Raw genomic sequence first — 72,089 nt, forward strand, 5'->3', positions numbered from 1 at the left:
GGCTACAAGGTTTACCGTTTGGGCGGCAGCTTGGCCTCCCGAGGGGCCACGGGGATTTCCATTTACGTTTCCAGAGTGTGGCCCAGGCTTGCCTGGGCGGTCATTCCCGCTATCGGATGACTTCATAGACACCATTTCCTCGGCCGCTTCCCGGCCAATAGGAATGGCATCCCAGTCCACTGAGAAGTCTCGAGACTTGGCGTGGTTGGCCCTGGCCCTGGCCAAGGCCTTGCGGTACAAAGTTGGGTGATACAGGAAGACTTGTGACATCGCATTCAGGGCGGCACGTACACCTCCTTGTGCTGCCGCCAGGGAGATAATGGTTAAGTCCCCCAGTAGCTTGAGAATCAACAGCAACAAACACAGTATGGCTGCGCCATCTCCCCACTCGTGGATGGCCTGTCTAAATCCAGCCCAGACATCCAGGGTTTCCTCCCCTTCCTCCGCCAGCCTGTCGATATTATAGGACACTATGCCATGGTCTCCTGTGGCTGAACAGCTTCCCTGCTGGACGCAGGAGCCGTACGACAGGCCGGTCAGCATGGTGGCCTTATATGCCAGAAACGACAGTAGCTGCTGCCAATCATTCAGCTCGGCCTGGGAATACAACCCTCCCGAGCTAAAGTCGTCCAGGGGCTCGGTCAGCAGTTGTTTGGGTGTCTCCAGCGGGGGCGGCCTCTTCTTAGGGGCTGGAGTTAGCTCTATCCACCCCTCCTCGGCGTGCACTGTTAGGGGGTAGGTGGAGGAGCAGGGAATCTTGGTGGCGTGACTGCTGTACACCTTTGTCACGGCATCTACAAATCCGGTGGGCTCCACCGGCACCTTGTCCCAGCATTCGTTGCTCTCCCTTACCACGTACTTATTACGCTGGCAGGTAAGCTGGAGCAATACATCTCCCCTCAAGATGGAGAACGTGCTCCCCTGGACGCGCACCGGATGCGCCGGGTCTAACTGCTGGAGCTTCCAACAATTGGCCGCCACCTCTTCTGCTGCTGCGCTTCGCATCCGAGTCTCCAGGGTGAATCCGATGTAGGCCGCGTTTATCTGGGCCTGGAGGGGGACATCCACGTCCCTGGCCGATACTCTGGGCAACGCTGCCGCGGCCGGGTCGGCTGCCACAAACAATGCTGGGTGGTTGGTGGCATGGGCTTCGAAGTCGCAGTTCACTATAGAGGTGGGGGTAGTCATGTTAATGAAGAATTGTGCCTGATGGTCCACTAAGAATGCATCCATCACCAGGCTGGGCTGGAGGCTGCGGATCAGCCTCAAGGGGCAATCTCTTCCCAGGTGGTCCCACACGTACGTGGCCTCTCCGGTGATGCAGGACAGCTCTGACTGGGGACACGCCAAGGTCAGGTGGTCGGACTGGGACTCCACCCGTCCGTTCTCGACTACGTAGGTCTCCTCCTTGACTAGCAGCCTTCGCTCCTGGAGCACCAGCTCATTGCGGTACAGCTGGCCTTCAAAGTGGACGTCCTCTCCTTCACAACCCACCCCTCGGGGCTGTTTACCAGCGCCCCCACCATATCAAGGGTGAAGAACAGGGGGTGGTTCAGCTGGAACGTCAATGGCTTGGTCTTGCCTGGCAGGGTGTAGACTCGGTTCCGGGCCAGGTCCCGGCAAGTCTCTGGGTCAATCTTGGTTGGCCGCATGAGGGTGGGGACCGTCTTCTGCCGGCTGGATACTATTACTCAGGCAGGTTACTAAGGTTCTCACTTCCACAACTGCCGGATACAGAGTTAGACCTTGCTATCCAGGGTGGGTAATTCAGGTTGCTTGTGTCAGTTTTGCCAGTTTCACTGCTGGGAGTACCTTAGTCTCAGCTGCGTGTCTGCTCTACACTTGTGTTTGCCGTAATCTCACACTGCTGTCACCAAGTTGTGGTAACGGCCTCGGTTGAATGGCCGTTACCCAAGTTCAAATGACTACGGCAGTGCGAACAGACGTGGACACATATAATTATAGAGAAGCTGGGCTTCTCTAGCTATCACCAAATAACAAACAGAATCTATTCAGATGTTACTTTATTCAGAGTCTAAAGGTTACTGCTTTATAATACAACAAATAATAAATACACAGATTGGAATAATCAATACTAAATCAAAATCAATATAACTATACATACATTAATCAAAATAGACAACAATTATCCCCCATCCCTGGAAAGGGGTGGGGGAACCAAACAATGCAGATTAGCCATAATGCGGCTGTCAAATCTATAATTAGTTTTAAAGCATGGGGAGGGGTCAGGTGGACCCCTTCCCCCGGTACTCGGTGGAGGGCCCTCGGCCCTCCTCCGAACCGAGGTCAGGGTTCCCATATAACATGGCTCAGGGTCGCCAAATACCACACACTACACCCACATTTAACAAATTTAGATCTTTTAAAATCTTTGGTTATTTAATTAAAGTAAAAATATACCACCCCACCTTAAATTTTAGTTGGGGGGTTGATATTTTTACCTAACCCCAATTGATGTTTTAGAGAGGTGTAGTGACGTAGTCCCTTGTTTAGGGGGGTAAAAGGGGTATATCCAGCCTACTCCCCCGTCCCCCATCTCCTGCACGCCCCTGTATCGCATAGTTTCTTTTCAACCTTATTGTAGTAGTATTCTATTCATGATTTAAAAAATTAATAAAATATCAAATTTTACATTAAAAGCACTGACATCATATATAAATTATTGTCAAAAAATAAAAAAAAATAAATTCTAAATGGATCTTTTGGCATTTTGATTGTAACTGATTCGCTTTCTGAATTGTACCTAACTATTGCAGGAATCACGTTGCCAAAATTTGAAATAGATAGTAAAAATATAACATGATGAAAAGACCAAAATCTAACATGATGAAAAGAGCACATCGTTACGTACGGATGCATTAACAGACCATAATTATAGAAAAGCATTGCTACCTACCTTGGTGATTCGACAGAAAAGGAGAGAAAAGTCTACCCTTAGCTATTTTGGGTTATTGGAACTGACGTATAGAGTGTCATGGACATAAGCCTTGCCAGTATGAGGCAATGGAAGATGTTTTATTTGTTGAAATTAACATTTTTCCTCCAGCATTTTTTACCATAACAAGGATGACTGTATTCGTAAAAGAGAAGCTTAACATTCATAGAATTAGACAATCAAATATTAGAAAATGCTGAGTAACAACGCAATTATTATTGCAGGGAAATAAACAGAATAAAAAGGGGCAGTCATATTCTTGCTAGCAGCTGGCCGGGTCCAATAATCTTTTAATATAAAAATCACACCAAAAAACCTCAATATATTTCATCAAAAACAAGTTGTGATTTCACTTTACATGACGCTATGGAAATCTATTATTCAATTAACAATCCCTTTATAATTTCCTACAAATCTATTGGATTAAACTGGATTTTTTGCCATTTCTTTGATAACTCTTATATTGAATTAATTGCCCATTGTCCCCTCCCTTACTCCCTGAGAAAAGTGAACCAAATTTATCACTAAATTACATAACTATCTTTATATAAAACAGAATGACTACTTGTCTGTCTGTAGGATTTCTCCATCCGCTGGACAGATATGGTTTTCCATTACGGTAGATCTTCGTACAGATCCAGGAAAGGTTTACAAATATTTTGGGGGAGGTTACCAAGTCCCCCCTCAAAGCGAAATTGCCTTTAGAAAAAAATAAAAACATTTTCAAGTGCTGCGTTCGAAGGTGCTTTGACTTTTGTGTCAGAACCTAAATTCATTACCCTAGGTTAGGTAACTTCATTTCACTTTTCAATAAAATCTAAAATGCAGCCGTTTTTGAGAAAATTATTTTTGAATTTTTAGTTCAATTTTCATCCGCTAGGAGTTACAGCAGAATCATGACAAGAATAGCAATTATTTTTTTTATTTAAAATTTTGAACAAGTTTGCTTATTCGAAGTCTTTCATAAAACCTCTCTATATATGATTTATTTAAGACTGAATTTCCGTGACCTTAGCAAAGCAACTGATAAAAATGTCCATGAATCAACTCACTTCAGGAGTGGTTTTATGAAGAACTTTATAAAAGCAAACTTGTTCAAAATTCTAAATAAATAATATTTGCTTGATGTTACCTAACCTAGATCAATGAAATGCACTATGTCCCAATTTAGGTTCCGACACAAAAGTCAAAGCACCTTCATACGCATTGTGGGCTCTAAATCTCAATATGAAACGATTTACAAAAAGTGTCATTTGCTACTTTTCATAGGCCAAGACCATTCCTATACAATATTTGTATTTATAATAGTTAGTAGAAATGATTTTATTGAGAAGCTTTACAAAGTTTACAATCAGCCATGTGGCGTTATAAAAATGAGGAATGAGAGGAGAGGTGGGAAAGAAAACCCTAAAATTACCTCATTTTATCATGACGTCACATGGCTGATTTTTTCAGACACTTTGTAAATCTTCTCAATATAGTCATTTTTACTAACAGTTCTAAATACAAATATTGTATTGGAATGGTCTTGGCCTATGAACAGTCACAAATGATTGTCTTGCCCGGTTAAAACTAATATATAAAGGATGTGCAATCAAAACGTTCGTTGTTTGCAGAACTTGAATACATGCTATGTATTTTCACAAAAATTTTAATTCAATAGATGTAAATATTTTTCATTTGATTTCAGTCAGAACGAGAAAATATTAAAATTTTACAGAAATTTTATATTAAAATTTTGCAGTATGTGAAAAAAATTCATTCACAAGCGAAACTAGTCAATAAGCTATAGGTTATTTATGTACGAAAATTAAGGGAGGGAAAATCATCAATTTATCGTTCTTTGTCCTATCCCTTAAAACTGGTATTAATCTTATATGATTTTTTTTATTATTCGAGGAAAATTGTTTGCAATACATGGTTTTTGATTTTTAAAATTAAAATTGCGCGGCTTGTATTAATGGTAATAAAGTTATGCATACGGATAACACCGCTATGAAGTCTAGTTGTAGGAAATATGAAAACGATTTCTGTGCTACACATAGTCTTGCAGCTACGTGTTAAAATGTCCCAACTAACTTAAAACTTGACTTAGGAGTAAATCATTAAAGGTTAAGGAAAGGGTTTGCGAAAATGTTTACATTGTTACTCCTAAGTCAAGTTTTAAGTCAGTTGGGACACTTTAACACGTAGGTCCAAAACTGTAGCACAGGAATCGTTTTTATATTTCCAATAACTAGAGTTCATAGCGGTTCTAGCGGTATGCATACCTTTTTTTTACCATTAACACAGGCCTCACAATTTTACTTTTTAAAATCTACGCATTTTTTGGCTCTTCCTTTATTTTAATAACGAAATAAAAGCCAAACACTTAAAACGTGAAGAATAACTTCGCTACTTAAAAAAATATATAAACAGGCTTATTATTCAATTTATTATAATATAAACATTTCAGATAGTAACAATATATATAAGTCATTAACTATATTTTTATTTCAATTAGATAAATATTTACATTTTACAAAATTTATGATTAAAAGACTTTTTTTCCTCAACAAACAATTGTTTAAAAGAATATGATTTGAATTTTTTTTAAAATTAATTTTATTAAAATTAAAGATTGATTAGTTGTCATATACTTGTCATATCTAAATCTACTAGCGGCTACGCGCTTAGAGGCTGCTAGGGTTTTTCAGTGTTTTGTATTTTCTAATCTAGAAGTAACAGGATGTCTGTCTCAATAACCGCTGAACCGATACGGTTCCTCTCTACTGTTAAGCTTTTTTTATAGCCCCAGTGATGGTTTTTGACTATTTTTGAGAAAAATACCCCCACTAGTCTAAAAGAAATCGCCCTAGAAAAAAACTAACCGTAAAATTTAATGTAATGGGTCGACTTTTCCTCCTCCCCCCTTTTTTCTGAGGTGCCTCTAGGGGCGTAGCCGCCAATAAAAGCACAGTTTCAAAAAAGTTTTTAAATTTGTGAAACTAAATCTACACTTTTTATCTATTAGGAATAGATTATATAATAAACATTCAACATAATATTGAGCTTTTTTGTATATATTAACAAAAATATTTTTTAAAAGCGAAGCTTTTCTATAATTAGGGTCGGTCCGTACGTCCGTCCGAGATAGATAGCTTTTATTCGTTAATTTAGGCATGTTAGAATTGTCCTATCGATTTCAAACTTTGCATGATGATTCCTGTAGTAGTTAGGTACGATTTATAAAGCGTAGCAACTCTATAATCATTACCAGAATGTCCGTACGTCCATTTTAGACATGTTGATTTTTCTACTTTTTTAACAACAAATTTTTATGTGATCTAATTATCCGTTTGATCTGATTTTTGGTCTATTAATTCCTGGGACAACAAAGAACAATAGTATAAGCGAAGCAACTCTATAATCAAGTCCGAAAAATGTAAGTATGTCCATAAACATTATCCTGTATCAAGCAGTTTTTCAACAAATTTACTTACAATTTTGCTTCGACTCTTTCGATACTTTTATATTCTGATTATTCAGTTCTGACACTATACAAGTGTCAATGTCCGTTTGCTCTACCGTTTCAGTACTTCGCTCTTATGGATGTTGTCATCCTTGTTTATTTGATATTATCACTTTAAATCTTTAGTTTTTAAAATTAATTTGTTTGTTAGATTGATTTAGTCTGAATTAATATTTATTTAATTTCATATCATTACCTTTCCTATAATTTTGTTCTTTAAGCCTAGTCCTTGCGGGAGCCATAGACCTTTGGGGCTATATTTGATAACTATAACCTAACCTATCCTATATTGTAGGGGAAAATTCTAGTTACTAGGTTTTGTGATTATTTTTTTATATTTGTTTTTTTTTGTCGAAAAAATAAAACTATAATATTCTCCTTAGTATAAAAATTTGAGTATTTTGTTATTTGGAAATAAATTTTACTAGCGAATACGCCCCTAGTGGCCTCAAGGTGCACTTGAGGTAGGGTTTGGGGAGGAGGGGGGGTTCATTTTTTCTATGGGCAATTCCTCTTCCAAAATAGTTATAGATATCTAAATATAATCTATAAGAAGCTACATTGTAAAGAAGAACCATATCGGCTCGACACAGAGAGACACACAGGCAAACATACATCCTGTTACTTTATGAAATGTTACAATAATTACAGTATTACAATAATGGACAAAGGTTTTTTTTTCTAAGTTATTGGTTAGATAGGATTCACGTTTATCTTCTTTATTTCAGTATCAAGTATGTGAAGTAGAAGCGTTTTCTTCGCGTTTCTTACTTACAATCTGAAATAGTTACAATAGTTATAAATTTCAACTTTCTGTAGACAGGTTTCAGTGGAAATTAAAAAAGAAAAATTTTAAGATTAAAACCAGTTTTGAAAGTTTTGTAAGCCCCGAAAAGTCGAGGCCGTGGATTTTCATAGTTTTTAACTTTTTATTTTAATATTTGTTTGTACAGACAGATAAACAGAAAGACAGACACTCATGCAAAAAAAAAACAATGATGACAACATCCATAAGTAGAGAATTACAAAAAAAACCATGGATGGGAATACGTTTATTGCATGCAAGGAGATTTAAAGAGCATTTGATGATTTGTTAAAATCAAGAATATAAACATATTGGAGAACCTAATTGCGAAACCTTTCTCAAGTATTTTTGTGGCATTATTGACAGACAGACGGACAAAGTCAATTACACACTGGATGCTCATAGGTATTAAGAGATATAAGTTTTCCGGAATTTTAATGTAGGGAGTAGATTTGAAATCTGCATCAAATTTTAAGGATTTTTTATAAAATTAATTTTTTGTATTATTCTTTATCTAAAAGCGAAAATACAAATTAAGTTAATTAATTTTGGCCTCCGTGATTGGTGGATTTTAAAAATCTGCGCTCTGATTGGATGTCGTACATCATTCAACCAATTAGAGCGCAGGTAGTTTAAAATCCACCTATCCTATTGGTCAAAATTAATTAACTTACAACGTATTTCCGCTTTTAGATAAAGAATTATACAAAAAACGAATTTTATAAAAAATCCTTAAAATTTAATGCAGATTTCAAATCTACTCCCTAAATTAAAATTCCGGAAAACTTATATCTCTTAATAGGTATAACGAATCAGCCGTCTATCTTGAATAGTTGCGTTATGGACAATCCGACGGATGGACAGACAAAGTGAATTATTGAGTAGCTTTGCTACCAAAAAAAAAACAATTATTACCTAAGTTTGAGCTGATGGTTTCACATGTATATAAACAAGGATGACTCAATTAGAGGCAGCGTATCTTATTGTGTCAGTTTGATGTATTCTAAAAGAGATAAACGAATTGTTTAATTGTCAAAAAGCACAGTAGATATTTAGAATATAATCGGCAGTTTTCCTCAAAATATCCAATCAACCCCGCCACTTATTTTGAAACAAATAAAAAATAATTGGGACTGGTTGATTGTTTTTTTTTTAACTCTAAGCCTCCATAAGGTTAGGAATATTAGGTACAGGGTTAGGACATCGCAGGTATAGGCCATGAGTTGGGGCTCCTTCAACTATTTCCCTCCCCCCCCCCCCTTAAAAAAAAGCAAGCGTAAGAGTGTCTTTGTGATCGATAGGCAGGGGGGGGGGGAGGTGAAAGTGTAGGAAATGTCAATTCACCCATCTCATAAATCCTATTGCATGAAAATTCATTAGGTTGAGTGTTCAAACGTTTCAAAACCTAATCGTAATCTAAAGAAGAGATAATTCTGTGTAATATCATTGGGGATATTCATCAATTTACCGACAATTGTCTCACCCCTTTTCTTTCTTTTTATATACATAAAATTGCTTATATAATTATCCTGTAAGAAATATACTACTTTTTTTAATTTGTTCCTAAGAAATATATTTTCTTTTTTTTATCAAATTGTAGATTGAAAATTCCCCTTTGATCTTATGAATGTAGATATGTAGATAGATAAATAGACAGAAAAATATGTAGATAGTAGATGTATTATTATTTGGATGTTACACCAGATTTTCTGCCTCTCTAATAATTATGTAGAGCACATCTTAGGTTTCTTGATAATAGTTTAACAACTTAAAGTATAGATACTTTTGGTTAGGTGAAATATTATCTGAAGGAGGGGTAAGGCTAGTAAAATATATATGTGTGTACATATAAGGTTTCGTGATAATAGTTTAATATATTGCAGCTTAAAATACCTTAGGTTAGGTGAATTAGTAGCTTAATGAGGGATATGGCTAGTAATATGAATATATTAGCACATATAAGGTTGCGTGATATTAGTTTAACATATTGCAACTTAAAGTAATACCTTAGGTTAAATGATTATAAGATGAAGGAGGGATAAGGCTAGTAAAATAAATATAGTAGCAAATATGAGGTTGCGTGATAATAGTTTAACATATTGCAACTTAAAGTATACATACCTTTGATTAGGTGAATTATTAGCTGAAGAAGGGGTAGGGCTAGTAGAATAGAAATAGGAGCACATATAAGGTTTCGTGATAATAGTTTAATATATTGCAGCTTAAAATACCTTAGGTTAGGTGAATTAGTAGCAGAAGGAGGGATAAGGCTGGTAGTAGAAATTTTGTGAGTCACGGTCAGTTGACAACTTCGTCTTGTTGTACCTAGAAAAAGAAAAAAAAATAGGAATTCCTTTTCTAATATTCGAAAAAACTATGTCTAGCCTCGTGTTATATTAAGTTGTCTACGAATATAAAAATTTACAATCATAAATTGAAAACCATTTTTTTAGCCCCAAGATGCATTTTATATCCGCGGAAAGCTGATAATAATACGATGCGAGAAATAAATATTAAGGTTCTGATTTGTTACTGAATTTAGGTGACGTAGGTCCTACCCAAGCCCTGGTTTTCAAATTTTTTTGCTTTCAAATAATCAAAATTTATCATAAATTAAAAAAGGGAATTCACTATGCCTAACCCCATCGGGGCCTATACCTGATGTTACCTTACCTTGCGGGGCTACCCAATATCTAACCTAACTTTCCCCTTGTAAGCGGGTAAAAAAAGGCGGTCTCAATGTGAGGTGGATAATTTAATATATTCAAAAAAAATTGGGGAGGGGGGGAGTTAAAAGAGTTAACCCCACCATGTGGACGTCCATGCTACTTACCGTTGGATGAAAGAGCCATTGTGTGGGATAACATTTTCATCTCCATTTGATCTGGATGATCTGGGGACCTACTACAATCAAACATTGCATTAACCTTATATAAAAGTAACAAGATGTGTGTGTATGTGTTTGTATCGAAGGATCTTGCTAATTGCTAAACTGATATGGTTTTCCTTTACAATACTTCTTATAGGTCCTTTTTTTCTTTTTAACCCCCCCTAATTATCTCAGTTCCTATTAGAGCTAGAGGGCTAAATTTCTTTGTTCAAGTCTTCTGTTTGATAATGAATTTCCGACCTTAAGTGAGTCAAAGTAAATTTTCCTTCACCCTTTTATTTAACAACCTTGTTTTTAGGTCCTTTTTTACTTAAAAATTTCAAACGGCTGTAATTTTCTTATTTTTTCTTTTTGTCATACCCATATATACTATAAAAGTCACGCAGTTTGGGCTCTTTATCTTTCACACACAGAAAATAAGAAGGAAAAAACCGACCCCCTCCCCCCCACACCGACCGTTAAGGGTAAAAGCTAAATTTGAACAAGGAGGGGTGGGTGACTTTGTATTAAATTTGTATGAAATAATCAGCCTATTCATTCGATGTTTTGTTTTTTAACAGAGTCCTGTATTTAAGCAATTTGGAAAACTCAACATATACAATTATAAAATAAGTTCTGACAAATATTAATGTCGTTTGTCCAACCATCTTATGTTAGAGCTTCAATATTATAGATATTTTGACATCCATTTTTTCGCAAATTTTTCGACATAATTTTGATTTGCATAAAGAGCTACCCGTGACGGAATGGTGTAACGACCCTAATTATAGAAAAGCTTCGCTTTTAGCAACTCACCTCGAAAAAAAGCGCTTTGAAGTTATCAGTCTTTTCAACGCGTTCCTGAAAATTAAAATTTTTTTAGTTATTTTAAGAAAAGGTCCATTATTTCTGGCAATGTACTTAGACATTATTCTTTTTCATTGATAGTTCTTTAGAATAGGATAACTTTCTCGACTGCAAAGTTTTTTTTATTTCTATGGGTGTAAGGTGCTGATACCCTGCTCCAAAATAGTTACAAATCTTCAAAGGACCAATGAGAATTATATCGGTTCATAGGTACATTCAGACAGACAAACATCCTGTTACTTTTCTGTCGTGTTTTGTGATAAAAATAAAAAAAAACATGATGCAATTAAAACATTTTTAACATATTATTGTTGAAAATACAATAATATATAAGTTTAATAGCAGCTACATTTTTTTAAGACATACTTTCTAAGTTCAATAGTGGATGCGGTGTAATAAGTTGATGAATTAATATAATTGTATCATAAAAATATTCTTATTAAGTTATAAATACTGTACAAGAAGTATAAATGGATATTAAATATACATGGATATTATGACCGGGAAAAACTGTCATAATTTAGCTTGCTAACATGGAGCTCGATTATTGGTCAGTTTTTTCATAAGAAGGGAGGTAATAGGGTAAAAGAAGTGATTTGGGAATTATTATTTTAGCCAGCAACAAGTTTCGCCTTAACAGAGTACATGATAATCTGGTGTAAGATCCATATAATATTAAATCCATGTGTATTAATGTGGTAGTATCATGACATTATTCTTATTAATACTGTATTACGATGCAAGGATACGACAACTGAATAATATGATTATTCTTCTTCCAACTACCCATGGGAAGAATTTTTTTAATTGTACCTTAATAAAGACTGCACCCATTTGAGACTTTGTGTTCGAACTGTTAGGGGATTGCGAATAATTAGCCTAAAACCATCTCAAGACTTAAATTTAATTAGTTATTGAAATCTGTACTACTTTATATTTAACAAATGCACGGATTCTTTTACACAAATGATGATTTAGGAAAATATTTGGTGGCAAAATAGTTTGCTTTGGAGGCCATATCTGCGAGACCAGACTAATTCATCATAATTATCATGTTCTTTTTATAATCTCCTATTCTCATTTATGACATCTCTGTCAAAATTGTTTATTATATCAACATAAGCATCAGATAGGGAGGAGGGGACATTTGGCTGTTTTTATTATACTAGCGGCTACGCCCCCCCCCCCTTGAAGCCTCTAGGGGCACTTAAGGTAGGAGGGGGAAAAGTCTACCTCGTCCCATTTTAAATTTGAGTTTCAAAAGAGTAGAAAAATATTTGTTTTTTTTTTGGGGGGGGGGGGTGAAGACACTCTACCTAAAACCTTCCCAGGACCTATAAGAAGCTTTACTGTAAAGGAGAACAATATCGGTTTGGCGGTTAGCGAGCTCCTTCGGGACAGACAAAAAACGCTTACTAATTCATATTATAGGATAGTTTTTTTATTAGTTGGTTTATTAACTTTGGGGACTTTTATTGAATTTTAATTGATTAATATGAGTGTCCAAGCATTTCAACCACAAATTGTATTCTACACAAGGTTTAATTCTGTCTATTATCATGATGAATGTACATCGATTTATCAGCCTATGTCTAAACCCTCTAGATCCCTACCTTAGATTAAGTTTATTGTCTATTTTTCTTGAGGTGTGTGTTAATATGTATAATGTATGAGGCGTAAACTATTACAACAAGGGATATAAAAAGAAAGTCTTTATTATTACAGGAGAAAAATTATCATCTATTTAGGTTGTGGTAGTGAGCCTCATTTAATGATCAGTTTGTTCATCCAGTAGAAGAGAAGAGGATGAAGTAAAGGGGATGAGAAGGATCGTTATTTTAGCCAACTGCGAACAATAATTTTTAGAGTAGATTATAATCTGGTGCAACATCCAAGTACTAATATATATGGATTACTAGCGGCTACGCCCCCTAGAGGCCTCTAGGAGCACTTGAGAAAGGGGGAGTTAAAGGGCGAATATAGGTTGAATATGACATGGGCTCAAAAAAACCGTGCCATTCCATAGATTATAAATAACTTAAAGATATTGACATATCCAATTGTATTAAGTCTGTTCATAGCTTAAAACCTGTCTATCTCGAAGATAATATTATGTAATTAGTGTGGTTCCCTAAGAACTCAAACACCCTAGCATCACACAAGGCTTTGTAGCAAGGTTGAATTAAAAAGCTTTTGTTAAATGATAGTCTCAATAACGTGGAAACCAACTAATCAGGGGTAAATATACCTTACTTCTACCTTCATACAAAATATATAAAGTAAAATATTTAAAAGTTAAAAAAAAACGGCAAGTTCCCAGTTGAGGAGTGAGATTCTACCCCATCTGAAAAAATAAACCCCCCCCCCCGCCATCTATAAAATTAAACCCCCCCCCCCCGGCATCATGAAATTTTTACCCCATCTTATGATTTTGTCCCCATCATGTTAATTTATCCCCATCTTCATATTTTGTACCTCTCCAAGAGAAACAAAATAATGTCAGAGAAGGGATAAATTATTGAACAGAGGACAAAAATGAAGGATGGGGTCTAAATAGGAACATGGGGCCAGGATTGGAAGGTGGGATCTGATTTGACAGATGGGGGAATGATTGGCAGAAGGGGAAATAAAATCTGGGTAGGGAGGGGAGAGTCTGGAGGGGTTTGCGAGGTGAGCCTCGCGCGAAAGAATTTATATTAGGGTAGCATAAGCTACCATACTCCACTGTAGTGAAGCTATGCCTTTCACTCTTCTATATTTTCCTATATTTTGAATAAAATTTGAAAATGCCTCTATTTATTTTTTTTATTTCTCTTTTAAGACTTTTTTTATACTAAATCACCAACATATTCTAATACTTTACTTTACCTAATATTTTAAGATAAAAATTTGGCTCCATTGAAGAAAAAAAACAATAGTTTGTTTGAAATAGGAACATCTAGTGGCAGATTATTGAACTACATAATATACATTTTTCTGGATGTCAACAAACATGATGATTGGTTGAAAAACACAGATGGGGTAGCAACCAATGCTATGATATTAAAATTGAAGCAAGGGGTTAAAACTCACACATGGTGGTCAAAAAATTAATATGGGGTCATTTTTTCATGATGGGGGTAGTTTCAAGTGCTTATATCTGGAGAACCGTAAGAGATAGAGGCCTAGTTGCTTGACTGTGGTAACTCAGATTTACATAAGGAAGCCATTTATGCACATGGGGGACCAAAACATGATATGGGGTATTTTTTTCATGATGGGGGTAGTTTCAAGTGCTTATATCTGGAGAACCGTAAGAGATAGAGGCCTAGTTGCTTGACTGTGGTAACTCAGATTTAAATAAGGAAGCCATTTATGCACATGGGGGACCAAAATATGATATGGGGTATTTTTTTCACGATGGGTGTAGTTTCAAGTGCTTATATCTGGAGAACCGTAAGAGATAGAGGCCTAGTTGCTTGACTGTGGTAACTCAGATTTACATAAGGAAGCCATTTATGCACATTGGGGACCAAAATATGATATGGGGTATTTTTTTCATGATGGGGGTAGTTTCAAGTGCTTATATCTTGAGAACCGTAAGAGATAGAGGCCTAGTTGCTTGACTGTGGTAACTCAGATTTACATAAGGAAGCCATTTATGAACATGGGGGACCAAAATATGATATGGGGTATTTTTTTCATGATGGGGGTAATTTCAAGTGCTTATATCTGGAGAACCGTAAGAGATAGAGTCCTAGTTGCTTGACTGTGGTAACTCAGATTTACCTAAGGAAGCCATTTATGTACATGGGGGACCAAAATTTGATATGGGGTATTTTTTCATGATAGGTGTAGTTTCAAGTGCTTATATCTGGAGAACGGTAAGAGATAGAGGCCTAGTTGCTTGACTGTGGTAACTCAGATTTACATAAGGAAGCCATTAATGAACATAGGGTACTAAAATTTGTTGGGGGTTTCTTTTTTCATGATGGTTGGTAAAAATTGAAAATAGGGGCCATTTGTTATGGTGGAGAGGGAATTAGGTTAAGTTAGGTTAGGTAATATTGAGGAGCCCTGCAAGGTTAGGGCCCCCCGGGGGCCCTAACCTTGCAGGGCTCCTCAATATTACCTAACCTGTGCAGGAGACCCTAACTCTGCAGGGCTACTCAATCTTAAACTAACCTAACTTAACCTAACCTAACCTAACCAATTTTAAACTAACATGAACCAACTAAACCTAATCTAACCCATTTTAATCTAACCTAACCCATCTTAACCTAACCTAACAAACTTAACCTAACCTAACCCATTTTAACCTAACCTAACCCATCTTAACCTAACCTAACCCATATTAACCTAACCTAACCCATTTTAACCTAACCTAACCTAACTTCACCTAACCTAACCTAATTTCAACCCCAAACCCCATCATAAAAAATTGGCCCCTATATTCAATTTTTACCCACCATCATAGAAAAATGACCCCCATATTAATTTATGTACCCCCATGTGCATAAATGGCTTCCTTACTTTAATCTGAGTTACCACAGTCAAGCAACTAGGCCTCTATCTCTTACGGTTCTCCAGATATAAGCACTTGTAAGTACCCCCATCATGAAAAAAATACCCCATATCAAATTTTGGTCACCCATGTGCATAAATGGCTTCCTTATGTAAATCTGAGTTACCACAGTCAAGCAACTAGGCCTCTATCTCTTACGGTTCTCCAGATATAAGCACTTGAAACTACCCCCATCATGAAAAAATGACCCCATATTAATTTTTGGACCTCCATGTGTGATTTTTGTCCCCCATATTTTATATACTTACCCCATATGTAATATTTTACCCCTTTAACTCATAGTTTATTACCACCAAGCTTTGTTTTAAACATTGAAAATTACAGGGACCAAAATTTAAGATGGGGTACAAAATCAAATGATGCCGGGGGGGGGGGGGGTTTATTTTGACAGATGGCGGGGGGGGGGGGGTTATTTTTTCGTATGGGGTAGAATCTCACTCCTCAACTGGGATGGTGCCAAAAAAAACATTAAATAATGTAAAAAGTAAAAATAAATAATTGATAAAATTTTTCTTGGAGGAAGAATGATTTCAAATCCCTGTTTTTTGTGGCCGTGTAAGGTTCGTGTGTGTGTGTTGAAAAATGCGTACTTAGGGTATTTATATCATCCAGAATTAATCAATGATCTTTGTACAGAAAATAAACTTTAAGATGTATTATTTACCCTAGTCAATACTATTGACGCACTTTTATGCAAATTATTTTTATGCTTTTTAAAAATTTAATAAAATAGTATATAATCTAAAATAATAAACATTTAAATTATCATTTAAGATGCATGCCAATGTAATAGCCAATCAAACTTAAGCAAAATAGTCAAATAAAGTCTTTTAAAGGATAAAAATGCTGATTTTGTTGGTTATCTGATTTTTTATAAATTGAAGTGAACACGAAAATTGCAATATTTACTTAAGGTATTTTTTTATTTTAAAAATTTGGCATAGATATTCTAAAAGTATAGAATTGCACCTAAATTTTAAGCCAACATCATATTCAACCTATATTCGCCCTTTAAATCCCAAAACCCCCCATTTTTATTTTAGCTTAAAAAATAGTAATTTTTTCTAGGGGCGATTTCTCTTGGAAGAGTGGTGTGGTGGTAACACCCTCCCCCCCAAAAAATAGTTATAAACCTTCCGGAGACCTATGAGAAGGTACCCTGTTGGGAGAATCCGATCGGTTCAGCGGTTACAAATAGACAAACAAACATCCTTTTACTTTATTATAAGGATAATACAATACCTGAATTTGGATCCCCAAGCAACATAGACAAAGAAATTAGCCGAGGAGTTAATGGAGAGAGCCAGATGGGACAGCATAGATAAAATATACACCGCCTGCAATAGATCGGATATTAGTTATTTATCGCATCATATTACAGAAAGTTTTCCACGGATATTAAAATTAGTAATTATTAGTTCCAGCCTTTGGATACTCGTGGCTAATAAAACTGTTTTTTGTTTCATTATTCTTATTTTATTATTTGTGAAAAATTGTCTGTAATACGATGCTATAGTTTTTCAGTATGGATACGAACCAGCTCTAGGTCAGGTTAGGTTATATAGGGTACTTGGTAGCTCCGCAGGGTTAGAACAATACAAGTATAGGATCTGCAGGATTAGTGTTAGGCAAATTAACCCTCCTCCCCCCCCCCCCAAATTATTTTCAATTTATTTTAAAGAGAGGAAAAGGGGGAGGGGTACTTTAGTTTTTGAAAGCACCAAAATAATTGTTTTGAATAGATAGATGGATATAACGATACCGAAAATAGTCTAAAACCTAGAGACTACTACTTTTTACAATAAAAAAAAAGAATATATTTTTACTAACATAGGTCTCTTTTTGTAATGCAGTAAAAATATTATTTGATATTCTACAAATGTCTCATTATAGATCTGAATTATATTAATAATTAAGCTGTAAGCTTCTCTATAAAACACTATGTCCGTCCATCCTCAGTACGTCCGTGATGAAAATATGATTTTCTCGGCTGCTATTTAATATAGACACTTGAACTTTTTTGTAAAGTTTATCTGTACCAATGAGCATCCCGTATATAATTTACTTGGTCTGTCAGTCTGTCGGTCAGACTTCAAAACACAAAAATACTGTTATTCTCTAAAGTTTCGTGACTTTATTTCTTTTTTTTTATGAAAACTTAACATCTGATATTCAATTCACTTTGCATGTATGTCCGCCATTCATGATTTATTGTGCTTCGCTACTTAAGAATGTTATCATCCTTGTATTCTTATAGCGCATATAGTTTACATTTATAAATAGCAAATGTACAAATGAAACGTTGATCAATTAAGGGAGGGGACATTGAGCTGTTTATTATAAAGTCCCCAAAGCTTTATAGTAACATTTTCTTATTCGTTGGCTTAACAATTTTGGGAACTTGAGGTGTTTTTTTGTTGTCTATTTTCTTCCCTTCCCAGGCATGCCCTAGAAACTGCCGGCGCGTAACAGCATAATCATATATTATTTAACTATATAGGTTATACAACATAAGGCATTATTAATTCACTATTATCTATTAATCTTTGCTTAATTAATAGGCTTTTTTCATTCATAGTTAGGCAAGAATCAGGACAAGAGGGATATTGAACTTAAAATTATTCTGATACCAAATGTTTTTTAACACTTTTGCTTAAAGGTTGGCTTTAAAACATTTAATTCTTTTTTCGAATTATATTGGTTGGTTTATTAAGTTAAGTGTCAAAACGTTATAAACCCTAATTATAATCTATATACTGGAGGGGTATTTTTGTATATAGTACTAAGGATGTACAGCAATTCATCTGCCATTGTCTTATCCCTTTAGATCCCTTTTGATATGTAGACAGATAATTGATACATACATTGATAATATATCTCATGTTGATAATTAATAATTAATTAATAAAGAATAGTTTTATATAAATGATTAACATAATAGTTTTCTTATATTTTTCCCTACAACAAAAAGTAAATAAGGTATGAAAAAACAGACATACGTCCAATTACACCAAATAAAATGCTTTTAGATATAAAAAATATATAAGCAGGCACTTATATAAAAATAAAGGCTTAAAGTCGGCTGCCGAATCCAGAGATGGTTTTTTGAATCAAGAATGCCGCGTTTTTGCGACATTTTTTTGACCTATCGTCGTCGTTCAATCAATCATTATTTTGAAAAGCCCTGAAGAATTTAGATAGAGTATACAACTATTTATTTAATTTTTTCGCTTTTGTTGGTACGGCTTTTATAGAAGAAAAATAAATAATCTTAAATACATTTTTGCTGTATATTAATTAATGCAGCTTTTTAGAGCTGTATTAGACATTATACAAATTGCTGAAAAAAAAATTTTAAAATTTTGAATTCCTAAGTTGTATACTCTGTTTAAACCCTACGAGACAATTTCATAATAATGATTAATTGAACGAAGACGACCGGTCTAAAAATTGTCGAAAAAACGCGGCATTCTTGATTAAAAAACCCATCTCTGGAAAAATAATTTTTACCTTTGGAGGATTCTCCCAGCAATGTGGAATTCTCAGATCACCTAAAAATAAAAAAATTGTTGGGGTTTCTTTCAAAATGTAGGTTTTCACAGGGAGGAAGGGGACTTTGGGCAGTTTATTTAACTGGTGTCCAAATTTTTATAGTACATCTTTCTTAATTATAAGCCTAACAACTTTTGAAACTTTTATTAAATTTTGATTGGTTGATTCATATAGTGAGCCCCCCCCCCCCTCTAGTTTTTTCAATCTCATTTTTTTGTAGGTAAGATGGAGAGCTGTAACTTCATGACTTTTTAAGTTTAGTAATTATACGTCGGCAAGAGTTGATTTTATTAGGATATCTGGTCTGTGTCGGTCGTGGTGTCCGGTTAAAGTCGGTTGGGTAGCAAAAAAAATTAGCAAAAATTCTAAATAAATCTTAATTTCTACATTATGACTTTTGTGTATAAGGTAGAAACCTAAAATTTTGTTGGTGAATACTTAGATATCAATGACCTTCTGAGACAAGTGGTGTTATGACCGTTTGACCGCTCCCTGACCGACTTTATGACCGATTTTTGTCCGGCTTTTACTACAGACATATATCATGAATATCGTGGCTTCTATTACAGCTAGAGACCTATAATTTTTTTGGTAAATCCTTGAGCAATAATAAACAGATAAAATATTAATTTGCGCCGCCAACCGCCGTTTTACCGCCGTAACCACCGAAAATGGCGGTTTCCGTTATTTGCCGTTTTTCGGCGATGATCAGAAAAAAATAATATTTTTGTTATGAAAAATAAAAGTTCGTCCTAAAATTTAGTCATCCTAGCTGCAAAATTGGCGGCTCTACAGATGTTTTAAAATTTAGCGGCTGGCCGTTAAAAAGCGGCTAAGGAGCGGTCTGGCCGCTATGACTAGAAAAAGTAATTTTCTTTAAAAATACACATGAACCACCAGAAAATTTTTTACGTCTTTATCTGCACCAGGTGTCGAGTTAGAGCCCCCCCCCCCCCCCCCCCGATCTATTAAACACCAAAAAATCAAGATTCCGACAGATAGACGGACTTACGGACGAATATTTTGAATTATGGAGTAGCTTTGCTAAACACTTACCAAGAGAGCATTGAACAACTTCATACAGATCTGGGATAATCTTTATGCTCTGACAGATTATGAACATGATCACAATCAACAACAGTATGTGCATCATTTGCATCTCCTAAATCAAACAAGAACTCTTTATTATCCTTACACTTAAGTAACAGGATGTTTGTGTGTCTGTACCGAAGGATCTCGCTAACCGCTAAACCGATCGGGTTCTCCTGAAAAGGGTAGATTCTCATGGGTCCCAGGAAGGTTTATAACTATTTTGGGGGAGGGTACCACCACCCTCCCAAGAGAAATGACAAAAAAATTGAATTTTTTTTTAATATTTGGGAGTATTCAAAGTAACATAAAGAGATATCGTAATATAAAGAATTATCGTATAGACTTTAACAAACAAAAATATTTAAAGTGCCACTAGAGGCCTCTATGGGCGTAGCCGCTAGTCACTATAATAAAGTAACAGGATCTGTGTATGTCTGTCGGTGTATTTACCAGCGAGGTAGGGATGTTATTGCACTAGTCCTCAAAGTTTTATGATCATGTTCTCTTGTTGGTTGGGTTAACAACTATGGAGACGTTTTGATCGGACTATCTGTGTGACTACTGTAGGATCTCTAAACCGATACCGTTCTCCTTCAGAATTTAGCTTCCCATATGGCATTAAAGGTTTACAGCTATTTTGGTGGAGGTTACTACCATCCTCCCAAGAGAAATCGCCCCTGGAAAAAATTACCTCCCAAACTTTTTTCTTTTTCTTCTTAAAACTAATACAAAAAAAGGGGGGGTGATGTCTGGTTGTGTGTCTGTACCAAACGATCTCGTTAACTGTTGAACCAATATTTTTTTCCTTTGCAATGTAGCTACCCCTAGGTCCTTGGAAAGTTTATAACTGTTTGTTAGAGGGTACAACCACCCTTCGAAGAGAAATCGCCCATAGAAAAAATGAACCCCCTCCCTCCCCCCCCCCCTTGAAAAAAATATAAAGTGCCCTAATAGGCCTCAAGCAGCTATTTTCACATTTCATGTTTATGTAAACTTTAAATGATAAATTTTAAGATTAAATTGATAATTGAAATTCTTGTTAACCCATTAGTGACGAACCGGCTTTTAACGCCCGGTTCCAGAAAATGCCGAAAAAACCGGTTCTCAGTTTTAGGATTGCATCATTCTCAGTATGAATCCCCCCTCTACTACCCTGGTTTTCATTTCCCCCTGGAGCAGGCAGATTTGCTTACTTCCGTTTGCCGGTATAGCTCAACAAAATTTGAAAACCAAGAAAAACAAGGTGATTTTAAAATACCCCTCCTAACTTTTTTGTTTATGAAGTAAAGTTAGTGATTTTTTTCGTGAAATTTAAAGTTTATTGGCATTTACATTCATTTGTGAATTCGTTTTATTCAAATTATTATTTTTTATATGATTTTTTTATCGTTTTTTTACGTTCTATATAGACCCGGCTCGGCATATGGGGGGAAAGTCTGAAATTTTCATTACCCGGTTTTACTAATAGATCTTTTTTACAACAACAACAAAAACCGGGTTTATTAACCAAAAAGGGGTGGTACCTATAGCCAAAATCTTAAATGTGATATAAATTGTTTTGTATGTTAGTTGTAGCTCTATCAATTACATGAGGTTATGTAGTTTTCAATTACGGATCGTATCGTAGTTTTAAAAAGTGTTCATCTCACTTTGGGCGTTCAAAAATTACATTTTTAATTTTTTGGGCCAAATAACCGGGTATTTAGGTCGCAAACGGGCTTTAATGCCGGGGGAAAGCACCAAAAAACGCCAAAAACGGTTATTAATGCCGCAAGGTTTTTTTACTCGCGCCGAACCGGGTTTTATTGCAACTTTCCTGTGCACGCCACTAGAGCAAAACAAAAAAATTGGAATTCCGTTTTTACCATTATAAAGCTTCCCTGAGATTTTCAGCTCGATCGGTCCATAAAAGTGGCGCTCGGCACTAATGGGTTAAATCTTCTAATATTTGATGCATATTAGCTGAAAATGAATCCGGACTAGAATATATTGATTGGATCAGATGCAATTTACGGTAAAAGGCTGCTAACGGCCAAAAGGAAGAACATATACTCGCACAAAAATAATCTGCAATAGTCAATGCTAATTGGGAGAAAAATAATTATTTAAGCGTTTTTTTCAGTTACTATGCTTAACTTAGCTGTGCATTTGCATTGTATCTTGGCTGTTCCAGATTTTTGTAATTTCAAATGCAGCTAAACACGGTGTGCGGGCATGACATGTACATCAGCCGTTTGGCAGCTAGCAGACTTAGAAATTCATAGATTTTTGGAGATACCAGAAACATTTTACCCAGGGTTCGGAAGCCGCGCCTCAGCCGCGCATAAGCCTCAGTTTTAAACCTGCTTGTGAGCAGAAAAATAAATTTCAATAATAAGGATTGTCTGCCAAAGATCAGTTTTATACACCCAGCTAAATTTCATAGTGATAAAATGACGATTTCAGTGAGGCTTACACGCGGCTTACGCGCGGCTTCCGATCCCTGATTTTACCGTAAATTAGGAACATTTACCGTAAACTGCACTAGATCCTATTGATTCGAAATTGTATAACGGAAATTAAACAATATGTTCAATCTTATAACTAAAATCAGGCAAATTTAAGATTAAATTTAAATTTGTAATTCTTTTAAATCTTCTAATATTTGATGCTTAAATTCAAAATTTAACTGGTCGAAAAGAATATTTAATTTTAATTTATTGAATTATACCATAAAATCTTTTTGGAATACTGTTACTGCAAGCTGAAAAATTGTAAAGCGAAATTTAGGGTATATACGCCCATAAGTCCATTTATCCGTATTGAGGCATGTTAGTCCTATCGATTTTAAACTTTTGATTATGATTCCTGTAACAATTAGGAGCGACTAAGAAAGCGTAGCAACTCTACATTCGTTTTCAGAAAATCTGTACGTACATTTTTAAAACTTTTTTTAATTAAATTTTATATTTATTAAAGTATATTATTATCTAATTCATTTGATTTAGGGAACAATTATTCGGCACCACGGGGCTAAAAAAACTAGTTTTAATCTTATAATTGTACATTCTATATCCGCGGAAATCCGTTTATAATACGATACGAGAAATAAATATTACCAAATCAAGTTTTCCTCTAGGTTTACAGTAAATTATAAAAATGTAAATATTGGACTACAAGAAAAAGTTAAAAGCATAAACTTTTTAAAAATTGTTATTGCCCTGCTAAGTCAACCTCGTTTTATTGTGTGCTCGTTTCGATCAATTCAGAGCAAAAGATTTTTTGCTTTATTGAATTTTGATTATTTCTATTGATACTAATTGATTTCTATGTTTGTATACTTTCTTCTTTATATAAAACTACCGGTTATGCAACTAGAGGCCTTAAGGGGCATTTGAGGAAAAGCGTGGATTCGACCCTTAATTTTTAATAGTAGATTTAAGAATAAAAAATGAAAATAAATCTTATGATCTAGGAGAATGGCGGCACCTTCCTCCAACTTAAGTATAAACCTTCCCAGGCCCTGTAAGAAGCTACATTGTAAATGAGAATGTTAACGGTTTGGCGACTAGCGAGATCCATCGGTACAAAGAGACATCCTGTTAGTCTTGGTTTTTTATTGACGTAATTTTTTTGTATTCTAAAACCTTAAAACTAAAAGTGCTTTATTTGATCATTAAAAAAGGATTTATTTTTAAGTAAACCTTTTAACCTTAATTTAATCTTATTAAAAAAATAACATTTAAATAAAAGTTGAGATAATCCATATAATAAAGTCGGTCTGTCTGTTTGTCTGTGTGATTGCACCGATGATTCTCCTTTACAGGGTAGCTTCTCATAGGTCCCGGGAAGGTTTATAACTATTTTTGGGGAGGGTATCACCACCCTCCCAAGAGACGAGACTTGAACGCAACATTGCAAGGTATCGTAGAGACTTGAAAGCAACATTGCAAGGTATCGTAGAGTTTAAAAAAAAAACATTTAAATGCCACTAGAGGCCTCTAGTAATGAATATAATAAAATGTCTTTTAAAAAATAATTACAAGCGTTATGAGGAGGGGTACTTTTAAACTATTGTTTAGGACACTAAACGAGTATAAGACAGGAAGGGAAGGTGGGGTGAGGAATTAGAACTAACGAAAACTTCCCTAAAAATTTAATGGATCTAGAAATTTGTAAAATCTTAAGCTGACATAGAGACTAATAAACAAACAATTTAATTGAAACTGAGAGTAAATATGATTTATTATCCATTTACTAATCTTAGGATCTCTGCATAAAATCTAATTTTAAAGTTAATCTCCTGTAAAAACTGTTTATTTTCAGATGGTTTTAAAAACAAAGTGTAAGAATATTTTCAAATTTTCTAAAAAAAATTTTATCTAATGTTTATTTTTGTAGATTTAGACATTGACATTTCAAAAGACGCAAATTTTTACCAAGTAAGAACATTCAGACAAAGGACATAAAATTAAAGGGTCTATTGTCTGTACTATGTGTCCAATTAACCATACACTTAATTGGGTAGGATATTTTAAGGTACAATTAAGTAAACACTTTGATTGCATGACCTTTCTGTCTGGAAGTCATAACTGTGTTGCACCTGCTTTGGGCATTACCCCAAATCTAACTATTTATGTGGAGCACCTGACATAGCAGCAGTAGGAACCACATCTAACGAGCAGATGCCTCTGTTGTTGGCTTAAAGAAACTCTGGATCTACTGCAGTTCACGGTATAATATTGCTTGTAAGCAATATTTCCAAAAATCTATGAATTTTAAAGGCGGCTAGCTGCCAAACGGCTGAACATACAAATCATGCCCGCACAACGTTCTAAGCGGCATAAGAAGGCCTACAAATAATCTCTAATAGTCATAAATCAATAATGCATAATTATCTCACAGTGCAGTGCAGAGAAATGCGCGAAAAAGACCTAATTTACACGTTTTTTCTTCAGAGAAGCTTTTCCTGTGCATAATTGGATCTTGGCTATTTGTAGGCCTTCTTATGCCGCTTAAAGTGGTGTGTGGGTATGATCTGTACGTTCAGTCGTTTGGCAGCTAGCAGCCTTTAAAATTCATAGATTTTTGGAAATATTGCTTACCAGCAATATTTTACCTTGAACTGCAGTAGATCCGAAACTCTTTGACAGTTAAAATTAATTTGTTGAATTCGCGCATTTTAGACTTAACTAAAGTGTTTGATTGTATTACCTTCATAGAAGCTTGCGTTGATCTTGGCTGATGCTTTGCCGACTGTCGTAATCTAAAAACAAATTGTTCTATTGATTTAAAACATGAAATAATAATTGAAATGTATAAGAAGTTTGGCAAAATTGTTCGTCGGTTTTTTTTTTGTCGGCTATTTTTTACTGCTATATTTAAAAACCTTCTTTTAAATAATTTATTTTGCTATTCTTATTTTGCCTATTTTTTTCAAAGTTGTAGAGAAAAGTGTTTTTTACTCCTTATTTTTAAAATAAGTGGACATTAAAATTTTATTATTTTCATCACGTCATGTTCTTGATATTTACAATATAATTTTTTAAAATATTGAATGTATTATTGTTGGTATTATAAAATTGCAAATTTACTCAACAAAGTTGAATGTCTTATTGTCTACTAGCGGCTACGCCCCTAGAGGCCTCTAGTGGCATTTAAATGTTTTTTCTTATTTTAAATTTTTTAATTTGAGAAATAATTTGTCTATGTTATCAGCTGTTAAATTCCTGCTTCTACGCAGCACTACTACACTAGCGACACTATGCGGCGGAAAATTTTTTTTTTCGATTTTATTGTGATTTCTCTTGGGAGGGTGGTGGTACCCTACCCCAAAGTAGTTAAGGAAACCTTCCCGGGACATATGAGAATCTACCCTGTTAAGGAGAACTTCTAAGACTGTAAATATTACTGGTCTGCAAAATTTTACAAGCAGGTTTTCTCATTTGTTGACGTGAAAACCGTATAGAGACTTTAATTGAATCTTAATTGGGTTGTACTTCCTAGCAGTGTCCAAACTTTTCCGCCATTACTTAAAATGTAAGTACCACCTCCAAAAAAATGAAAATCTCATATATTTTACACCATCTTCAAAGGAGCAAAATTCTTGTGTGAATAATTTTGTTTATCATTATTGTAGATATACATATCTTATCTTCTAAAAAAGGATATATGTCATCACCTTTCACGTGCTTATTCTATTGACGTCATAAAATGCCTTATACCTTTTTTAGGGGATTTCTTTCCCCCTTCCCTTTCTCTTTCCCTCTACCATGACGTCAGTAGGACACGTAAGCCAAACGCGGTGACATTTATCCCCGTTTTGCTAGGTAACTATAGAATTAGACAGCTACGATGTACATCCCAAATGACGATACACAAAAAAACTTCTTTAGATTAAAATAAGTGGTTGAAACATTTGGACAATTGAATTAATGAACTAAATGATAAAAATTCAACGACATTATAAAACTTTGGGGACTTGTGTAATAAACAGCCCAATAACCTCTATTTCCTTGAGTTATCATCCTTGTTTTCTTTTCATGTTGTTTAACATTGAAAACTTTAGACGACATGAAGTGAAATCAAGAATAATTTTATCCATATAACAATTCTAATTAATAAAAATAAAAAGTATAGTTTACATGTACATAAAAAGACAAGGTTGGTTGTCTATTGGATGTTACTAAAAACCCCCGAGGGGCCGAATGCCCAAGCTTAAAAACCTAATTTTATGATTTTGGTTTCGAAGCCATACTGGAAAAAAATATTGTAACTGTAGAGTGGCTGTACTACTTGTGAAAGATAAACCAAAGAGAAGCCAGCTCTAATTCTCTGTGTGTGTACTTTTTAAACAAACTTTCTGGCGCTTTCACATTATAAGGTATTCTAGTGAGCATTTGTACCCCCTCCCCCCTACTTTTTTTTACTTTAAAATATATTGAAGACATAGTTTTTTCGTTTGGGTGTTTGTTTTTCACTGTAGGTCAGGGTAGGCTAGGTTATATTAGGTAAAGGATAGCCCAGCAGGGTTAGGAATGGGAAAATAAGGGAGGGGGGTTTGTCAGTGCTCAAGGGATACTTTGTTTAATAGCCCCAACTTTCTTTCATACTTAATAAAAGCAAAGCTTTTCTATAATTTCTGCCGGTCCGTCCATACGTCTGTAACAAATAGCTATTCTTGTTAATTTATAGATTGGTAGAATCAATTTTAATCATTGCATAATGATTCCTATAAACAGTTATGAACGATTTAGGAAGCTACTCTATAATCGTTATTAAACAGTAATCCTGTATATAAGGAATTTGGCAACAAATTCAATTTTGTTTAGACTTACAAATAAATGTTCTGCTTATTAAGATGTGACACTCTACAGGAGATATTGTTCGTTTGTCCTTCCTTCTGATTTATGGATGTTGTCATTCTTAATTCTCAAAAATAAGACTAACTGTACTTTTCGACCAAACACAAAACGCTAATGTAATTATAAAGGTTAGAAATTACATTACAATAAAGTTGTAGTAGAATATATTATTTTGTCAATTAACCCCTCCCCCCCCCCTCCATACGTATTGTTTGTACTGTTATAATATCAACATATGAAGATTTTTAGTCATGATGCCATTATTAGTGATAAGTTTTCTTTTAACTGAGCTTTTATAACTGTATATAGATAATGTTCATTATTTTTTTTTGTAGCGAAGCTACTCTGTAATCCAATTTGTCCGTATGTCTGTCCATAAAGCAATAGGGGAAATGGAATTCACTAAGCTGTGATTGAAAATAGACTGCTATTTTTTTTTGGTAAATATACCTCCTACTAAAGAGCATCCAGTAGTTAATTTTCTTTGTCAGTCTGTCTGTTGGTCATGCTACAAAAGGAAAATTTATTCAATTTTAAAGGTTTTGTGATTTAATATATTTTTTCGAAAAGGGAAGGGTAGAAATATAGAACTTAGCTATTTGTATAGAGGACTCTAACCTTGGCTGAAAGAAAACATAAGTTTTTATGCACGAAAGTTTTAAAGCGTATTTAAGCATATTATGTAAACTAGAAAAATACTAGTTTAGTTATATATAAAAACAATGAAATGTCACAAGTTGAGGATAAAAAATTTCAAATGTTAGGCAGTAAACAAGTTAGCACTTATTTCACAATAATGTATTAGGTTTTGAAACGCCCAAAAAACAACCAAATCTTTGATTGTAGAATCTTAGTCTGGAAATCCCAACTGTGGAATGTAATGATTTGCGCCTGCTTTGGACAATGCTATTTTAACGTCTTTAGTTAAGTCGCGATTCAAAGCCATAGTTGATGCAAAAACAAGCCTAAAAAGATCTTTTATACAGATTTCTTTTAATAATCTTATTGAAACTTTTTTGTAGTTATGTTTCTTTTTAAAAATATAAAATAATATATTTTCAACCAAATTAAACAGCAGATAAAAATAGGATAAAGTTTCTAAGTAATCCTATTATGTAAAGTAGCCGATAGGGTTCTCTATTTTAAGGAAGCATCATATAGTTTCATTTTTGGTTTTCAGGTATTAAACTTTTAAAAGCGAAGCTTTTCTATAATTAGTGTCGGTCCGTCCGTACGTCTAGGACAAATGGCTTTTTTTCGTTAGTTTAGGCATGTTAGAATTGAATACTGATTCCTAGGACAACAAAGTACAATGTTACAAGCGAAGCATCTCTATAATCAAGTCCTAAAAACGTAAGTATGTCCTTAAACAATATCCTATATTTAAACAGTTTTTCAACAAATTTGATTAAAATTTTGAATTTATACATTTAAGTTATGATTTTTTAGTTCTGACACGCATTAATGTTTGTTTGTCCTACCGTTTCAGAGCTTCCCTTTTAAGGATGTTTTCATCCTTGTTAGATTTATTTCTTTGGAAAATATTATAATTCTGTTTTCTCGCTCCCTTGCTGAGAACCTAGAAGATGGAGCGCAATCACTAGTACGAAAAAAAGAAAACGTAGATACTAAATCGCCGAGTGTTGTTTCTAAACTATTAAAATAACTCTCATTACGGCCACCTTATATAACAAACAATTAAAAGTTTTGGTTGAGTAGACATAGACAAAGCTTACCTGACAATGATGATTATATTCAAAGTAGCGAGTAGGATGTATGGCCCAAGCTCCACAAAAACCAGCTAAACAATAAACAAGGTTTTATAATTGATGACAGGAGCAAAAATTGTTTCTATAAATACACCAAAAATTTTATCAGGACCTATGAGAAGCTACATTGTAAAGGAGAGTCATATCGGTGTAGCGGTTAGCGAGATTCTTCGGTACAGACAGACATAAACAGAGAGATACTTTAAATAAGAATAGATGATTAATATTTACCTTTGACCAAAAATGGATTGTAAGGTACACAGTACTCTGAAAAATAAATAATTTTAAAAGTAACATAAACATAGGATTAGGGAGGGAGGGGGTATTGGGGACTGGTGCCCAAAGTTTTATGAAATCGTTGACTTGAAAACTGTGAATACTTTCATTAAATTTTGATTGATTGATTACAAACTAGTTGATCAAACTATTCAACTAATAATTTATACAGGAAATATTTTTTTGGGTTGGGCCGGAAATACGGCTTGGCCGGATTTCAGGCTTTTTTCAATATCCGGCCACAGATACCGAATATTGAAACTATCAGACCAGATATCTGGCAATATAATATTTTTTATCATACTACAAAAACCCCTAGTTTTTATATTTTAAATGACTGTAATTTTATTGGCTACTTTAATATTCGGTTATCCGGCATTAAAAATCAGTCGGATATCCTCTATCCGGCCTAACCCTAAATTCTTTAGAGATTAAATTCCTGATTGGATTGGGTGCTAAGTTAACTCATTCAAAAGAAAAGATCTCTAAAAAAATCCGAAATGTTTTTTCATAAAAAGAATGCCGCGTTTTTTTGATTCGCGAAATTTAAACAGAGTATACAACTATTTATTCAATTATTTCGCTTTTGTTGGTACGGGCTTCATAGAAGAAAAACAAATCATCTTCAATCCATTTTTGCTGCATATTAATTAATATATGTATCTTTTTAGAGCTGTATTAGACATTATACAAATGGCTAAAATAATAGTTTTAAAATTTCAAATTCTTAAGTTGTATTCTCTGTTGAAATCCTGTCGTCTTTGTTCAATCAATAAATATCGAAAAAATGTCGAAAAAAGACCCATCTCCGGACAAGAAAAAGTTGTCCGTTTAAGAGAAATTATGTACAGTACAGGTTAATACCATTTATCAGTCTGTTATATATTTTAACATTAAAACAAATAAATCAAAAAGGCTAATATATTACTTTTATTTCCTTTCCAGACAGACTAACCAACATTCAATACTTGCAGTATAGCTTCTCTATAGGACTTACTTGTCTTATTTCTTTCACGACGGTATGAAAAATTACTTGTGTCTCGTTCGTTTCTGAAATAATTTTTAAAATCCTTAAAGTCAGATATTTAATTTTTTAAAGAGTTATTTATCTGAATAGTATGGCTTCGAAACCGATTTATATCCGCAGGATTAGTCCTACTAAAAAAATATGTTTCATAATGTATTTTAGGTAGTTTTATATGAATATTAAAATACAATAATAAATAACATGACACAGGTATTCTTCAGAAATATACATAGTTTGTCGTTTTAAATACGACAAAATAAGTTTAAATAATTCTACTACACACGGACGGACACTCTTTAGCCATAGAGTAGCTGTTAACGAAATCCGTGTTATTCATTTTCTTCAGAAAACATTTCATAAGAAGTTCTAAAAAAATGTTATTGAAACACATAGTAAAAATCAATAACATTTTAAAGAAATTAAAATGATACATAACAAAAATTATATCCAAAATTCAGAGGAACACAGGGATAAATTGATATACATAAATACTCAGAACATCAAAGTAGGTGTCGAGGAAAAATAGTCACACCTTCTTTAAAATAAGGGGGGGGGGGGCGGGTGGGGGGGGGGTGAAACAAATACGCGCATTCCGCGCTACAATTTACCTGCCATTGGACCATTTTTGGATAGTGAAGTATGTAGATGTTGATTTTAAAAATGTTGAAAAATGGAATGTCAAATTTTCAGGTTCGCTTCGCACACCCTTTAGCAATATCCTTTGCACGCCACTGATTCAAAAATGACTTTAGTAACAGTAGTAGGCATTTTCAATGCATGACCAAAAATAACCAGTTTTTTAGAGGCCGATTGACCGTCCAACTGACGTCAGAGGTATATGGATACCTAATTATAAAGTGGCTTCGCTCCTACTGACTGATTTGTTTACCTGAATCAATAATTGTCATCCGATCATAACCAAGCTCAAAAAACCTAAATAAATATAAATAGTAGGACAAATGAACTTAATTACTTGTAGATGTTCATTACTAAATATATAAAAATATAAATGTAAAAGTCTAAACAAATTTTGTCTGTAAATTGTTTTAATACAGGGTTTTGTTTTAGGTCATACTTATAATATATTTTAGGACTTGGTTATTGCTTTACTTCTAACATTGTTCCTTGTTGTCCTAGGTATAAAGCTTCGTATTTTATATTATTTGTCATGTCATTTCTCCCCCTTTTTTTTGTGAACACTGAATATATGCTTTAGCATTCAATTTGTCTGTTTTTCTTTATTTTTAAGAATATGTTATTTGAATTCAGAATTAAAGTTGAGTCATAATTGACGACTTTGAAAAAGTTTAGATATAATTTTTTGTTTGGCGCTTTTGAACCTTCTATTATCCCCCTTAGAAAGAGGGCCCATAGCCAAATAAATCGAACCATTCGGGACTTTTATTTAGTTACTGATAATAAATTTGTATCACTGGTCTGACATAGCAGCAGAATTGACAGGTAACACACAGTTTGGTCCATCCATCCATTTTAAACGGCTGTATATTTTGTCTTATGTGAGCTAGATTGAAATTGTCAAAGTTTTTGATTTTTCCAAAAAAACTGATGAATAATTTTTAATCAGCGAAACTTGGAGATAAGGATATGCCAACAAAAAAGATTTTATCATATTTTCCCCAGAAATAGTTTTTTTTCAGTATTGCTTCAAAACATATCTGCTGGATTGGAACCGGTTTCGAGCCATTTTGAAAAATCATGTATCATATTGTAGGCAACACTCCATGAATAATAAAATAATGATAATAAAATTAAAACCATTTTTGTTAGCCCAGGCTTTTGGCCCCTTGGATTGACAAACAAAACTGGCTTTAATGATATAATTTTCCATTGTATTATACGCAGAAAGCTGTCTATAATAATATGCGATAAATAACTATTACACAATGCTGTAAAGAATAATAACAATAATTTCATTAAAAGCCATAAAAAAAATCCTGGATGGACCTACAGAAAAAGTACGTTTTAGACCAATTAAAAAATACATAATAATTAAGTGATAGATCATTTTTTTTTAAACTGGTTGTTCAATTACAATCTTCCTTATTAATTACAGCCTGAGCTTGGACAGACAAAGTTAATTATCGAGTAGATTAGCTACTTATAATAGTTATTTCTCGCATCGTATTATAAACGGTTTTCCGCGGATATAGAAAGTACAATTATGAGAATAAAACTAGTTTTTTTAGCCCCGTGGTGCCGAAGGCACCGGCTAAAAAAACTGGTTTTAATCTTATGATTGTACGTTTCTATATTCGTAGAAAGCTGGATATAATACGATGCTAGACATAGTTTTTTCGTATGGATGAGAACCGGTTCCTATCCACCGGATTCGAATGAATACGAGAAAACACTTACCTTGGTATATTATAAAGAACAGAGAATAGGGCTGATATGAGCAGCAGAGTGTTCTAAAAAAAAAGATTATCACATAATTTGGATCTATAATAGTTCACGATAAAATATTCCTGGTAACGATTAAGATAAGATAAGACTCTAGGGAGCTAGGTGTCGCTTCGGGTACTAGACCTCTTCTCCACGCACCTTGAAACATACCCCGCTTATGATTGCAGTGTAAAGCGTCCATTTACCCATCAGACAACCAACTCTCTGTGATGCACGACCTTTGTCTGAGAAGTCCCAACTGTGCATGGTAACGAGCTGCGCCTGTTTTGGGCCTAGGCATTCCGGCCCCGCTCTAACTATTTACATCGCGCATCTGACATAGTAGCAGTGGGAACCATTTTAAACGTCTTTAGTTATGACGCGGTGTCGGACCGAGATTCGAACCTATCACCTTCCCGACGACGAGCGGATGCGCTACGTGTTGAGCCACGGTCGCGGGTTTGGTAACGATTATCTCCAAAAAGTCTATTAACTTTGAAGGCTGCTAGCAGAACATTTTACTATTTTAACTGCACTATCTATAATACAAAGTAGAACGATGTCTGTCTGTCTGTCTGTCCGTCTGTCCGTCTGTCTGTCCGTCTGAAGCTTAAGATCTCAGTAACCACTAAACCGATTGGGCTCTACTCTTCAGGGAATATACCTACTGGTCCTGTGGTGGTTTTAAGCTATTTTCTTGGGGGGTGGGACACCCCCAACCCTCCTAAAAATGAAAAATATCCCCCCCCAAAAAAAAAATATTTTTTTTTTACTTTTTCTTTTTAAATCTAAAATTCGAAAAATTAGGTTGATCAAACCTCTTGGGGCAAAGCCCCTAGAGGCTAGGGGCGAAGCCGCTAGTTAAATAAAAATCATTAAATCTTTATATAAAAGTAAAATAATGTCTTTCAGTATTTTTATTGGAAGGGTGGAGATACAATCCTCTAAAATAGTTAAAAACCTTCCGTGAATCATATCGGTTGAGCGGTTAGCTAATTCCTTCGCTACAGACAAAAAAGAGCCTAATACTTTATATATAGGACTAGCGGATACGCCCCTAGAGGCCTCTAGGGGCACTTGAGGAGGAGAGAGTCGAATTTAATAATTCAATTTCTTATTTTAGATTTTAAATGAAAAAGTAAAAAAATTTACGTTTGATGTTTGTTTTTCGTTGAACTCTCTTTCTAAAATTGAGAAATTAAAAAAAATTTAATTTCTCTAGGGAGGGTGGTGGTACCCTCCCCCAAAATAGTTATAAACCTTCCCGGGACATATGAGAATCTACCCTGTTAAGGAGAACCCGATCGGTTCAGCGGTTAGCGAGATCCTTCGGTACAAACACACAAACACACTGACACACAGACACACAAACATCCTGTTACTTTATTATAAGGATAATATTATCTACATAAACACAACTTATTATCTAACATTTTGTAAATTGAATACAATTGTTTCACTACTAAATAGACAATTAGTTCCAATTAAAATGTATAAAATAAGAGTTGAAAAAATATACACTTTGCATTTTGAATCCTTTAAGGAGACTTATAAAAGGATATATGAATAAAGTTTAAAAGAAATACAGTTATACATATATATATATATGTTTATTTTTTATCTTACTTCTATGAAACCTTTTTTCAATTAAATTTCTTAGGTATTTTTAATATTTCATAAATCGACTTATATATATATTATATATATTTTAATTTTTTTATGATTTATTTGGAACGAAATTAATCGAAAAGTTATCATTATAATGTGTTTTTTATCCTTTTCTTAATATTTAAAACACTAGTGGCTTTGCCCATTGCATCTTTTGGCTTTGCCCTAGCATTGAGAGTAGAAATGAAGGAAAGTTGGCCCACATGATTTGCAATAGTATTTTTTTGGGGTGAGTCCCAACCTCCCACAAAATAGCATAAACCACCGCAGGACCAGAATCTATATTCCCTGAAGAGTAGAGCCCAATCGGTTCAGCGGCTACGGAGACATTTCTAATTTGTAATATAGACTAGCGGCTATGCCCCTAGAATCCTCTAGGAGCTGTTAAGTGGGGAGGAAGAAAAATTTTACTTGCTTTAAAAAGAAAAGTTAAAAAAAAACATTGGACTTGTGTGGGTGTGAGATACCCTCCCCCAAAATAGCTAAAAACCTTCCATGGTCCTATAAGAAGCTTCACTGTAAAGGAGAACAATATCGGTTCAGCAGTTAGTGATATCCTTTGCTGCTAACAAAAAGCTTTATATTAGAATAATTATATATTTACCTTTAATTTTTCTTTTTCCGTGTATAACGGTCTTGTCACAGCTACATATCTAAAAAAGTAATTATTAATAACATGTTGTTTGTTTGTGTGTTTGTAAATCTTCTCTTAGCTGTAAACCTAATAGCAGCTACGCCCCTAGAGGCCTATAGGGAAATTGAAGAGGCCAGGAGAGAGGCGACCTTCCACTTTAAAAATAAAAAGTAAAAAAAAAAATTCTTGCGATTACTTATTTGGTGATTGAGATACGCTATCATTAAATTTGTAAGAATAGTTATTTCTCGCATCGTATTATAAATGGCTTTCCGCGGATATAGAATGTATATTTATAAGATAAAAACTAGTTTTTTAGCCCAGAGGTGCCGAAGGCACCGGCTAAAAAACTGGTTTTAATCTTATGATTGTACATTTTTATATTCGTAGAAAGCAGGATATAATACGATGCTAGACATAGTTTTTTTCGTATGCATGAGTATCCACCGGATTCGAATAAATACGCGAAAAACATATATTACCTTTCTATTGTGACACTGAGTGTGAGCAATACAGAACCAACCCTAAAACATTTAACAACATTATAAATTAACAAGCGGCTACGCCTCTAGAGGCCTCTAGGAGCACTTAAGATTGTAAGGGGTTAAATTCGACCTTCTATTTCTTATTTCATTTTCTAAAAGATAAAGTATAAAAATTGTGGGAAAATTTGTTTCCAGGGGTGATTCTTGGAAGGGTGTTACCCTCCCTAAAAATAGTTATAAACCTTTCCAGGACCTATTAGAGGCTATGTTGTAATAACGGTTTTGTTAGCCTGGGCCTTCAGGCCCTTGATGCTAACAAAACCATTATAATCTATCATTTTACTATCCTCGGAAAGCTGTCTATAAGACGATGTTATAAATAACTAACACGTACCTGCCAATATGGCCCATACCAAACACAAATGGTAATATTCTTGCTGCTATTTTCTCCCTGTTTAAAAAAAATTATAGTTTAGGAGTAAGAAAATTTGCGCAGCTTGTGTTAATAGTAGGAAAATGCTATACAAGTCATAGGATTGCTTGTAACTTCAATTTGTTAGAAAATATAAACAATTTTATTGTGCTAGCAATGATTACAGATATTTGTTTTAGGATTTTTAAAATTTTTTTACAACAAATTCGTGATTTTTTGCGATTGGGTTATGAAAATTTCTTTTCTATACAGTTTGGCTTCCAAACTAAATAATATCCTCCAGATAAGAACTGGCTCTGAGCCATACTGAAAAATCATTATGTACAATGAACAGACCCGAGTTTTAGAGCAAAAAAAAACAATTTCAGCTGTTTGTTCGTTACAGCCATTAATCATTGGGTTTTTTTTGAAATTATCGATACGAGGAACATTTTACATTGAGCTGCTCCTGATCCAAACTAAAAAAATTGCTACCTGTAGAATATAGAAAGTTCAGGAATACCAAAAATAAGTATCGAAGACACCAGATATAATATATCATACCTAGAAATAAAAAAAAATATTAATAGTTATTTCTCGTATTCATTCGAACCGATTCTCATCCATACGAAAAAACTATGTCTAACATCGTATTATATCCAGCTTTCTACGAATATAAAAATGTACAGTCATAAGATTAAAGCCAGTTTTATTAGCCCGTGCCTTTGGCACCTCAGGGCTAAAAAAACTGGTTTTAATCTTATAATTGTACATACTATATCCGCGGAAAACTGTTTATAATACAATGCGAGAAATGACTATTATCGCATCGTTTTACAGACAATTTTCTACGAATATTAAAATGAAAAATTATAAATTTGATACCAGTTTTGTAAGCCTGGCTAGTGGCTAATGCAACGATAACCCCACCTCCACACTTTTAATGACTTTACCCCCACCCCCTTCCCGTATTGAACGTATTGACTAATATCTAAGGACAATATCCAATTATTATATATCCATTGGTAATTTACAGTACAATCTTCCCAACCTCCCTATATGTATATACATATGTACTCATATTGCTGTGATAATGTTATTAGAATGTAAATATAATATAACAAGGATGACAACATCCATAAGTAGTAATATATGTAGAATATACGTGGGGATAATATAACAGGAGAAAAATTGCCGTCAATTTAGGTTGATAATATGGAACTCGTTTATTGGCCTGTTCGTTCATCCAGTATTAGGGGAGGGTATGGGGTAAAGGTTGTGGGAGAGGGTGCAATCGTTATTTTAGCCCGCTGTGTGTTTCACTTTATTAGAGAATATAAAAATCTGGTGTATGATCCAAGAAATAATATACCCAAAAAAAACTAGTGAAGCACCAAAGAAATTATGGATGGACAAACGAAAATGTAAAAACATATTTTTTTCAGTGGTTATAAAAGAAAGCGAAGGATGTATATATAATCAAGAAACCTTTTTAAAATAAATAAATTTGTCTTTTGTAGCAATTGATATGGAATATATAGATTTATTGACATTTGAAAATTTGTCATCAATTTAGGTTGCTAATATGGACCTCTTTTATTGGTCAGTTCGCTCAATAAGTATAGGGGGAGGGGATGTGGTTAAGGGGGTTGATGGGGGCAATGTTTTTTAGCCGAGTATCATTTTTTATAGTACATGAAATTCTGGTGCAACATCCAAGTAATAATAAATCGATTTTTATTGTAGACTTCAGGAAGTAAGGGAGGGGACAATGTATCGAATATTAAATTTTTAGGAGTCTCAGACTTTGGGTACTGGCTTAAAGGGAATGTGCAAGAATTTAGCAGTTTCTGGCTGAGTTTGGGTACTAGTGCATGAAATGCCGCGACTTGTTTAAATATAAAAGTTAAGAATACACGGCCCCCTTCCCATACTCTATTTCACTCTCCTCTCTCCCACCTCCCTTTTTTAAAGCAGATGATAGGGAAAGGGAGAGGAAAAGTGGGGGCAAGGAAATAAACAGGATAAAAAGGGGCAGGCAGGCGTATCGGGTCATCTTGCCCAGAGTTACGTTTTTAAATAGTTTATTTCAAGAATACATGGCCCCCCAAAAAAGAGTATGCTGGGACACATTTTATGATGATTGGGAAAGGAAGAAGGGAGGTGGAGGCAAGGAGCAAGCGATATACTCAGGGAGAAAAGGGGAAGGTAGGCGTGCTGTTCCATTAATATTAGTAAAGGTTGCCAACTAAAAATAAACTAATAAAACTAATATTTTTTTATAATCTACTTTCTAATCCTTCTACCTTTCATTTACTATTATATCTTACGAGTAATATTTTAAAACCACATCCTTTTATATTATTAGAAAAATGTAATTCCTAGTTGGCAACTGTTGAATGCTTGCCACTTTTCTCCCACTTCATATCCCTTGCTCCTTGCTTCCACCTCCCTTCTCCCTTTCCCAATAGTCATATGATGTGTCCCAGCATGCTTGCCTGCCTGTAATAAGAATATGGCACATCACGTCTGCCTGCCCCTTTTCTCCTTATTCATATCCCTTGCTCCTTGTTCACACCTCCCTCTTCCATTTCCCTATTGTCTGCCTTTAAAAGAGAGGTGGGGGAGTTGGGAGTGAAAAAGAATATTGTGTATTCTCAATATAAACTATTTAAAAACGCGTCTCAGCCAGTAGCAGTTGCCAGGTCCAATAATCTTGTAATATAAAAATCACACCATAATACCTCAATATAATTCTTCAAAACACAAGTTGTGATTTTGCTTTACATGATGCTATGGAAATCTATTATTATGGGCTAGAATATCATCCTACACTCCTGCCTTCCCCTTTTTCCCCTGTTCACATCCCTTGTCCCCACCTTTCTTTTCCCTTTCTCTGTCATCTGGAGAGTTCCAGGGATACTTTTCTAGTAATTAATTACAGAATGATTACATCAGTCTGATATACTGGTAATGTAATTTTCAATTGATTGCTTTTTTTCTTGGAACTATTTTCTTAGTTTACAGTTTAAAAATTTAATTAATAATCACTTTACATTTTCCTCCCTATTTTCTGGATTGTTCTGGATTTCATGGCCTTTCTTTGATAACTCTTAGATTGAATTAATTGCCCATTGTCCCCTCCCTTACTCCCTGTGCAGACTTACAAAAAAATATTATATTACTAAACATCTGTATTTTTTCCTAATTATATTGAATATTCATAATATAATTAGTAAGAGACGTGTCCTTACTGTATCTAATTATCTAATATTGTCGACTAGGCTTTTACACTTTTATCAGTAGCGTAGCTATTATAGAATTAGGGTATATACGTTGGTACTTAAAATCTTCTTGTCTTGGTTCGTCGGTCATGCTACAAAAGACTAATTCATATTTATGTAGAAAGGTTGAGTATTATTTAAATTCTATGTACATATTTTTTGATACATAAGATCTGCTCTATAATACAATTTGTCTATTTGTTCATGTATCACTTTCATGTGATCAATATTTACTTATGATTCCCTTTCTACTGCAATAATAATTATCAGCTACGCCTCTATTGGAAGGGAGGGGAGGAAGAGGGGGTAAGTCGACCATACACTGAAAATAAATGCTAAAAAATGCAACAAAAAAAAACATGGGCAATTAATCTTGGAAGGTTAGAAATAAATAGTTAAAAAGCTTTACTGTAAAAGAAAATTTTATTGTATCAGAGGTTAGCGAGATCTTAACCCACAAACAGACACACGAACAGGCAAACATTCTGTAACTTTTACATAATGATACTTACGCCGCTAGAATTTTTAGCATTTGACTGAATGGTGATTTCATTTCTGAACGGGATAGCACAGCAACACTACGACAGACAATAAAAATAATTTGCGACGGTTTTGTTGGCTCCATTGGTCTATCACTTGGTCTTTCAGTTGGTCTGCAAGTGGGTCTGTCAGTTTGTCTGTCAGTTTGTCTGTCAGTTTGTCTGTCAGTTTGTCTGTCAGTTGGTCTGTCAGTTGGTCTGTCTGTTGGTATGTCAGTTGGTCTGTCAGTTGGTCTGTCAGTTTGTCTGTCAGTTGGTCTGTCAGTTGGTCTGTCAGTTTGTCTGTCAGTTGGTCTGTCAGTTGGTCTGTCAGTTGGTCTGTCAGTTGGTCTGTCAGTTGGTCTGTCTGTTGGTCTGTCGATTGACTGTAGGTTGGACTCTAAGTTGGCCTTTCAGTTCGTCTATCTGTCTGTCAGTTCGTCTATCTGTCTGTCAGATTGTCTTCAGTTTGGCTCCATTGGTCTATCACTTGGTCTTTCAGTTTGCCAGTCAGTTTGTCTGTCAGTTTGTCTGTCATTTTGTCTGTCAGTTTGTCTGTCAGTTTGTGTGTCAGTTTGTCTGTCAATTTGTCTGTCCGTTTGTCTGTCCGTTTGTCTGTCAGTTTGTCTGTCAGTTTGTCTGTCAGTTTGTCTGTCAGTTTGTCTGTCAGTTTGTCTGTCAGTTTGTCTGTCAGTTTGTCTGTCAGTTTGTCTGTCAGTTTGTCTGTCAGTTTGTCTGTCAGTTTGTCTGTCAGTTTGTCTGTCAGTTTGTCTGTCAGTTTGTCTGTCAGTTTGTCTGTCAGTTTGTCTGTCAGTTTGTCTGTCAGTTGGTCTGTCAGTTGGTATGCCAGTTGGTCTGTCAGTTGGTCTGTCAGTTGGTCTGTCTGTTGGTATGTCGATTGACTGTAGGTTGGACTCTAAGTTGGCCTGTCAGTTAGTCTATCTGTCTGTCAGTTTGTCTTCAGTTGGTCTGTAAGTGGGTCTGTCAGTTTGCCAGTCAGTTTGTCTGTCAGTTTGTCTGTCAGTTTGTCTGTCCGTTTGTCTGTCAGTTTGTCTGTCAGTTTGTCTGTCAGTTTGTCTGTCAGTTTGTCTGTCAGTTTGTCTGTCCGTTTGTCTGTCCGTTTGTCTGTCAGTTTGTCTGTCAGTTTGTCAGTCAGTTTGTCTGTCAGTTTGTCTGTCAGTTTGTCTGTCAGTTTGTCTGTCAGTTTGTCTGTCAGTCTGTCTGTCAGTTTGTCTGTCAGTAGGTCTGTCAGTTTTTCAGTAAGTGGGTCTGTCAGTTTGTCTGTCAGTGTGTCTGTCAGTTTGTCTGTCAGTTTGTCTGTCCGTTTGTCTGTCAGTTTGTCTGTCAGTTTGTCTGTCAGTTTGTCAGTCAGTTTGTCTGTCAGTTTGTCTGTCCGTTTGTCTGTCAGTTTGTCTGTCAGTTTTTCTGTCAGTTTGCCAGTCAGTTTGTCTGTCAGTTTGTCTGTCAGTTTGTCTGTCAGTTTGTCTGTCCGTTTGTCTGTCAGTTTGTCTGTCAGTTTGTCTGTCAGTTTGTCTGTCAGTTTGTCTGTCAGTTTGTCTGTCAGTTTGTCTGTCAGTTTGTCTGTCAGTTTGTCTGTCAGTTTGTCTGTCCGTTTGTCTGTCCGTTTGTCTGTCAGTTTGTCTGTCAGTTTGTCAGTCAATTTGTCTGTCAGTTTGTCTGTCAGTTTATCTGTCAGTTTGTCTGTCAGTTTGTCTGTCAGTTTGTCTGTCAGTTTGTCTGTCAGTTTGTCTGTCAGTTTGTCTGTCAGTTTGTCTGTCAGTTTGTCTGTTAGTTTGTCTATCAGTAGGTCTTTCAGTTGGTTTGTCCGTTGCTTTGTCGGTTGGTCTTTCATTTGGTCTTTCAGTTGGTTTTTCAGTTGGTCTTTCAGTTGGTCTTTCAGTTGGTCTTTCAGTTGGGCTTTCAGTTGGACTTTCAGTTGGTCTTTCAGTTGGTCTTTCAGTTGGTCTTTCAGTTGGACTTTCAGTTGGTCTTTCAGTTGGTATGTCGATAAGTAATTTTATTTGGTTTTTCAGTAGGTCTTTCAGTTTATTTGTCAGTTGGTTTGTCAGTTGGTCTGTCAATCGGATGGTCGGTCGTTCTACTAACCTGAGAGAATTTGCAGAGATTCCAAGTCCGGATATACCCGTCAATAAGACTCCTTCCACCCAATATTTAAATTCAGGATACTTCTATGATAAAATAAAAATAATTGCATCAATAACATCAAAAGGGCGAGGCTGCTTTCTATGACACTCAGCAAAGACGTCCAAGCTTTTTAAATTTTTTTTTTTTGGGGGGGGGGGTGTAAATCAACTCTTCCCTTGGCACTCAGCTTTACAGTTAGGATAACTAAGGGGAGCCAAATCTGTCCTTTTCTTTCTAAACAAACCCGTGAATAGGTTAAGTAACAGACAACCACTATGGCAAGACCATTGTCTGGAAGTCCTAACTGTGCATAGTAATGAGTTGCGCCTGTATTGGGCCAAGACATTCCACCCATCTTTGTTAAATATAATGTCATCCGAGCACATGTAGCACAGAGAATTTTAGTTTTGTCAATGGAACGCTTCTTTATTACATAATTGTAATTGTGAACTAAAAGATGAATAGGGAATACTTACTTCAAAGGAAAATTTTTGAACCAGAGGAGGCCATAAGAATGAGAAAATTGAAATTAGGGAAACAATTTTGTTGGAAATTTATTTGTATTATCAAATTGTAATTCCGGATATCGAATTTTCAGAAAAAAATATATTTTAACACTTTCCCCAAAAATAGGTATCCATAATACAAAGTAGAACGATGTCTGTCTGTCTAGCTGTATGTTTGTACCAAAGAATCTCGCTAACCGCTGAACCGATCGGATTCTCCTTAACAGGGTAGCTTCTCATAAGTCCTGGGAAGGTTTATAACAATTTAGGGGGAGGGTACCACCACCCTCCAAAGACATATAACAAAAAGATCGAAAATTTCTTCACGTCGAGACTTAAATGCGTACAGTTGTCTAAAAGAGAGATAGAATAGTTATTTATCGTTTCGTATTATAGACAGCCCTTTGCGGAATTTAAAATGAAAAATTATTAAATCGAAAACAGTTTTGTTAGACCCGAGTGGTAATTTTCTTACTACAATGTTATATATGATTTTTCAGTATGGCTTAAAACAGGTTATAATCCAGCGGATATTAATCGGTTTCGGAATGGTGTTTTATTATTCTCAAATTTACCTCTTCGTAAGATTCTAAAATTTCTGAAGATTCAGTAGCTATTGTACTCCATATATCTGTCACATTTTCCATCATTTTTGGATTTGTCTATAAAAAAGGGATTTTTAATTTAAGGTTTTTTTTAATGCAACCATCTCGTAATCAATGCGCAAATGGCACTTAGAATCCGAATTTCAGGATGAAATTTGATTGAGTAATCATTGGTAGGTCTATTTTCCCTAAATCGAATAGAAATTTGGAAAATATAACGGCTTGCGGCTCATTAGTTAAGCCGGTTTTTGGCTATTTTCACGGCAAATCCATCATTGATTACGTAGGAATCAACTTTTTGAATGTTATTTGTTCATTACTTGGTAATAAAATGATCAGGGATGAGGGATGGGAAACCTGACGGAAAATTAGGTCTCAGCCTCCTTTTAAAAGTGATGGGGCAACTTTTCTTTTTTGCCTATAAAATCAACTTATTTCCCCCAGTTCCTCATTGGCTGTAGGCCAATATCCAATAGCCTGAAACTTGCTTTTAGCATTAACCAATTAATTAATAACAAACGTGTCCGCCAGTTCATTATTGGCTAAATTAATTCAACCAAACATAAATTTCTGCTATTAGAATGACAACAATATATATGACGTTCAATCACATCAACTTATTATTAAATTTACACATTAATAAATGTCCATATAGCAAAACATAAATTGAGAGATCGTTTTTTGAAGACTGAGTAGGATTCAACATTTTATACTTTAGAACAATGTGAAAAACTCATGTCTTTAGACAATTTAAAAGTTACATTTCATGTGGAATTGATAACCCATCTAAATGATCACAAATACAAAACTAGTTCAATATGTAAATAAAAGTGTACTGTGTTTTGTTAAAAAAAAATTTCATTAATTTTGGTAAAAATTATTGCACACTTAATTGAACTTTTCTGTTAATATTCATCATAATCATGAATCATAATCAACTACCTGAATTTTATTCTATACTTTTTTTCTTTGCATTCATATAATAGCTATTTCATCATTGTTCATAGTTTTCAAATCTAACTACTGCGTCATCCCGAAACTAGTTTTTTAGGCCTAGTTGGAAAATAGGCCTGGAATAATATTTTCTTGCGTTTCCCATCACTTATCCCTGAAAATGATACTCTTGGTAGTTAATTTATAGCTTTTAGTCGTTTTTAGTCGGTTCTAGCTGTTAAGCTGCTGGTAATAGAAATTTTGAGAAAAGTTTATCGATAATATTGCCCTAAAAATGCATATTGAGTTGGCAGCCATTAGCCGTTAGCCAACCCTCCCCACCCAAAAAAAAAATTTTTTTTTTACTTTTTCTTTTTAAATCTAAATAATACAAAAATAGCAAAGGCCCTAGAGGCTAGGTGCAAAGCTGCTAGTATAATATAAGGTAATAATTTGTTTTTGTCTGAAGCTAAAAATCTCGGAATTTTCAGGTCCGAATTTTCTGATGAGGTTTACAGATACCTTTGTATGGGTTTGTGCTATTTTTTCTGGCCTCCCCCGCCCTTCCCTAAAGGGTAGAGGTGAAGTAACTAGTTATAAAGTATCCGTGTTACTAAAACTGAAATTACATTTTTTTATACTAAAAATATTTCCTTTCCAACCAAATATGAGAGAAAAAAAACTTGTCACTTCAAACAATATCATCAAAAAGAGTTCCAATAAAAGTAGCGCAGCTAAATTATGACTAAATTTTGGTCGTCTGATCTTTGAACTCTTTTTATTTCAGTTTTATCATTGTCATTCATTTCTAGGTCGAGCATATTGTTTTTTTTAAGTGGCATCGCTGAAAGATGGGATTTTCTCCATTTTCAGTTAATTTTGAAGTTTTCACCTCCAGGTTGTTTTTGGTATACTTGGTTTACTTTTATTTCAGCGTGCCTGCTTGTTGACGGGGAGGTGTCTGGCTCGAGTTCAGCCAAAACCGAGACGTCAAAAATTGTACCTTCTGCTGTCATGTATGACAGCAGACATTAATGTTGAGAATAGATGGAATGTCTTGGTCCAAAACCAGGCACAACATTAGCATGCACAGTTAGAACTTCCAGACAATGGTGGTGCAATAATAAGGGTTGGTTGTCTGCTCTGGCTTCTATTTATGGTGACTTTAAATTCAAATGAGAATCCCTCCCCAACGGGGTAATTAATTTGGTACTTTTAATATTTTATTTCTAAAAAGTTTTTATCGCATCGTATTACAGACAGCTTTCCGCGGATATTAAAATAAAAAATCTAAAGACTAAAACTAATTTTGTTAGCATCAAGGGCCCAAAGGCCTGGGATACAAAACTTGTATGAATTTTATTATTTTTGTTTAAAACGCGTGGAGAAGTGTTTGTAATGCGATGCCATACATGAATTTTCAGTATTGCTGAGAACCTGTTCATAACAAGCGGATATTAATCGGTTAGGAAGAATACTGAAATTTTATATTCTTGCATTTGCTGCACTTACTGTGGACACTATTCTCCTTGTTAAAACAGATGAATTAACATGAAGGAATGCACTATGACTGAGTGACGTCAGTGTATAATATAATATTAAATAAAAAGTGGCTGCGCCTCTAAAATATAAATTATTGAAGGGGATATTATCCTATTATTCAAAGCAGTAAGGTTTTTTGTCTGTAGCTTAATTTTCCATAACTCGTGATTCAATTTTCCTTTTTTTGGATACAAATATGGGATGGTTTTAGGCTATTCAATTTTTGTATTTAAGTCTTTTAATTGTTTAAGCCTATTTTTCTGATTTCCTTAACCTTGACTACAAGGCTCCAAGATGCTAGTTGCGCAACCGCTAGTTGATAACAAAGGAGATCAAACGGCATAAGACTTCAAGTATAAATTAAAATGTACATTATTTGATATACCCTATTCTTTTATTTTTTTGTAGATTTCTTGCATATATGTAAGTTTTGATAAATAATCTGTAATCCTTCTTTGAGGGGATTATTGTGTGTGTGTGTGTGTGTGTGGCTAGCCTGTTAGGATTACAGGTACAGGGGGATATGACAATAGACGATAAATTATCATTTCTCCACTTTTGTATGTGTTGTCTAATTTAATTGATAATAGTATAGGCAGGTTGGTTGGGTTGACGATTAAATTATTGGCCATTGTCCTCTCCCTTCCATAATGCATCTTTTGCGTCAAGGTTTACTAAAAATAGGAATATATACAAAAAAATATCAGCTGTTTATCTTATATTAGCGGTTACGCCCCTAGAGGCCTCTAGTGGCAATTTAGATGTTTTTGTTTGTTAAAGTCTATATATACATTACTTCTTTATGTTACGGTTCTCTTTATGTTACGTTGAAGTCTCCCATATATTTTAAAAATTTTCGATTTTTTTTATTTATCTTGGGAGGGTGGTTATACCCACCCCAAAATAGTTATAAACCTTCCCAGAACCCATGAGAATCTACCCTGTTAAGGAGAGCCCGATCGGTTGAGCGGTTAGCGAGATCCTTCGGTACAGACAGACAAACAAACATCCTGTTACTTTAGTATAAGGATAAGCAGCTGATTTAAATGCATATTACTGTCTTCAAGAGCATTACCGATAAACAGACGGACAAATTATACACTGGATGTTTAAAAAGGGAATTTTCAAAATAAAATGTTCTATTTACATATATTTAACTAGCGGCTTCGCCCCTAGCCTCTAGGGGCTTTGCCCCAAGAGATTTGATCAAACCAATTTTTCGTATTTTAGATTTAAAATAAAAAAAAAATTTGGGGGGGGGGTGGGTAATTTTTTTTGTGGGGGGGTAGTCGACCCCACTATTTTATTTTAAAAAGAAAATTTATTTTTTTTTGGTGGGGGGGTATTTTTCATTTTTGGGGGGGTTGGGGGTGTCCCACCCCCCAAGAAAATAGTTATAAACCTTTCCGGGAACTATGAGAAGCTACCCTGTAAAGGAGAACCCGATCAGTTCAGCGGTTAGCGAGATCCTTCGCTACAAACAAACAAACAGACAAACAAACAGACAGACAGACATCGTTCTACTTTGTATTATAGATATCTGCCGATAAAACATTTTACATTTCGAACTAAAGTATAGTTTAGCTACTTATAATTATTACTCTTTTCAAGTTTGACTACTGTTTGTCCATCAGTCTTTCAATAAATATCACAATATTATCTGGTTGTTGGTCTATAAAGTTTTGCTCTACAGAAATCATCTGTAACCATAAATAAATTCGAAAAAAAAAATAAATCGTAATTTCAGCTAATTTTGAGGGTAGTCGAAATGAATACTAATTCCTCCACACCCCCTCTGGCTCCCCCCCCCCCCAAAAAAAAAAACCAGCTGAAATATCTTTTTTTCTCGAACAAATACAGTTGTTGGTTTCAACTGTGATTAAAGATTTTTCTCGTACTCATTCGAATCCGGTGGATACGAACCGGTTCTCATACATACGAAAAAACTATGGGTAGCATCGCATTATATCCAGCTTTCTACGAATATAAAAATGTTCAATTTAAAACCAGTTTTTTTAGCCCGTGCCTTCGGGCAACTCTGGACAAAAAAAACTGGTTTTAATCTTATAATTGTACATTCTATATCCGCGGAAAGCTGTTTATAATACGATGAAAGAAATATATATTCTTGAATAGATATATAATATACGTGGATATATTGACAAGGGAAATTTTTTTGTCAATTTAACTAATCTGGACCTCTTTTACTGGTTCCTTCATCACCCACTAGGGGATGGGGTAAATGGGTTAGATGGTAGGTAATGCTATTTTAGCCAGCAGTTGGTATTAATTTATCTTTTTACATAAAAATCTGGTGCCACATCCAAGTAATAATATATTGATGTATTTTTTAATATTAGTTAATTTTTGTTACTTTGACCTTTGATCTTTTAATATAGTTAGTTTTTGGTACTTTGACCTTATCATGGCAGTTGAACTTTCTGCGAAAAACAGATTTTTGATAAATAATATAATCTGATATTTAAATGTTTCTTGAATTAGTTTATTGGTATAAAACTTTTCTACATTTAATTTAAAGGTGGTTCTTCAGTATTTATATAAGTATAGATATGATCTCATGTTAAAATCGTCCAATCAAATCTAATTTTTTCTTATAAATCTTGTAAAATAGAGCAAAATTTAGTGAGCGAAGCAACTTTAAAATTATTAACATTCAATTTACACATAAATAATTACATTTATAAAACTATTATTGGGCAATTTTTCGGCAGATTTATTAAGACTGTTAGTCCAAACCCAGGTTATATCAGCAACGAAATTAATGCGGGGGAAAATCACGAAACCTAATTGTGATTTTCAGCTGTTGTTGGGGGGGGGGCAAAACTTAGTAGAAATACAAGTATTTGACCTGCTGTCTCAAGGGACCTACTCTTTATTACCTCACCCTAGCCGATTATGGCAGGTTTCCCAAATTAAGTCACCGTAAAGAATGACGCTCTCTACAGAGGAGCTTGGGTAAGGGTTGTTCTGATATTATGTACTTGACTATTAAGTATCCAAACTACCCAATTATCACCCTTCTTACACAACCAAGGGGAAGTTGCGTGAATAAATTGCGACTGAGAAATTCGAGTTGCCACATGGGGATATGAACTCGAACTCTCACCACCGTAACTCAGTGCCTTAGTCTTTGTTTAAATCTGTATACTATACTATGTTTCTTGAATTCTAAATAAGCTGTCACTTTATATTTGCCAATGTCCGTATATTTGACTGCTTAGCCTCGCTTTTTGAATGTATAGCGAAAGTATAAAATCAAACATCATTAGAGTGTCATAACTTATTATGCAGAATATAAATTTATAAAATTCTGATATGCCCAAATTAACTCTAAAAGCTATTTGTTACAAACGTACAGACCAATCCTAATTCTAGAAAAGCTTCTCTTGAAAAAAATATGAAAATCATAGGTTAATCCTAGATTATCTTTACATACATAGTTTAAATGCTCAAAGATACTGGTTTAAAATAAAGTATTTTTCATTTCAACAACAACAAAAAGTCTCTAAAAGTACCAAACCAATGTTCTAAATAGATAGGGTAGTGCGGGGTTATTCCGGTCACTTTTTTGCTTCAACTTACAAAAAAACCTTCTTCCCAAAAACTTTTTTCCGGTTTTTTGATTGCAAATGAACGCTATGGCAATAAGGAAGAAGTCTGTCTTGGTCCCATTAAGATCTCGCAACTAGAAGTCAGTCAAAAATCGGTCTAAAGGGCGGCGGGTGGCCTATACCGGAATTACCCAACGCGTGGGGTAATTCCGGTAACTTGTTTTTTTTTTTGGGGGGGGGGGAGGTGGTACACCTCTTTAAAATATTTTTTTAACATTTTAAACTATGAGTAAAAAGCTGAGGTCATTAGCTTTCTAACCGTACTAGTCGCATGCAGATCGGACAATTGTTTGACCACTTTTCCCCCATTTGAAAAAAGTCAGTCGAATCGCAAAAAAACATCATTTTTTTCATGCAAACTTTTTTTTTTAAATCATACTTTTTCACGCTTTTCCTCAACAGTTTAGCGGATTTAAAACCAACACGCATCAAGCGGTCAATGGATTCTATAAATATACACATTTGCTGAATCAAAACTGGTTTTACCTAAAATGTATCTGCTCCTTCTTCGTGTCTATAGTATTTCAAAGATTTTTAATAAAAATATGCGATTATTTGACTTTAAAATAACCTTTAATCAAAAATTATCTTATAGTTTAAAGATTGTAAATATAATTTTGTCATATTTGTTGAGGCTTTAAAAAAATATTTTTATAGACAATTCAACACTGCATATTTAGGATGTATAACAGTGGTTATTTTATGCATTATAGTGATATAAAAAGTCATGTAAAAAGCACTAATCCTAATTGATTAGATACTTAGCCGTTTATTACACAAAAGTCTATCTTTTCTGTTCTAAACCATTTTAAATTTTATATGGATAAAATTTTGATATAATGAAACAGTAAGTGGGATAATATATGACACGAAAGGTTCATTTAAAAACATTACTTTAAAAGATATACTTGAATATACTTCATTTACCATTTTATTACTTAATAGTTACTAGGTAAAGTAAATGTTTTTTAATTTTAATTGCATTAAAGTTGACAAAAATTTGATAATGATCATCTGATATGTTTTGTATGTAAACAGTATGTATTTTATCTGTAGCTTAAGATTTCGATAGCTGATTTAGTTCTACACGCTAGGAAAGCTTCACGTACATAGGATCCAGGATGGGTTCAGGCTATTTGATTTTTAGATTTAAGTCTTAAGTCTGTTATGCCTTACGCCAGAAAACAGACCAATTAGATGCTAGGGGCACAATCGCTATTTTTTTATATAGAGATATATATAGTATATTTTAATTTAACATCAAATTAATGTCTGGTGTATTAAAGATTATTTAGCAATTGAAAACAATTTTTATTTAATTTTGTATCTTATTTAAGACATGGCAAAACCTTTTTTTAAATGTGATCATAATCTACATAGGTCAAAGATTTTGGTCGTTGTGAATCTATAATTGTAATTTAAAAAAACAAGACTTTTTCTGATGTTTGATTTTAATAGTAAAGCTTTTCTTTATTAAGGGTTGGTCTGTCTGTCTGCAACAGATAGCTCTTATCATTAATTTAGGCCTTTTATAATTATCCTATTGATTTCATACTTGGTTGGTTAATTCTTTAGTAGTAAGGTACAATTTAGAAAGCAATTCGACAAAAAGTTTTAAACCTTTTTGTAATAAATACTACAACAAGGTACAACGTTATAAATGAGGCACATATATAATAAAGTCCTAAAAATGTAGGAATGTCCTTAAACAGTATGTTGTATTTTGCAACAAATTTACTTAATAGTAAAACTATTTAATGAATAATGAACTATTCAGTTTTTAACTAATTAGACTATACTTATTAATAACTTTCCTTTGATATAATCAATTAAATGCCTAATTTCTTCAACAATCTAATGTTTATGTGTTTGATAACTTATACTATTGTGTCTTTCATACAAAATTCGAGTGTTAAATTGCTTATTGTTTAAAAACTGTTTAAATACAAGTTAATGTTTAAGGAAATAATTACATTTTTAGGACTTGATAAAGAGATGCATCGCTTATAACATTGTACTTTGTTGTCCTAGGAATCAGTATCCCAAAATTCAGTTCAATTGGATAATTTTATCACATAAAAATATGTTGTTTTAAAATTTTTAAAAATGAACAGTTTAAATTGGGCGTTCGGAAATTCTGGTAACGATTTTAGAGTAACTACACTTTCTAAGTCGTACCTAAATACTACAGGAATAACCTTGCAAAGTTTAACATCAATAGGTAAATTCTAAATTAACGGAAAAAAGCTAACCGTTCCACTAAAAAAGCTAACATTTCCACCTTCAAATCTAACTTTTACTGACGGACAGACAGACGTACCGACCCTAATTATAGAAAAGCTTCGCTTTTAATAACAGTAAATATGTTGTAAATCAATACTGTCAGTATTTTTAAAAGCGAAGCTTTTCTATAATTAGGGTCGGTCCGTCCGTACGTCCTTCACAAATGGATAGCTTTTTTCGTTAATTTAGGCATGTTAGATATGTCATATCGATTTCAAACTTTGCATGGTGATTCCTTTAGTAATTAGGTACGATTTAGAAAGCATAGCAACTCTATAATCATTACAAGAATGTCCGTACATCCATTTTAAACATATTGATTTTTTTACTTTTTCAACAACAAAGTTTTATGTGATCTAATCATCCGATTGATCTGATTTTTGGTATGCTGATTCCTGGGACAACAAAGTATAATGTTAAAAGCGAAGCAACTCTATAATAAAGTCCTAAAAATGTAAGCATGTCCATAAACATTATCCTGAATCAAGCAGTTTTCAACAAATTTACTTACAATTTTGCTTCGACTCTTATACATAAGATTTCAAGGTAAATTGAAGAAAAAAAGCATTAATTAAAACCAGAAGGTACCCCCGTCGACAATTTCATGAGTTATAATTAATCTACAAAAAAAAGTTTTAAAACAACTACTGCTTTCATGTGTTAGAGATAATATACATTTTACATCAAAGGCTATTTTAAAGTCAAATTAGCACACATTTTTAGTCTAATTCTTAAAAATTCTATAATCCGGAAGAAGGAGCAGATACAATTTAGCTAAAACCAGTTTTGATTTTGCAAATATGTCTATTTATAGGATCCATTGACCGCTTGTTGCGTGTTGGTCAAAAATCCGCTAAACTGTTGAGGAAAAGTGTGTTTTATTATAAGATTATGTTTTTTTAAGCTTTATACATAAATTAGAGGCAATTTCTGATTCGCAGGTCTTGGAATTTCTTGAAAAAGGTGATTTTTTCCCCAAAAATTTTTAATTTTAAAAATCCTGCCAGTGTTGACAGCAGTTTTTGATACATTTTTTCTTGTCTCAAATTGGCTAGGATAGACCTACAAGGGTGGTTAAGGTGTCGTAAAGATGCAGAATTACATGCCTGACAATAAAGTAGAAATGATATGGGGTCTAACTCTAATATTTCAACACATTTTATGCAACTAATTTAGAACTAAGCAATAAAAGTACTCGAAGTTAATAAATACAAGTGTAATTTACAGTCCAATGTCCCATAGGTCCCTTCTATAACTTAATAGTCCTCATAACACTGCAGTGGTAGCTAACAAAACAACAACAGTGGGTAAGATTATCTGTTGTACATTTGACAGAAGTAACGTCTTCCCTTTTGCAAAAATATATTTTTACGATATAAAGTTGCATAAAGCGGGAAAAGATTTAAATAAACTGTAAATTAAAAAGATAAAAATCACATAACCTTAGGTAGTAAACCTAGTTGTCTAAATATATTCTACTTTCATACAATAATAGTTATTTCTCGCATCGTATTATAAACAGCTTTCCGCAGATATAGAATGTACAATTATAAGATTAAAATTAAGACATAGTTTTTTCGTATGGATGAGAACCGGTTCCTATCCACATGATTCGAATGAATATGAGAATAGTTATTTCTCGTATCGTATTATAAACGGCTTTCCGCGGATATAGAATGTACAAGGCACCTCGGGGCTAAAAAAACTAGTTTTAATCTTATGATTGTACATTTCTATATTCGTAGAAAACTGGATATAATACGATGCTAGACATAGTTTTTTTGTATGGATGAGAACCGGTTCCTATCCACCGGATTCGAATGAATACGAGAAAATATTATTACATTTATTTTATGCTAATTGATATGTAATTACTTGGATGTTGCACCAGATTTTCATGTACTCATGATACTACCAGCTGACTAAAATAACGTTACCCCTCATCCAATCATCATACTATCCCCTCCCACGAACTGACCAACAAATGAGGTCCACATTAGAATCATAAATTGACGACAAATTTCCCCCTGTCAATATATCCACGTATAGTATTTCCATGCACGTATGGTCCCTCAGATGTCAAAACTTTATTTTAGTGTTTGGCCAAAATGACTTAGCAATTGTATCTGTAAGTACGTCTAATAACACCCTATGCTATTTTTAAAATCCTAGAAAATTTTTTTTGCAAGAAAATTGCATAAATTCGCAACCTTTTTTAGAACCACTACATAACTCGAGTTTTAAAACTTTTTATATAAAATCCTTTTTACAAAAAATATCAATAATTACTTAAAATTAAACCTGAAAGAAAAAAAATCTCATTACACGTGTTAATTTGCATGTTTTAGGTCTTTTTTTGAGGAAAGTATAACTTCCACATTTTTGACAATAATTATATTTTTTAACATTTCAAAGTAAAATATAATAAAACTTAAACGATTTTTCTTGTATTATCAGTTGAAAATTTCATCAAACATGCAATTTAAGTGATGAAAATTTAATAAAATCATTTTTTGAATGTTTAGAATTACCAATTTTCTACATTTAAAACAAAATGTTAACAAAATTTAAAAACATTCTAATATAAAACTTTAAAAATCAATAACATTTTATAAAATGATGTTTTAAAAAATAAATCATTAAAAGGTATTAAAATGCATTTTAAGTTGCTTAAAATTAAAACGAGAATATCTTTTTACACTTTATTCTTTGTAATAGAGATTAATCGTCATTTGCTGAAAATGAAACATTTAATAAACTAATTGAATCTTTTTGTGACCATATTTAGAATTTTTAATTTTTACACTAAGGTGTTTTTTAATAAAAATCTTTGTTAATTTCTGTTTTACGACAAAAAAAGAAAGGGACTTTTTTACTATTTCTAGGTTATCTTATGCAATTTAAACTATATAATATGAAATAAATTTTAATTGTCTTTCTTTTGAGCCACAAAACACTGTAAAATGTAACATATATGCAAAAATAACAATTTTTTTAATGAATATTATAATATCCTTACATGACATTGCGTCAGAGCTTATTCTTTAGATCATATGTTCATGAAAAGTAGCCATAACTTGGAGGGTTGCGCTATTTATTAGAATATTAAATAAACTTGAATGGTAAAAATATTAGCATATCCTTTGTTAATTCAAATGCTTTAGGTATATTGTTCGGAAAGTTAGTTAAAAAAGAGAGAATTTGCTGTGTATACTGTTGAAAGACTTTCAAAAATGTGAATTACAAAGCAATCCTAAAAGATCGGGCCGTAGGCGAGTCTTAGTCGATTGGGGGGGTGGGGGGGGGGGGGGGGTGGGGGGGATGGGGGTGGTTAATGATCACCTTTTCCAACCAATATTCAATCAACTTCTATTTAACACTTATCAGTCGGTCGCCTGCCCCCCTATTATCTCAGCTCCTATTTGATCAGGGCTCAAAAATTTTGTGCATGTCCCCTGTTTCATAATGAATTTCCGACTATAAGTGAATCAGATTTTCGTTATTAGTATACGAGGTAAAAAAAAGAACATTTTAAAAAAATTATTTAAATAAAACCCAACGTGTATTGGCAGTACAAACATCTTAATGCTAGCAGACATATGTTTATCAACATTTGCAGAAAGCTATTTCCACAAGAAAAATTATTCAGGTTTCTACCTCACAATTTTAAATATTTCTTTTTGATAAAATGTTTGACATATATCGTATAATCATTTACCAAAAAAAATATTTTGATAATTTAGATTTCAGAGAAGATTAATCCTTTCAAAAAACTAAGACGACATTTTACATCTTCTGTCATGACATTTTAGAAAAAATATAAAAAAAACAAAATTTAGTATGAAAACTATTTTCATCGATTTTTCTGAAGGTATTATCGTATTCTGTGGCTTTGTTATTATCATTTACTTATATTGAAAGTGCCAAACATTGTACCCTAACTTATTCATTTAATAAAAAATCAACCGTGCATGGTTGTGCTTTTGATGGTTCACACTTTTCCTCAACAGTTTAGCGGATTTAAGACCAACACGCAACAAGCGGTCAATGGATCCTATAAATAGACATATTTGCAAATTCAAAACTGGTTTTAGCTAAATTGTATCTGCTCCTTCTTCCGGATTATAGAATTTTTAAGAATTTGACTAAAAATGTGTGATAATTTGACTTTAAAATAACCTTTGATGTAAAATGTATATTATCTCTAACACATGAAAGCAGTAGTTGTTTTAAAAACTTTTTTTTGAAGATTAATTATAACTCATGAAATTGTCGATGGCGGTACCTTCTGGTTTTAATTAATACTTTTTTCTTCAAATTACCTTGAAATCTTAAACTTAGAAAGTAAAAACAGTAATGAAAAATCAACATATTATTTAACTAAACAATTATGACAACATCCATAAAAGTGAAGCACTGAAATGGTAGGACAAACGGACATTAACACTTATATAGTGTCAGAACTGAATAATCAGAATATAAATGTATAAGAGTCGAAGCAAAATTGTAAGTAAATTTGTTGAAAACTGCTTGATTCAGGATAATGTTTATGGACATACTTTCATTTTTATGACTTGATTATAGAGTTGCTTCGCTTAAAACATTATACTTTGTTGTCCCAGGAATCAGCATACCAAAAAATTTGTTGTTAAAAAAGTAAAAAAATCAAAATGTTTAAAATGGATGTACGGACATTCTTGTAATGATTACAGAGTTGCTATGCTTTCTAAATCTTACCTAATTACTAAAGGAATCACCATGCAAAGTTTGAAATCGATATGACATCTCTAACATGCCTAAATTAACGAAAAAAGCTATCCGTTTGTGAAGGACGTACGGACGGACCGACCCTAATTATAGGAAAGCTTCGCTTTTAAAAATACTAACAGAATTTATTTACAACATATTTACTGTTATTAAAAGCGAAGCTTTTCTATAATCAGGGTCGGTCCGTCCGTCTGTCCGTCAGTAAAAGTTAGATTTGAAGGTGGAAATGTTAGCTTTTTTAGTGGAATGGTTAGCTTTTTTCCGTTAATTTAGAATTTTCCTATTGATGTTAAACTTTGCAAGGTTATTCCTGTAGTATTTAGGTACAACTTAGAAAGTGTAGCTACTCTAAAATCGTTACCAGAATTTCCGAACGCCCAATTTAAGCTGTTGATTTTTAAAGATTTTAAAACAACATATTTTTATGTGATAAAAATTATCCGATTGAACTGAATTTTGGGATACTGATTCCTAGGACAAAAAAGTACAATATTATAAGCCATGCATCTCTTTATCAAGTCCTAAAAATGTAATTATGTCCTTAAACATTAACTTGTATTTAAACAGTTTTTAAAAAATTTACTCATAATTTTGTTTAGACTTTAATAAATTTATATTTTGATTATTCAGTTCTGAAACTTTACAATTTATAATTTTCATAGCTTGGTTTCATGGATGTTTTCATCCTTGTTTATATAGAAACAATAAGCAATTTAACACTCGAATTTTGTATGAAAGACACAATAGTATAAGTTATCAAACACATAAACAATAGATTGTTGAAGAAATTAGGCATTTAATTGATTATATCAAAGGAAAGTTATTAATAAGTATAGTCTAATTAGTTAAAAACTGAATAGTTCATTATACATTAAATAGTTTTACTATTAAGTAAATTTGTTGCGAAATACAACATACTGTTTAAGGACATTCCTACATTTTTAGGACTTTATTATAGATGTGCCTCGTTTATAACATTGTACCTTGTTGTAGTATTTATTACAAAAAGGTTTAAAACTTTTTGTAGAATTGCTATGCTTACTAAAGGAATAACCATGCCAAGTATGAAATCAAAAGGACAATTATAAAAGGCCTAAATTAATGATAAGAGCTATCCGTTATGGACAGACAGACCAACCCTTAATAAAGAAAAGATTTACTATTAAAATCAAGCATCAGAAAAAGTCTTGTTTTTTTTTTAAATTATAATTATAGATCCACAACGACCAAAATCTTTGACCTATGTAGAATATAATCACATTTGAAAAAGGTTTTGCCATGTCTTAAATAAGATACAAAATTAAATAAAAATTGTTTTCAATTGCTAAATAATCTTTAATACACCAGACATTAATCTAATGTTAAATTAAAATATACTATATATATCTCTATATAAAAAAAAATAGCGATTGTGCCCCTAGCATCTAGTTGGTCTGTGTTCTAAGGGGTAAGGCATAAAATCATCCAGAGACTTAAATCTAAAAATCAAATAGCCTGAACCCATCCTGGGTCCTATGTACGTGAAGCTTTCCTAGCGTGTAGAACTAAATCAGCTATCGAAATCTTAAGCTACAGATAAAATACATACTGTTTACATACAAAACATATCAGATGATCATTATCAAATTTTTGTCAACTTTAATGCAATTAAAATTTAAAAACATTTACATTACCTAGTAACTATTAAGTAATAAAATGGTAAATAATCCATATAAAATTTTAAATGGTTTAGAACAGAAAAGATAGACTTTTGTGTAATAAACGGCTAAATATCTAATCAATTAGGATTAGTGCTTTTTATAAGACTTTTTATATCACTAATATTGCATAAAATAACCACTGTTATACATCCTAAATATGCAGTGTTGAAATGTCCATAAAAATATTTATTTAAAGCCTCAACAAATATGACAAAATTATATTTACAAGCTTTAAACTATAAGATGATTTTTGATTAAAGGTTATTTTAAAGTCAAATAATCACATATTTTTATTAAAAATCTTTGAAATACTATAGACAAGAAGAAGGAGCAGATACAATTTAAGTAAAACCAGTTTTGATTCAGCAAATGTGTATATTTATAGGATCCATTGACCGCTTGATGCGTGTTGGTTTTAAATCCGCTAAACTGTTGAGGAAAAGCGTGGGTTGTAAGTTTGACAGATTCTTACTGCACTGCATATATACTTTATATTAGCTTCAAATAATGATAGTAAATATATTACGTGTTAAATGTTAAAAATAATATACCAAATATATGACGCAGCTTTTTTACCCAAAATAATGCTAATTTGTATATAATCTATATTCAATGCATATTTAATTATGCTGTAATACACAGTTAATCATAATGATTATACATTTTCCAGTAAGGCTAAGCAACCGATTAATATCAGCTGAATTAGAACCGGTTCTTAACCATACTAAAAAATCATATATAGCATCATATTTTTACAGGCAAACAAAACTAGTTTTAATCTTATAATTTTTAATTTTAATATCCTATAGTAAAGCTGTCTATGCTACGATGCGATAAATAACAATTCCAGTATAGCTTCAAAACCGACCAATTTCCGCTGGATTAGAACTGATTCTTAGCCATGCTGAAAAATAAGGTATAGCTTCGTATTACGGGCAATTTTCCACAAATATTAAAATAAAATCGTGAAATTTATACACCTTGAGACCATCAAAACCGATTTTATTCTTATAATTTTTATTTTAATATATCTTTCTTGAATATGATGCGATAATAGTTATTTCTAGCATCGTATTATAAACGGCTTTCCACGGATATAGAATGAACAATTATGAGATTAAAACTAGTTTGTTTAGCCCCGAGGTGCCGAAGGCACCGGCTAAAAAAACTGGTTTTAATCTTATGATTGTACATTTTTATATTCTTAGAAAGCTGGATATAATACGATGCTAGACATAGTTTTTTCGTATGGATGAGAACTGGTTCCTATCCACCGGATTCGAATGAATACGATAATAACTATTATAGATGCCCAGCCATCCAGTGCTTCACAAAAAATAATTATAACAAGATAACAAATCACAAGGATAATCTGTAATTTTTGATAACCTGCTAACTCAGCAGAATAATGAATATAGAATGCATGGATAATATAAAGTTATTAAGGTTGCTCCTATGGGCCTCATTTATTTGTCAGTTTTTTTACTTACTCCTTTAGGAGGGGGTATGGGGTAAAGGTGGTGTATGGGAGGTATTGTTATATTAGCCATTGAAAGTAGCATATTATAAGTGCATGTGAAAATCTCTCACATGTAGCCTATATCCATTAGTAGAATATTTGGATGACAACATCCATAAAAGCGAAGCTCTGAAACGGTAGGATAAACGGACATTAACACTTGTATAATGTCAGAACTGAATAATCAGAATGTAAAATGTAAATGTATAAAAGTCAAAGCAAAATTGTAAGTAAATTTGTTGAAAAACTGCTTGATACAGGATAATGTTTATGGACATACTTACATTTTTAGGACTTGATTATAGAGTTGCTTCGCTTATAATATTGTACTTTGTTGTTCCAGGAATCAGTATACCAAAAATCAGATCATTCGGATAATTAGGTCACATACAAATTTGTTGTTAAAAATATAAAAAAAATCAACATGTTTAAAATGGACGTACGGACATTCTGGTAATGATTATAGAGTTGCTACGCTTTCTAACTCGTACCTAACTAGTACAGGAATCACCATGCAAAGTTTGAAATCGATAGGACAATTCTAACATGCCTAAATTAACGAAAAAAGCTATCCGTTACGGACGGACAGACCGACCCTAATTATAGAAAAGCTTCGCTTTTAAAAAAGACAAAAGAACAAAATGATAAGGTGTCTCGGTAGAAGAGCAACAACTCTTTTTCTCCTAAAACAGACTAAAACCTGAAGATCCCAAAATATGAAGTGCTCTTACATTAGAAGAACTTCTAAGTTACTGGTTTTTGAGATCTTTCAGGACAAAAAACAAATGCTCAGACTAGGGTTGGGCCGGATATCCGGTTTAGCCGGTTATCCGGCCGGATATCCGGCCATTTTCAATATCTAGCCGGATACCGGATATTAAAACTATCCGGTTACATGATATCCGGCTGTTTTTTGACGCCGGATATCTGGTAATCCGGCCGGATATCCGGTAATTTGCCGGATATCGAACCTTGGCCAGATATCCGGCCGGAACCGGATATCCGGCATTAGAAATCAGCCGGATATTCGGTATCCGGCCAAAATGTATTCGGCCCAACCATAGCTCAGACACACATTCACATCAGAGGACAATTTGCTGTTTAATTTGAATTTTGATTGGTTGGTTTATTAAGTTGAGTGTTCAAACGTTTCATCAACTAATTTTAACCTACAGAAGGGTTAAGTTTGAGTATCAGTATTGGGGATGTATATTGATTTATCGGTCATTGTCTTATTCCTTTAGATCTCTAAATTCAGATATGTTAACCCATAAAATATATCTTTTTATTAACTATAACTTTATTTGTGATAATCCACTGGTGGTGATTAATTGATTAATATATGACAGCTAGCATAGTAGAGGGGTGTCCATTCGCTTCCGCAAATGTGTCTCATTGCCAAACAGATTGTTGATTTATAATAACAAAGGGAGGAAGGGGATATTGGCCTAGGATTAACTAGCGACTAAAAACTTAAAATGCACCGTTAAATAGGTTTCTGCTAATAAGTTACTTTTTTAACTCACGAAACCTCTCTTTCATTGAGGCAAATAAAAGTAAAAGTTTAGAGGTTCATTTTAGTATTTTAGTCACTCGATAATCATTTCCCCTTCCTTCAAGTACTAAATGGTTTTACTTTATTTTTTTTCATTTAAGTTTTTTAACTCTAATTGTGTATTTAGACGTAAGTCATATCGATTGTAAACCTTCACATTATAATTTTACTTAGCGCTGTTCCATGGGCAGTTGAACGTACACACCTAGAGCGAAGCTTCGCTAATAAAAAATTGTTGCAAGATTATTGGAACACTCCATATTAAAGGTGGATGAACTGAAATTAGTTTCCGAATGTGAACACATTTTCTTAGGTGTTTCCCAATCCTATCTCAATATTTGCTACTAGCTAAAAAACCTTCAAACTTCAAAAAAAATCAAAATTTGAATGTATTAACGATTTATACATTAAACATTCAAAGTTTAAATTTTTCAAATTTTGATTTTTTTTGTTGGAAGTTTGAAGGTTTTTTAGCTAGTAGCAAATATTGAGATAGGATTGGGAAACACCTAAGAAAATGTGTTCACATTCGGAAACTAATTTCAGTTCACCTAAAGGTGGTAGTATTTCTTTTCTTGAATACAAGGGCATATATAGAGTTTCCACTGTTGGTTCGTCCATCATGGCCTCTTGTAGCTTCGTCACAAGAATTTTTGTGTGGATTCCCCAATATATTTTAGTTTAGATGGAGGGTATTTTGGGGAAGGACTGTCCCCCAAGAAAATAGCTATAGTAAGTGTAAGCAAGTCGGTTCAGATATTAAGCTGTAGATAAATAGACATGAAGTTGAGTTACATATCGAGCAATTCTTATTTACTCACCTCTAAGGATAGGTAAGATTATGTAGCTCTTTATGTGTCTTTAAAAAAAAGAATAGTCCATTATTCTAACATGACGTAATTCTGATTTTCTTAAAATTTATCCCCTTTTTTGTGTGTACTAATTTTAAAAACTTTTGGCCAAAAAATCCAGGCTTCATAACCACACTTATCCTCATAACTAAATATATCAAAATTACTCCTTTTGATAAGTTTTATCCTAATAATTTTATTTAAGAGAAGTAAATTTTCATAAAATTTGTTATTTCTTGCTACGCCTTTGCTAATAATACTCTCAAAAGAATTTGGCATGTTAGCTGATAATATATTTCTAATAGATATGTTGAACCATAGATGCAGAACAAACATATGAATAGTAAATATAGATATTCTTTTTAAAAACGAAGATTTTTGTAATTAGATTAGTTCCGTCCATACGTCATCCGTAACGGTTAGCTTTTTTTCTCAATTTAGACATGTTAGAATTGTCCTATGATTTTCAATCTCTGTAATTGTTTTTGAATAATGATTACTGGAATAACAAAGTAAAATACTATAAACAGCCATAATCAAATCATAAAAAAAAACAGTTCTTTTACTGTATCCTGTAATTACGCAATTTTGCATTAAAATTTATGTTATTTTACCCCACTGCGAGTTTCGCTTGATTAGACAACTTAAAAATCCAGTGTGACATAAAGTCATAACATATCCATTAATATGGGGATATGTAATGTGTAAATAATTATTCCTCGATCCATTAACTTTATTATTATGGGAATAAATAGAGAATAGGAACTGTAATACATTAATTACAGGAATGGACATACAATACGTGGATATATTGACAGGAGAAAATTTGACCTCATTTTAGGTTGCTATTATGGACATCGTGTATTGTTCAGTTTGTTCATCCAGTAGGAGAGAAGGGGATGGGGTAGAGGTGGTGGATGGGAGGTATCATTATTTTAGCCAGCTGGGAGTATTACTTAATTAGAGTACATGAAAATCTACATATTTCATGTGTGGATTTCTGTATTTGGTATCTTATAGTTTATGAAGGTGTGGGGAAGGGAGAGAATAGTTATTTATCACATCGTTTTATAGACAGCTTTCCGCGGTTATATCTATGAAAAATAAAAGGATGAAAAGCAGTTTTGTTAGACCCTCGGGGCTAACCAAAACTATTATTAATCATATAATTTTTATTTTAATATTCGACGCAAATTGTATGTAATATGATGATATACATTATTTTTAAGTATGGGTGAGAACCGGTTCTTCTCCCGCGGATATTAATCGGTATCGAAGATAAGCTGGAAAGAATTATAATTTTCTTTCAAAGATGTAATAGGTAAAACATGTTTTTTTCTGTAATTTTAAGTGTTTAACTAGCAAAAATATACTATAGTTGTAATGCATAGATTTGTACAATACAAGTTATACTCTACTATTTTTAGATAACGAGAAAATCGTAGGCAAAATGTTTTTATCTTGAGATGACTACTCCTGAGGGAGGCAAGGGTTTTGTGCTGTTTATTACACTGGTCCCCAACGTTTCATGATAATTCGTTATACTTTGGGGACTATACTGAGTTTTGATAGGCTGGTTCGCTAAATTGGGTTTTCAAACGTTTCAACCACTAATTGTAATCTACAGAAGTGGTAATTTTTGGGGAGGTACTTTAATTTCTCGGCCATTGTCTTATATCCCTTTAGATCCCAGCTTATCTCTCTGTGTAAATACTGGGTAATGATAAAAGTTGCTGATCTTTTTATTTCTCTAATCGTCATTATTCCAACATTCTCTAGTGGAATATTTATGCTCTCCCTCAATAGATCTTACATTTATAGTAGATTCCTTTTCTGTATTAAAAGACTTTTCAATTTCAGTACTTCATGTAAGTTCAAATACTTGGGCAGTTTCTGAAGAAGAAAAATGTATTTTTCAGCATGGCTTCATTAGCCATTAATATCTGCTAAATCAGCCATACTGAAAAATCAAGTGTAGCAAAGTATTATAACAAGATTTACAGTTTTTTTAATAACAAGATTTACAGTTTTTTTAACAATCTTATCCTTTTTCATTTTAATATCCGCGGAAAATACAGTAAAGACATAAAAATCATACTTAAAAACTTATTTAAATTTATAGTACTAATTTTTAGCCCAAAAACCTGGATTTAACTAGAAAAGTAAATTTTGGCAAACTTTAATAATATAGATAAATAACTTCAGAAGTTTTTAGATCATTTTTTAAAAAAAATCAAGGAAAAAAATGTTTTAAATGAAGGATTCAGAATTAACTATTTGCAATAATGTTATGGCTTATTTTCTTACAAAAATATGAAAACACAAACATGATAACCATATAAAAGTGGCTTGTGGGTTGGGGAGGGGGACATGTAATTGAACCACTGATAAAATATAGGAATTATACCCTATAATCTTGATCCCTTAACAATGACCAACCAATCAATCAATTCATCAAGAAAATTTCAGGGATAGGTGAGGGTAAAATAAATAATAAAAACAACATTTTCCATTGTTGTTTAAAGAATTATTGTATAAGTATCAATGTGTAACTCAGACAACTACCTGGCCCAAGTTAACTAGCAAATTGCTTTCTGTTTTTCTAGCAACTTGGCTGACGCTATTGGCTAATATTCAAAGACCCAATTGAAAGTCGGCACAGGGTTTTTCACCCCGTGGGTAGAGTTACCTCTATATAATTTTAATTTAATGTTTAAAAATAACATTACTGAACGTAGAATTAATCATCATAAGCTTTCTTTTAGGAAGGCCTTTATGTCCACACAAAATAAGTTTTAAGATATCTAGACCGTTAACTTGAAACTGAACGTAAACAGAATGTGGATTGTTGGCTATTTATTGGTTAAGTACAGGAATAAGGTATAACCAACAAGCAAAATAAATCTAAAATAATATTTGGGGGGCAAATGGAGAGGTCGTCAATTTTACGATGTGTTGCCCCCCAACGACAGCTGAAAAACACGTATAGGTTTCGTGATTTTCTTCCGAATTAATTTCGTTATTGGTATGAGCTGGGTTAAGTAGGTGAAACACATGGTTAAAGTTAAAAATAATACAATTTATTTTAATTTGTGTAGTTTTGACTTTATTTAGCATTTGACATCAGCAATTATTATCTATAATACAATGTAGAATGCTGTCTGTCTGTCCGTCCCTTAAGATCTCGGTAACCAGTGAACCGATCAGATTTTACTCTTCAGGGAATATACCTACTGGTCCTGTGCTGGTTTTAGGCTATTTTCTTGGGGGGTGGGTCACCGCAAACCCCTCCAAGACTGAAAAAAATCCTCCCCATTTTTTTTAATGTGGTGGTTGTTGCACCGGTGATACTTATTTTTTTTAAATTACCTCTTGGTACAAAGTCCCTAGAGGCTAAGGGCGAAGCCGCTAGTGTTCATAAACATTAGTAACTTTTGGTAATTAATTCCAGTTTTAACTATATTTAGCATTCGACACCAGCAAATATTAAGTTTTATAAACATACATTTAAAAAATAATATTAGTAAAATAACTTATCAGTTATCCAGTAAAATTTCTAAATCTTTCCGGAAGGCTTGATCTTTATTTTTTTTAAAAGATCTGTTGATATTTTACATTATGTCTTATCGCCAAAAATTCTAAATGAAAGATTTAAATCAGCAGTAACGATTTATAATACTTTAATTGCAGCGTTTTTCTTAAACTTATAATTAACATCCTAACATCGAAACCTGATATCAAATTTTTTTTGTTTAATGAAATTCCGACCTTATTTTTATTAAACAATTATAAAAATAAATAGCTGAAAAATTAATAATAGTTATTTCTCGCATCGTATTATAAACGGCTTTCCGCGGATATAGAATGTACAATTATAAGATTAAAACTAGTTTTCTTATGATTGTACATTTCTATATTCGTAGAAAACTGGATATAATACGATGCTAGACATAGTTTTTTCGTATTCATGAGAACCGGTTCCTATCCACCGGATTCAAATGAATACGAGAAAATGTAATACAACCACTTGACTTCACTAGTAGAGAATCACCGCAAAACTCCTTGAAAAAATTCTCGAGCCCATTTTCTTTCAAACTTTTTTGCCGTCCAAGATTTGTTGAGAGAAATAGAGAACTGAAGATAGAGAGAGAGAAAACGAGGGAGAGAGAGAGAGAGAGAAAGAGAGAGAGAGAAAGAGAGAGAGAGAGAGAGAGAGAGAGAGAGAGAGAGCGAGAGAGAGAGAAAAGAGATTGAGAGAGAAAAATAGAAAAAGAAAAATAAGAGAGAAATAAAAACAGTAGAACTGAATGAAAGAGGGAGACTCTTATATAAAGAGAGATAGGGGGAGAGATAGATAGATAGATAGAGATAGATAGATAGATAGATAGAGAGAGAGAGAGAGAGAGAGAGAGAGAGAGAGAGAGAGAGAGAGAGAGAGAGAGAGAGAGAGAGGGAGGGAGGGAGGGGGTTGGGGAGTACAATAAAAAGAGAAGCAAAGAGTAGAAAACACAAGAGTGTGAATTTCTCATAATTGTATCTCGACAATTTCACATCATTGGTCCTTCAACAAATAAATTACCAAGCATAGAAACAAGTCCCTCTCCTAAATAGAATCCTTCGATTGTAATTTGAAGGGAAAAAGATTTTGGGGTGGGGTATTTTTCATGGGGGCTGCGCTCCATGGTGCGGTTGGGGTTTTCTCAAAAAAAAATTTATGTTTTAATTTTTTTTTTTTTGGGGGGGGGTGGATGAAAATCACAACTGGACCAGTAGGTATATTTCCTGAAGAGTAGAACCAGATCGGTTCAGCAGTTACCAAGATCTTAACGTTCTGACACACAGACTGACAGAAAGACATCGTTATACTTTGTATTATAGATATTCACGACATGATGAAGAAAGTAATGTTGACCCTCTATTTCAAATTATCTATTCCCCCAAATGTCACGTGTCTAATTCTACTATTAATAGAAGACTTGTAATACACCTTAACTGCAAAAACTAATTTTAAACAATTAAATAAACAAAATAAATATTTATTTTGAAAGAACATATTAAAAATTTCTTGATTTTCTGGTGCTTGGTTGCAGTAACAATTCTCTTGGCTTGTCTGATAAACATTGCGACGATCTAAAATCAAAACAAGAGGATATTGTTCGAAAGGGTAGAGATAGGGCTTAAATATAGCCTAAAACCATTTCAAAGACGTAAATATAAAAATAAAATCAGTTTAGTAGTTCATACAAAAAAAAACTTACTACTTAATAAAAATAGGTTTTATTTCTTATCAAAGATTAAAACCAGGTTTAGGCCGAGGAGCTGAAGGCCCTGGCTAACAAAGCTGGAATTAATTTCATGATTTTTATTTCAATATTCGTGAAATGTTGTCTGTAATACGATGCTATTCATTTTTTTTTCGGTATGGCTGGAATCTGGTTCTAATCAAGCGTATATTAATCGGTTTCGAAACCATACTGGAAAAAGATTTACCTTCCCCGCCGTTGAAAAAGTCTTAGAGTTCTTTTGGTTCTTGTACAATTAACTTGAGGTACCTCCTAGATTTAAAAAAAAAACAAGGATAACTTCTAAAATTGAGAGCGAAGCAATTAAGCTTTGTAAAATTATTCTTTTAGAAGCAAAGCTACTAAATTATTAACTTTTTTCTGTCTGTTCGTCTAGCAGTCTATGAGGTAATTGTAGTTTTCTCGGCTACTTTTTAGATGGACTTCTATTTTTTTGTGAAGATCCCCTGTACAAATGCATGATCTGTAAGTATATATTATTCAATCCATCAGTCTGTAAGACAAGCTACAAAAAAATATAAATATTTAAACACGTCAGAGAGGTTTCGCGTTTTTTAAACAAATTAATTCTTGATTAACAGCCCTTTTAATATTTACTCATTGACACACTATTCTGTATTTTTATTTTATTTATTGTCTGACTAACACATTACTGAATACAAACACACAGAAGGACAAACAGACAGTAAAACAAAAAGATACAAACTAGATAGAGTAGATTCGCTACTTTATAAAAAAATATATTACCTCTAAACATTGAACATTTAAAAAGTTGAAAAAGAATTTGCCTACAGCTTTACTCTTCTCTGAATCTATACTCTAAAATTAATTTTATATATACAGTGTGTTTTTTTTTTTATAAGAACTTTTTTGAAAGCAATTTTACCCCACTTATAGTTATCAGAATTTAATGATTAATGGCTTATTTTCTTCGTTTTTTAAGGGAAATTATGAAACAACAAAAAAATTTCAGTTTTTGTTGAAAAAGTACAGTAAAGTTGAAAATTAAAAACTTAGGTGTCAACATATAAAAATGGTTTTAGCGCATTTTTCTTAAAAAAATGGATTTTCTGTAGTCGACTTTGGGGGGCCAGTACTCCCTCCCTGGTTGAGATATGACCTTCAAACTTTGATATGTTCTAGTACATGTCCCTAATAGTATCTGTATACATTTTTAGCTCTATATCTCAACTTTGAAGTGTTTAGCAGCCATTCTTGCAAAAGGTTGATTATTTGAGCATAAGAAAAATGCGCTAAAACCATTTTTAGATGTTGACACCTAAGTTTTTAATTTTCAACTTTACTGTACTTTTTCAACAAAAACTGTATTTTTTTTTGTTGTTTCATAATTTCCCTTAAAAAACGAAGAAAATAAGCCATTAATCATTAAATTCTGATAACTATAAGTGGGGTAAAATTGCTTTCAAAAAAGTTCTCATAAAAAACACACTGTATATATATTCATTGTTTTTATACAGTTGTCCACGCCTACGTAAATAAAAAAAATCGCTTACTCATAACAATGAACGGAATTTTATTCAGAAAAAAATCTATTTAAACCTACAGAAAGGTTATATTTTAAGAGCATTGATTATAGAGTTACTTCGCTTCTGTAGCTTGCAGAAGAGGGAAGGGGGGGAGGGTGGTTGTAAATACTAAACTAAACCTTCCTACCTTCCCCTAATGGTTTTACACACCCCTGATTGCTGTGCACGCCAATGCTTCGACTACGACAAAGCCCAATCTGTCCAACTGTGAGGAAGACGATTCCCTTTTCTCCCATCTCTTTTTAAGAGATTTTCTTCCCCCCCTTCCTTTTTTCTTTTCCCTTTATATGACGTCATAAAGGAATCGTCTTTCTCACAGTGGGACAGATTGGGCTTCGTCTTCGACTACTACATAATGCCTTATTATGAATCACTATTTTAAAAATCATTTCAATACAACACTTTTAGTAAAGATTTAGAATTGCTACGTTTTCTAAATTTCGAGATTTAAAAACGATAGGGCGATAATAAAATGACTAAATTAATGATCAGATGAACGGACGGACGGGTGGATTAATGGAGAAAAGCCTTGCTATAACAATATTTCTTTTGCACTTTGAGTGTAAGGTAGCATGGAGGAGGGGACAGTGGTTGTGTGTTCAAACGTTTTAACCACTAATTGTAATATACAGAAGAAGCATTTTCGTGTATCGCCATAGGAGAGGTGTATCAATTTATCGGCCAATGTCTTATCCCTTTAGATCCTTGGTAGAATAGTCATCTGTTAAAACTAGGATCCAATCAATTCATTGTTGAAAAAAACTATTAATTTTTAAAAAACTTTAATCGAATTTTTACAGTCATTGAAAACATTTCGTAAAATATTTTTTATTCATTCAAAACTGTTTAAGATCGAAGGTACTCTAAAATTTAGGTATGTCCGTCCATAAAATATAGCTCTAATCATTAATGTAGGCATGTTAAAATTGTCTTATCAAAATAAAACATTAAAGTGATTCCTGTTTCAGTAAGGCTCAATTAAAAAGCGTAGAGACTCTTTGATTATTGCCATTTATGATTAAAAAGCCGTTGGTTGTTTAATAATGCTTTATTTTAAACAATTTTGAAAATAATCTTCCCACATCTTTACTATATACTCTAGGTAGAAGTATTTATAAACGATTTACTAGCGACTGAGCCTCTAACATCAAAGCATTAGGAAAAAATATCTAATAACCATTCCAAAAGCCAAAAATCAAATTGCCCCAAACCATCCAGGACTAATCTGAAGCTTCCATAATATGGAGAACTAAATCGGTTCAGTAGATGTCGAAATCTTAAGCTACAGACAAAAAACTTACTACTTTAAGAGATCTGATCGTTGCGTTACTTATAAATGTTATACTTATAGTAAGTTTTTAAATATCAAAACTACTCTACAGTTTGTAAGAAATGTTTACCTTTAAACAATCATAGAAATCTTCATCGCATTGACAATGAACTTTGGTATATGGATGCAGATTAAACATTCCATATCTAAATAAATTTGAATTAACAAGGATGACAACATCCATAAAAGCGAAGCACTGAAACGGTAGGACAAACGGACATGAACACTTATATAGTATCAGAACTGAATAATCAGAATATAAATGTATAAGAGTCGAAGCAAAATTGTAAGTAAATTTGATGAAAAACTGCTTTATACAGGATAATGCTTAAGGACATACTTACATATTTAGGACTTGATTATAGAGTTGCTTTGCTTATAACATTATACTTTGTTGTCCCAGGAATCAATATACCAAAAATCAGATCAATCGGACGATTAGATCACATAAAAATTTGTTGTTAAAAAAGTAAAAAAAATCAACATGTTTAAAATGGACGTACGGAAATTTTCGTAATGATTATAGAGTTGCTACGCTTTCTAAATTGTACCTAACTACTAAAGGAATCACCATGCAAAATTTGAAATCGATAGGACAATTCTAACATGCCTAGCCTAAATTAACGAAAAAAGCTATCCGTTACGGACGGACGGACGGACGTACGGACGGACCGACCCTAATTATAGAAAAGCTTCGCTTTTAAAAATTTTTTAATAGAAAACTAACGGCTGCGCCCCTAGTATCTAGGGAGGGGAAAAATAGCCTACCGCCATCCAAATACTTCAGTTAAAGAATATAAAGCAAAATCTACGGTTTATATAATAGGATTTAGAATTGATGATGCTTTGCTTCTTATATAAGTAATATTAATGCCAGAAGAATTTTAGTAAGTTGATAAAATTATAACCCCCACCCCCTCTTCTATCTTTCCCATGTAATAATTGTTACTCTAATTACTACTAATTAGCATAAATAGAGGTAAAAACATTTTGGGGTATATATATTTTATAACACCCCCTATACTTGGAGTAAAATTTAATGGTAGGTTAAAATATAATACAATATTTATTTAAAAATATTTTTTTTTGCGGGGGGGGGGAGAACCATAAATTTATCCATCACAAAGGGACATTCCTATCAACATGAGGGGCTGAAAATAAGTTCTACAAACTATCAATGGGGGGGATGTAAAAATGTTTCAATCTATAATACAAAGTAGAACGATGTCTGTCTGTCAGTCTGTCCGTCCGTCCGTCCGTCCCTTAAGATCTCGGTAACCACTGAACCGATCGGATTCTACTCTACAGGGTATATACCTTCTGGTCCTGTGGTTATTTTAGGCTATTTTCTTGGGGGGTGGGACAACCCCTAACCCCCCAAAAAACAAAAAAATCCCCCCAATTTTTTTTAAACAGAAAGTAGTGGGGGTACTTAATTTTTTTTAATTACCTCTTGGGGCAAAGCCCCTAGAGTCTAGGGGCGAAGCCGCTAGTGACAAAATAAAGTAATGTACCAGAAACTTTCCACTTCATTTTTGTGTGTGCTATCATCTTAACATATGCTTATAACCAAGGGATCTTATGTGATAAGACAATGGTTTATTTATTGTACAACCCAATGATGATAATCCAAACTACCCCTTCTGTAGTTTAAAGTTATTGTTTTAAAAGTTTAGACACTGCACGTATGAATCGGCCCATCTAGATTTAATTACAGTACCCAAAATGTTAAGCTAACGAATGCCAGACTGTGTTTCTAAAACTTTGGGTACCAGTGTTATTTAAAGTCCAAGCCCCTTCGTTATATCAACATCTTTTACTTTAATAATAATTTTC

The 72,089-nt window shown here is 33.5% G+C and overlaps 2 protein-coding genes across 4 annotated transcripts in view; both read right to left on the minus strand.

Annotated features, from left to right (window-relative positions):
* Positions 1-6,794: 6,794 nt before the first annotated feature.
* Positions 6,795-43,344, minus strand: LOC145332735 (FMRFamide receptor-like). 2 transcript variants are annotated; one of them, XM_080177779.1, is made up of 21 exons: positions 43,262-43,344; positions 42,142-42,224; positions 40,030-40,095; positions 36,729-36,797; positions 36,216-36,272; positions 35,819-35,860; positions 35,307-35,355; positions 33,008-33,060; positions 31,521-31,564; positions 30,602-30,654; positions 29,560-29,595; positions 29,296-29,360; positions 25,410-25,461; positions 20,181-20,286; positions 19,083-19,123; positions 16,815-16,909; positions 10,958-11,002; positions 10,106-10,176; positions 9,504-9,597; positions 8,188-8,275; positions 6,795-7,245 (listed from the first exon to the last, which is right to left on the minus strand). In XM_080177779.1, exons 1-20 carry the CDS (start codon positions 43,334-43,336, stop codon positions 8,233-8,235), a joined length of 1,239 nt encoding a protein of 412 aa, XP_080033905.1. In that variant the 5' UTR covers positions 43,337-43,344; the 3' UTR covers positions 6,795-7,245; positions 8,188-8,232. The 2 variants fall into 2 exon arrangements, with proteins under 2 accessions (XP_080033905.1, XP_080033906.1); XM_080177780.1 differs by having other exon boundaries at positions 7,124-7,245; positions 10,106-10,173.
* A 23,749-nt stretch (positions 43,345-67,093) lies between these two features.
* LOC145332736 (uncharacterized) overlaps positions 67,094-72,089 on the minus strand; it is a 24,254-nt gene continuing 19,258 nt past the window's right edge. For both annotated transcript variants that reach the window (XM_080177781.1, XM_080177782.1), the window contains exons 9-12: positions 70,324-70,399; positions 68,124-68,195; positions 67,564-67,628; positions 67,094-67,203 (exon numbers count right to left, since the gene is read on the minus strand). In XM_080177781.1, coding sequence (XP_080033907.1) covers positions 67,128-67,203; positions 67,564-67,628; positions 68,124-68,195; positions 70,324-70,399 — 289 coding nt within the window. In that variant the 3' untranslated portion in view covers positions 67,094-67,127. The remainder of the gene's footprint in view (positions 67,204-67,563; positions 67,629-68,123; positions 68,196-70,323; positions 70,400-72,089) is intronic.

This window comes from Acartia tonsa, chromosome 11 (genome assembly GCF_053477335.1).
Source record: "Acartia tonsa isolate MP-2025a chromosome 11, ASM5347733v1, whole genome shotgun sequence".
Taxonomy (NCBI): Eukaryota; Metazoa; Arthropoda; class Copepoda; order Calanoida; family Acartiidae; genus Acartia; species Acartia tonsa.

What these genes read in the sequence shown, in the direction of transcription:
- LOC145332735 (XM_080177779.1), bottom strand. Translation starts at nt 43,336, where the DNA reads ATGATGGAAAATGTGACAGATATATGGAGTACAATAGCTACTGAATCT. An exon ending in GTTCTTTATAATATACCAAG is followed by an intron (nt 31,565 to 33,007) that starts GTAAGTGTTTTC and finishes ATATTTATTTAG; the next exon opens with GTTTTTTGAGCTTGGTTATG. An exon ending in GATGACAATTATTGATTCAG is followed by an intron (nt 30,655 to 31,520) that starts GTAAACAAATCA and finishes AAATTATTTCAG; the next exon opens with AAACGAACGAGACACAAGTA.